At 39.0% G+C, this 72,089-nt stretch overlaps 2 protein-coding genes across 15 annotated transcripts in view; one reads left to right on the top strand and one right to left on the bottom strand.

Moving 5' to 3' along the window:
* Rab3-GEF (Rab3 GDP-GTP exchange factor) overlaps nt 1-11,080 on the top strand; it is a 335,149-nt gene extending 324,069 nt beyond the window's left edge. For 13 of the 14 annotated variants that reach the window (XM_083134034.1, XM_083134032.1, XM_083134044.1 and 10 more), the window contains one exon: nt 6,818-11,080. In XM_083134034.1, coding sequence (XP_082990160.1) covers nt 6,818-6,943 — 126 coding nt within the window. In that variant the 3' untranslated portion in view covers nt 6,944-11,080. Of the gene's footprint in view, nt 1-328; nt 442-6,817 lie in introns of all 14 variants that reach the window. The other variant, XM_083134033.1, reaches the window with a different exon arrangement.
* A 27,962-nt stretch (nt 11,081-39,042) lies between these two features.
* Nucleotides 39,043-62,580, bottom strand: LOC145996916 (uncharacterized). The gene is made up of 6 exons (XM_083133488.1): nt 62,535-62,580; nt 59,331-59,440; nt 56,513-56,617; nt 47,082-47,183; nt 46,525-46,623; nt 39,043-39,133 (listed from the first exon to the last, which is right to left on the bottom strand). The coding sequence occupies exons 2-6, from the start codon at nt 59,436-59,438 to the stop codon at nt 39,050-39,052; spliced, it is 498 nt and encodes a 165-aa protein (XP_082989614.1). The 5' UTR covers nt 59,439-59,440; nt 62,535-62,580; the 3' UTR covers nt 39,043-39,049.
* Nucleotides 62,581-72,089: the final 9,509 nt, after the last annotated feature.

Raw genomic sequence — 72,089 nt, 5'->3', positions numbered from 1 at the left:
ATTTGCCTGAATAGTGAATGCAGTATAATACTTAAAAATTAATTGCTAGCAAATAAAAGCACCACAGAATGGGCTGGAAATTTAATTTAAAAGTACCTGCAAAACTGGAAGAGACAAGAAATTTGTTTTGCCAAAATGAGTGAGAACCATATTCAAGGTATGCTATGGATGGATACTCATGTTATATGGGACAAATTGCCCAAAATTCTCACAATGTATATAGTTTAATGAAAATGGCATGTTAAGGATTAATAATGAATATATGCTAATCTTAACTTTTTGATTTACACTTATGCACTCCCCTCTCTGGTTATTTTTATGTTTCTAGGCAAACAATGTGAACCTAGCTATTCACCGTGTGATCTCAGTTAACCTAGCCCAGAGGATCCAGAACAACCATCATCCAATAGCCTGATGTGTTGCATGGCATATGTTGATGTTGTAAGCTTCTTTTGCTTTCGTTTTATCACTTTTTATCACTTTTATGATTTCATTCTTTTATATTTGCTTGTATGTGCTGCATTAATTATAGATTGGTGTTGGTTGATTTTAACATTGAGTATAATAAGTAAGTAGAAGTATATTGTTCTTTAGTCCATCCATATATCAATTTTTTTCAGTGTACAAGATGGTGAAATAGGCTTCATGGCACACTGTTACCAGGCCCGTAGCCAGAATTTTATTTCAATTGGGTTCATCTCTTATCAACAGCTGCCATCTAAAGGCAAAAAGTGGGGGGTAGAAGCCCTGAAGATGAATTTCTCAGTATATTACATCTTATTATACAAGATGTTTAATCCTGCTAAGGCAGTAAAATTAATTACCGCTATACACTATTTAAATATAAGATATTTGTTGGATTTGGGGGGGATGGCTTCAGGCCCCTTAACCCCCCTCCCCCATCTACATGCCTGACTGCTACCTTGTAATCAAGGAGTCCCAGCTTCAATCCCAGGTGGAGGAACATTCACAATGGTTCGGATCCTGCTTTAAACTACAAGGTCTCCGAGAATGAATGGTGTGGTTTCATGAGGTCTCTGTAAAGTATGTATTATGTGTAATGGATTGAAAGTGGTTTATTTAATTCAGTCACTCAAAAAGATTTCATTCATGTGTTGTTTTTTTTATTTTCTGTCATTGTTGTTAAATTTATAATTTTTGTTTAAGAAGTTTAACCCTTAAAACAATTGCAGATCAATTGAAGCAGGCCTAACTAAAATTTTAAAAAAGATGCACAGGGGGATATTTCTATCATGGAAAACTCAAACTAATCCCCCCCCCCCATTTTGATTGCTTCTTGGCACACACTTCGAGTACTTCCCCACTTTGCTACTCATGTGTAAGAAGAGTTGAATTGTTGTTTTCCCGAATGGTGGATTCCCATGGCCTACAAGAAGTCCTGATCTTATTCCATTACACTTCTTCCTCTATGGGTATGTTAAAATGAGGTTTACAGTGAAAGAATTGATGATCTTGACCACTTTAAGGAATGAATCAGACAAGCAATTGCAAGCATTACTCCAGATGTTCTTGTCAGAGTGTAAACCGAAATTGAATATAGCTATGATGCGTATTGTGCTGTTAATGGTGCACATATTGAAATTTACTAATATTGATCGTAATATTTTTGAGTGACTGAATAAAATAAAAGCACTTTGAATCCATTACGCATAATACCTACTTCACAGAGACTTCATGAAACCACATAATTCATTCTTGGACATCCTGCACAGTTCCAGTCTTGATTAGCCTATCTGATCATAAATCAAAGTCTTTGCTTCATCTTCTTCTTCTTCTGCATTCCCTAATAGCAAAAAGGGATGGAGAAGAAGAAGAAAATTAAATATTTCTCCATCTTGTACATTGAGAAATATTGATAATGGATGGAGGAGGAACTTTTCAAAGATTATAAGCAGACAACATATGCTTAAAGATATCATATGATCCATAAGAGAATCTTTGCAGATTGTCCATGCAGCTACAGGCATCTTAGAATTAGTAACAATAATATTAGTAACATAGTTTTAGTGGCTAGGTACATTTATGGTGACTAAAATCACATTATTTTCATCATTGTTACCTTCTGAAGTATAAAAGATAGATAGTTTTGCTAGATATAAAGGTATGCTAAATATTACACACATTCATTTTTTTTTTTACATTATTTCTTGCCTGACACAGTGTTGATAACATTTTTTCGTGTCCACCATATTTGAAATTATAAAATCATCAACAGCAAAATCAGGACTGAATGAATGCAATTCCATCAGTGAATACTCATATGACCAGTCTGCTATGTAAAACTCATCCACTACAAAGCTATTCCTTTTACTGCACACTTTCTTCTGCAGACTTCTAGAACTTGTCATCAGCATTCCTCCTAATGTTGACAGTTCCTTGCCAGAACGTACTTCCCGAACATTGCTAATATTGAGTATGTAATTTCTTCTGTGCTGTCTTGTTTTTGTTTGGCTTGTTACAGTTTCAGTATAAAATGATCTCCGCGGTGGCTCAGTCGGTAACGCATCTGACTACCATGCTAAAGGTCCCGGGTTCGATCCCCGGCTGGTTCAAATCCGGGAACTTTTCTAACGGTGGAAGCGGCCCCGGCGCCCACCCAGCGTCGAATAACATGGGTACTTGTGGGAAACCCTGTGGGGTAAAGGTGGTCAGGGGCGTGATGCTGATCACATCACCCCCACTCACGACCGGATCAAGAAAGTGTGGGGCATTACCCCCACATCCCCTATACGCTTCATGGTGTGGTGCTATGCACACAATGCATAAAATTTTCCTTTTTACTTAATATTGGACCTGAATTTCCATGAGCAAGGGAAATTTCCCTTCATGTATGGACACATTGCATAACCAGTACAAAACACGAATTAGAACTTTCAAGACTAGAAAATTTGTCAACAGATGCATTGGTATAGTGTACAGAGTGATCACAAAGTCCCATTACCCCCTATTGCGTGTCCACATCATCATAGATGGTCGCATTGTATTAATGTGAGATCATGGCAGAGGACAACTCGGAGGTAGTGTGACTATTCGTTATGATTTAGTCCAGAGTGTCTGTGTGTACCCCATCGTTTTCATAACAGAGTATGATGCTCCGCCATGTACGATGGAAAATTCTCCTCAACATTGCTGGCGTGATGGCAGTAAATGCACGTCAAACAGCATCCTTAAGTTTGTCAACTGTCTCGTAACGTGTGGCAGCAACCTTCTGTTTAATGAACCCCCATAATGCATTGTCACAAGATGACAGATCAGGACTTCGGGGTGGCCACCCCAAAGGCACAGGCAAATGGACAGAACCATGTCCAATCCATGTATCAGGAAATACCTCATTGAGATATTCCCTCACGGCAATAGCATAATGGGCTGGTGCTCCATCTTGCTGGAACCATACACGACCGAGCAGTCCCTGTGCTTGCAGATGTGGAATAAACCAATCACGTAACATGGTGAGATACGACATTTGATTCACAGCACCGTCAAAGAAATATGGACCCACCAAGTAGGTTGCAGACATTCCAGCCCAGATCATGACATGTGGTGGGTTGTGTTCAAGTTCTTCATAAAAATGTGAGTTTTCTTTACTCCAGAAATAAATGTTTCTCGCTGTTGCACTGCGATATATCACACACTCGTCCGAGAAAAATACTTTACCTCTTGAAGGAAGAGTTGTAAAGACATCGAGCATTTGCCCACAAGCCTGATGTGATGACATTTTTGCATGTCATTATCACTCAATTCGTTTACAAATGAAGGTTTAAATGCCTTTAACTTCAAATTCTTCTTCATATGTTTTTGTAATGTCGAGTATGGAACTCCCAATTCCTGTGACGGCTTACGAATAGACTTTTTTGGCGAACGTTTGACAGACACTGCAGCCTCCACACACGTTTCCAGTCGTGTTGATGTTCGTCCTGGACGGAGCTTATCTTTTATGCAACCAGTTGCAGAGAGCTTTTTCTCCCACCGTAAAATTGTTGGTTTTGGTGGGGAAGGTTTCTGAAACCTTACAGTGAAATCATGCTGAATATCTCTCATTGATTTTCCTGTATGGGGTCGTTCGTGAGCCCACGTGCTCATGACGATCCGTTCCTCCATGGTGTAAGTGGACTCATCAGCCATGATTTAGATGTAGATCCTGCAACAATAAGAAACAACAATTCATTAACATCTATGTAATACACAGGGGGTAATGGGACTTTGTGCTCACTAACATCTATGTAATATGTAGGGGGTAATGGGACTTTGTGATCACTCTGTAGAATAGTAGGACAACAGTTTATTTCTAAATACACTGTATAATATATTGTGAACAATGTATCTTGTAAAAGTAAACAGCATACATTTTGAGTGTGGGTGAAATTAATGTGTTAGTGTTTATCTTCAGTCATATTCATAAATTTTCCAATAATTCAATCCAATTTGGATATTCCTAAAACCTAACTTCTGAATTGATGGCAACTAAACACAGTAATAATTTTGCTTCTTGTTCTATAATATAAAGAGGAAAATAACATTGTAAACTCACAACAAATTCCATGGTGTTAATATAAATGAAATGAAAGTCAATTATTATGCATACAGAGGTTGTTCCGTCTACGTTTGGCCAATTTCGTTCCTCCCCCCCTGCACTCAGAATGAACTCACCCAACCTTGGTCAGGCATGTTTGTCAGTGTAGTGTGTGGGCTGTAAAAGAGTGGTTGTGTTTTCTCACTGGGCCAAAAATCCCGCCAAAACTGAGCCGCTTTTTGGGAGGAGTGCGTTGTATAACTTTCCAAGTGTTTGCATTTTCTCGCTTGGCCGAAAATGTTGCCAAAACAGTTGCTTTTGGGAAGGTTATGTTGTAGCCTTTTATGACGCAAAGTTCAGTGTGTCAATGATCAGGAAGTAGTGTAAGAGCAAGAATTGTGACGTTAGTTTGACTTTATTCAAGAATGTGATCGGCAAGTATAAGGATTGCATGGCCCCAGCGTTCGGTTCTCCAACAAAGGGGACGAGAACACGGCCGTGCACACAAGCAAACCACCAGTATGCAGGCGAAACTTCACAGAATGGGCATGCAAGAGAATCCACCGACCCAAAGACAGATGGAAAATCATCTAAATATGTCTTTGGAAACTGTTAACAGCACCTTGCACTTGCATACTGGTGGTGGCTTGTGTGCACGGCCGTGTTCTCGTCCCCTTTGTTGGAGAACCGAACGCTGGGGCCATGCAATCCTTATACTTGCCGATCACATTCTTGAATAAAGTCAAACTAACGTCACAATTCTTGCTCTTACACTACTTCCTGATCATTGACACACTGAACTTTGCGTCATAAAAGGCTACAACAAAACCTTCCCAAAAGCAACTGTTTTGGCAGCATTTTCGGCCAAGCGAGAAAATGCAAACACTTGGAAAGTTATACAACGCACTCCTCCCAAAAAGCGGCTCAGTTTTGGCGGGATTTTTGGCCCAGTGAGAAAACACAACCACACTTTTACAGCTCACACACTACACTGACAAACATGCCTGACCAAGGTTGGGTGAGTTCATTCTGAGTGCAGGGTGGGAGGAACGAAATTGGCCAAACGTAGGCGGAACAACCTCTGTATAACGTCTATACAGTATTTTGTTTTGATACGTATCATTTAAGGAAATTTCTCCAATATGACAAATGACACATTCCAGTCATTAACAAACAAATCAATTGCAATGTTTCAAACCATAGTAGCATGTTGTGCTGCACAAGCCTGGATTCAATTGGTCAATCCTCAAGTGTCGCTTGGTGTGCCTTCTGGTAAGGCACACGAAAGTCAACCTCACTTCCCAGTAACTGCTCCTTGCAGGCCAAGGAGGCTCTTGCACCTGGACCCACAGGCAGGATAATCCTTTGTGGGGTTGTGTTGTCCTGTGTGTGTCCTTAAGTTTGCTGAGTTCCCCTTTACAATCTCAGCTTCTAAATGAAGTAGGAAGATTATAGTCCTCACACACAGTATAGTTCTTTGATTCTTGTTAAGTAATGAATGAATTAGTTTTAAATATTGAGTGAGGAAGTTATTAACAGACATTTTTTTTTTATTTTCTTGCTAGGGGCTTGTCCTAAATTTTGATTTAGTTAAAGGGTATATCCCAGTGTTGTGTGACAGGCAAAAGTAGCCTATGTGCTGATATGTCCATACTAAAAAGCAAGTCAAGGGTCCGTACAAACAAAAGAGAATATGATTTTCACTCGCAATGTACAGTTTTTCTTGTCAACAAATTTCCTTAATTTCAGAGGTGCACAGAGAGGAGCAAAAATAATTGAACTTTGTTAAAACAAAAAGAAATTATTTTTTTAAAAATTACCTACCTTATTTTTTTTCTTCAAACAAACATGAGGGACTATTTATTGATTGAATTTTGGTTGTTAAACATCATTTCTCTTCCTGTGGGCAAATCAGAATTGGGATTTGTGGATGATTAGTAATGGTGAAAGGACTCACACAAATTGAATGTTTTTGTAAAATTTTGTCTGTCCAAGATCATTTTCATTAAGATTTTAGCATAAAAGGGAGTTGAGAGGATACATCACAATCTTTGGGGGAAAGGGTATGGACAGCTCTGCTTAATTTGATTTAATTTCAAGATCATATCATCACTATGATGTCACATACAACATCATTGCAGTCTGTTGAATTGCACTTTCACAATGTAGCATTTCTTTCAAGAAAAAAAGTTTCACAAAGTATACTTCTTTAATTTAACTTTTAGTTACTGATATTGGTAATTTTTAATGCCAGTTCATCCTTAATGTTTTTTTGTTTTTTTTCAGTCTGATCAAATATGCTATGCTGTGCTTTGCGTATTCTCCTATGTAGCTGCTGGACAGGAACAGCGGAGACTTCAGAGTGAAGCACAAGCAGCTAGTGGCGCCACTGGGGCATCCAGGCGCCAGTAGACTCTTAAGCTTCAAAGAACAGGCGTTTTTATGGAAGGGTCATAATGGCACCAATGGCAGATGAAAACTTAAGATTTTCTTTCAAAAAAATGATGTGGCCTTGATATCTCGATCTAAGTAAGAGATGTTCGTTGTTGATCATGTGTTGAATAAACAATTTGTCACAGAAAATCTGCTTATGTAAGAACAATAATGTGCAAATTGCACATAATTAGTAGCTTCTGAGTTGCATACATACATATATATTTTATCTTGTTCTAATCAAAATTTCAGAATGTGGGAATAAATTGCAGATGGATGTATCCTATGGATACAAATTACTTTCACAAACATGTGGCTTATGTTATACAAAATCATGTTAAATAAGAATTTATATTTCTTTCAGTCAATAAAAACTGATCAGGAGAAATTTCAATGCATCTCATAGCTAAAATAGGGGAAGAGAGAATTTCCAAAAAAAAATAAAGTATTACTTTTTATTTGTAGAAAAATGGAAAAATTTAATAAAAGTTTTCAAATGGTGATTAACTTATAACTAGAAGCTACAAAAATATTTGATTTGCATCAATATTTGATGTGACTCTGCATGTAACTGCAAATTTGTTTTGAAAAGAACACTACAAATGGAAAAATATTATAGGATGTAGACCATCCAAGAAAAATAACACTAGATGTAGTGGTTACAGATTTCACCTGGGTGTAAATAATTACAATAAACTGCAAGATTTGTTGGTCCAGTGTTTTGAGGACAATTGTGGAGGTACTTGCAAAAGGGGAGGACTCCATTTCAAAAAACACATAACAGCAGCAGTTGAATTATCTGCATTGTTCATGCAGTGAAAAGTGACCCTTGACCCTCAATCAGCTGCTCCAACATACAGTTTTCACAACTACAACTAGTGAGGAAAACACGTGAAGTAGTGTGATCAAAGCAATGCTATGAACACCTTTGCAACTAGTGGCATGACCAGAATTTTAATAAGATTTAATTAATAAGCGGATAGGTATTTGTTTAAACAGTTAGTCCTATATTTTCACATACATTTCCTCAATTCTATTAGGGGCAGGTTAAGGCCCCAAACCAACTATCCCTCCCTTCCCTTGGGCATTCTACTGTTTACAACCCAGTTCAGAGCATTGATGAATCTTGTGGTTCACATGATAATTCTGTCTTGAACGTTCACTAATTAGGAATAATCTTCCTCAAGTTTTATTTTATTGTAAAATAATTTGCTTAGCTTGTGATAAATAGAATAAAAAATTCTATACATCAAGTTAGAAACACTGATATTTTAACTTTATTGCCATGTTGCACCCTCCCCAAATTGCACATCCTTACAGTTTTTTCACTATTGGGTCTGGTAGATGTTGAAAAGTTACAGCAGAAGAGTGTGCAAGAAGTAAAGCAAATTTTATTTCTATTTTCAATCAAACCAATTAAAATGGCCTTTTATGAAATGTGGCAGTGGGTCGCCAAATATAATAGGCAAATAAAAATTATATATTTTTTGCTGTTTATTTATGTAAGAAGTGAATTTTATCAGACATGTTTGTTCTATGAATTTAAAAAAACTTGTATTCTTCACACAAATAGAAGTTCTAATACTTCCCACTTTGTGCATTGAAACTTCTCATTTTGCAGTGAAACAATTGATCATTACTGATATTTCAGTTACTGTAAACAGTATTTGCCAGTATTACATGTAAAATGAAAGCCACTCTTCTATTGTTGTATCTCATTATTTTGATAAAATGTAAAAAATTACAATCACAGAAAAAATATTAACATTATCAAACAAAAATGCATGGAATATCTTGCAAGAATATTATGGTGGAAGTCACAATTAAATTTATGCATTCGTTCAGCATTCTGGTTCCTAATTAAAAGATAGAAAACTTGCCTTTATCTGACAAACATAGAGTACACACATTTTTTTTAGAAAGTTTTGTGGTTGTATCTGATACATCTTAGCAGTATTAAACAGAAGTAAAATGTAAATTTTATTTAGATATAAGTGTGTGTGTATATATATATTTTAAAGAAAGATAATGTATTTTCAGGATGTAGGTTGAAATCTTGTGCTGTGATGGGTTTGTGAAATAGTTAGTGAAGTTAACACCATATATGGTTAGATCAGGTTGGGTTGATACCAAATAAAAACAAGAAGTATTCAATTAAAGTGTACAATAACTTTAACCTGGACATAACATTCTGGCTTTTGAAGAGATAAAATAAATTGAATTAAACTGCATTTTTTAAAAAATAAACAGCCTGTAACATATTTTTTTATTATTTGTAGTGCAAATTCCACTTAATGTTTCTATCTAAGAGTCACATTCTATAACACGCTCATCCATTCATTATTTCAGTTCCAATGATTAAATATTATAAATTGTGTACAAACCAAAGAGAGAAACAAACAATTTTGTTAGTGGAATGCATTTAATTCATGTTTTTAGGATATATACAATGAAATATTTACAACCTTTCCCCTCATCTATTAGTTTTGTAGCTCTGAAAGTTGACATGTGAAAAAAGTAAGCACACATTGCACATTTATTAATGATACTTCTATATTTGCTGCAAATTCTATTTACTGTTTAAAAAAATATTCCTCAAAAGATATGGAGAAGTAACGATACAATGGAGAATTATAAATTTATGGAAGATAGTAAAACAAAAGTTCTATTACGTACAAAATAAAAATAAATCCCTTTCATGCCGGCTTTTTTCATCATTAGAATCTATAATCAAATTTTTGTTTTCACTTACTTAATTCTATTAAAATGATAACAAATAGTACATTTGGTAAAGATGATCCAGACTTAAGAGCGAACTTCTATTTTCTTCAGTCAAATTATGTTTTCCACAACCAGATCATGGATGGCAAAATATTATGGAATAGTGTCTTGGTCACATTTATACTTCATACATGCAACACAAAAAATGTTTAGCAAATCCTAACACATTTATTATTCATTAATTCATAGATTTCCTGCTTTTGTTTAACCACTTTTGAAGTGATTTAATAGTCCAGCATTAAGCAGATTTCATAATGGACAGTGGAATCATGTTTCAACTGTCTATCAAGTAAATATACACTAACAGTGATTGTCTTAAAAATAATGTTAAACTAACTGGCTGTTGTCTTCATGTTTCCTTGTGTCTCTTAGCCTGTATGCTTGAAACTGTGAAATTAAAATACGAGTGACATTTTTTCCACACATGTTGTGAGTGCTTTGTAGACATAAAGCAACAAAATTTAGTTCACCATGTGTAGTTTAGGGGGAAGAAAATCACACGTGTGAGAAATATGTTAATTTCTGCATATGCGTTGTATTTTCTAAATTTTCCACGTGATCGACAATACAGACAAGTGTCGCGTGAACTGTGATTGAAAACTGCAAGGCAGAAGTATTGAAAAAAAAAAACATGTGCAAAGAAAATAAGCAAGAGTCACATGAACAGTGTACATACTTACGTTGGACAATTTCTTAAATACATACAAGTGTCTTTCTCTAGTTCACGGAATACCATTTTCCACATGTGGAAGAAACATTTGATTAGAATATTATGATGTATGCAAGAACAGTGTTGCAAACTTAGAGTTAAAATGCAAAAGTACCACAGTTTGTAATAAGGTTCATATTATTTGTTGAGATTACCAAGGTTGTGCCTCCACAAATATATTTAAAAGATGTTTGCATGTAATGTAAGGAAATTTTTTCATAAAAAGTAATAATAATGCAATTGTTTAGTATGTTGAGCAGGAGCAATATGTTTGTTTTATAATTACTGTATAGTACCCATTGTGCCATTGATAAAAGATAATACCTAATAATAATTTAATTCATCATCAATGTGTATGATTGTGAGAGCAGGTGTGTAGAACATTTCCTTATAAATACAGATAATTTTTGTTACTTTTTTCCTCTGTCGGTTAATGTTATTGATACTATTTATACAGAAAAACTGTGTGTTACAATTTTTCTTCATTTCATACGTTTTGCAAGTGTACAGCTGTAAATTTTCATTTAGCAGAAAATTCATTATCGCCCCATAATTTAAAAGAAAATGAAATGTTGATTTGTATTATTGTGTAAACATATCAATAAAAATGTACATAGAAGTTTAAACTTGAATATGTTCTTTGGGAATACTGAAGTAATTATGAATTTAAAAACTGTTTGGAAATCAAATTGTTTAAAAATGCATATTTTGATTTTTCTTTCATCTTTCTTGAAACAATCATATTGAATAAGGGTGATAAATTCAAATAGCCTTTTCTCACCAGACACTTTTCTAATAAATATTATGTCGCAGACTGAATTTACATCATCATTTGGTGTCTAAACATTAAATTAATGATCAGAAATTTTTGATAAATATACATTTCTACAAATGGTGCACAGACAATCATGCAAGTTAGGGTTTATAATATTCAATATACAGTGTGTCCAAATAGAATGTGATGGTTTTTCAAACCAATTTAGTGATAGACTAGTTTGCAGGAAAAGAGAAAAATAGCATAATAGAAAGCCCTGTAGTTTACAATTTTCACTTTTTGAATATGATATCAGTTAAGTGGCCACCTGAGTGGCGAACACATTCAGTCAATCTAAGATTAAAATGCTGACCAAGGCAAACTTTTATAGTATAAAAAATATACATAAAAACAATAAATTCTTGTGAAGTTTTGTCTGAAGAAGACCCTCTTAGAGGGTGGAAACATTATGTTTTTATGTATATTTTTTATACTATAAAAGTTTGCCTTGGTCAGCATTTTAATGTTTTATTAATATGGAAACAAGGCTTAACAGTGATATCAGTCAATCTGTGGACAATATCACTCATGACTCACTCCAGTAAAGTAATGTTTATTGCCCTCATCACAGCAATAATGCATTTCTTTAGCTGTTGGACATTACATGGTTTGGTAGCGTAGACCTGCCACTAAATATTCCCACATGAAAATGTCCAGTGCTGTGAGGTCTTGGGACCTCACTGGCCAGTTGATATCAGCAAATCTTGAAATCACATAACCTGGAAACCATTCATGCATTATTGGCATTGACTCTCGAGCTGTATGTGAGATTGAAACCAAAGTACACCATCTTTGTCTATAACAGGTAACTCCAGTAGTGTAAACATCTTTTGGTAATGGACTCCTGTCACTGTGACAGTTCGATTATTCTCCTGCAAAAAGTATGATCCGATGATTCCAAATACTGACACCCCACATTAGACTGTTACCTTAGTGCTCTGCAGTGATTTTGCAAACACCTGTTTGGGTTGCCTTTCATTCCAGCAACAATAGTAAAAGAGTTGGATCATTGTTTAGAATGTCTAGCATTGTGTTACAAAACTGTAGGTGTGAGGGTGATCATTTGCTTTCAATTCCTACACAATCAGAATTTTATATTGATGCAGTTTCAGGACTGAGTGCTATATTCAGAAAATACTTCCACTAGAGATATTCAAAGCAAGTGAGTGTTACCAGAGTACATTGGACTTGATGCCACAGTTTGTTGTACTCGCTCTACTGTTTCCAGGGAACGTACCATGCATGCCCCCAAACTGATAGTCACACTCCCAGTAGCATTGAACTGTTCATCCCATTTTAGTATAGTGTTTCTTGATGGGCTGAAACCATGCCAAGCAATCTGAAAACACAATGAAAATGCTCTCTGAACTTGCACAACACTTTTAACCCTCTGTCATCTGCATCCTCATAGTAGCACAAATGTCCCGCGTGCGGCACTCAGTGCCACCTCATAAAAACCAACGTTATTTACGTGAATTATTGATGCAAATCGAGGTTGAATTACACTAGAACTTACTCAGGGAAAATATATACATGAACACAAACATGTCCATTTCGGACATTTTTATTAGCTATTAGAAGAAAAGTAAACAAAAATGACAGTCTCATACAATTACAAGCTTAGGCTCTTGAAGCAAATGCACCAAATATAAAAGTAATTAAAACTCTTCCATAAATTGAAGGCACTAAAAAGTGAACTCACCATTCACAAAAATATCAAAGTATTTTCCAAAAATTTTCAATGTATTTTTCAAAACATTTCAATGCATTTTTTCAAATTTCATAACATATTTTTCAAAACGAATTGAAATCATACAACTTATATGGGCTTAGAAAGGAACTGTTTATTCCAAAATTCTCTGTCAAAATCTCTCTGACTCGCAGGAAAAAACAATGGAATGTAGAAAACACACCTCGAAGAAACTTACAAAATATTTTAAAAATGTTCAAACATCAATTTGTTTCTCGTACTCTTACGAGGTATATGTAAGAAAAGACATACTGACTCAAATATAAGGAACCAAATGTTTTCACTTTTCAATATCGTTATTTTGATAACTCCGACATTTTGTATGGGTACTGCAACAGTTTCTGCATACAAATAATTTGCATTCCGAACAGCGTACCGTAGTTTTATTATTCTTATTTCCACCAAATTCATGGTTGGCATGCTGTGATTTAAGGTAGGAAACGTCACGCGCACAGTACTGAGTGCCAAAAAGGGGGACCGGTCACTTGAGGGGTGTGTAATCAACTGAAAGAACAACAGGAAAAAGGCGCCAACGGCTCTATGTTTTCAGGGAAATAGTGAAGATAAGTTACCTGGTGCTTTCCCGACCATTATTGCGCTGGAAAGGAAAATAATTCAAATTTTTTTTGATAAAGTCGCGGTTTACGGAGTGTTAAACTTGAAAAACATCCATACAGGAAATACACAATGCTCCACTGACCAGTTCGCCATGCTAAGTAAGGGTAGGCCAAGAGTTGCATGCCATGCATTACACATCCAGTGAATGCACATTCACTGATAACAGCAACACTTCCAGCAATCACTGGCAGGTGGCAGGTTGTATGGGTTCTACGGCACATGACTACGCAGAAAAAAATTAGAGAGAGATTTTCATCCCTTATCGCCAGAAATAAGAAAAAAATAAAAACGACTCATAGAAAATGAAATTGCAGCTCCAAGGGTTGCACTTTGTCTTGAATGGCATGCAGTTAAAAGGTTGTATACTAGGCTACCAAACCACATGTTGTCCAACAGCTAAAAGAATGCAATATAGCTGTGGTGAGGACTTTACTGGAGCAAGTCATGGATGATTTTGTCTGCAGATTTAATGTGTTTGCCATCGGGGTAGCCACTTAATGATGTAATATTCAAAAAGTGAAACCTGTAAACTAATCTGCATGTACAGGGGTTCTTGTTTATGTTACTTTTTATTTTTTCTGCAAATTACTTTCTCTCTGAATTTGTTTGAAAACTCTCACATTCTATTGGGACACTGTGTACTTATTAGTAAGCATATGAAAAATGTGAGATTATTATTTTAAAACCACACAGAGAGAGAGAGAGAGAGAGAGAGAGAGAGAGAGAGAGAGAGAGAGAGAGAGAGAGAGAGAGAGAGAGTGAGTGAGAGTGTGTGAGTGTGTGAGTGTGTGCATGTGCATGCATGCACACACATACTTGTCAGCATTTACCTATTAACACGGTATAATTGCAATAACATTAATTGGTCGACCTTATTTAAAATGTTGAGTCCCAAGGCCATTTTCACATGTAACTCCCTTGGTCCCGAGCCAATTTTGAGCAAAATGCAGAGTTTCAATTAAATGAGTGTAGATCGGAGGCTAATTGCCCTAGAGAGATGAGTTATATACCGCTGTACGCGGAATGAACCACAGATTCAGACTATGAAATTTATGCAAATTCGGCATATATGTGGCGGGAGGAGGGGGTAACTCTCAAAATTCCAAAATTTCGGGAAAAAAATGAGGTTCCCCCCTCCAAAGAAAAAGTACATGACAGTGTCGACATGCATATGGAAATGATCGCTGACATGTAAAGAACACAAAAATATTTGCATTATTATCATATGACGAGCATGCCACTGATTCAAGCTTCAAAATGCAGCGGTACCTTGAAATGACTTTAGCTCAGAGACTATTTGCCCTGGAGATATGAATGATATACCATTGTACGCAGAATGAATCACAGATTCAAATTCAGATGATATATAATTTATGCACATTCGGCGTACATATGGAGGAGGAAAGGGGAAAATCCCCTGAAAAATACTTTTTTAAAAAAATGGGGTTTCTCCCCCCCCCCCCCGCCCTCCGAAAAAAAGGATGAAATGTTCAAAATGCACATAGAAATTATCGCTGGCATGTAAGAAACAGAAAAATATTTGCATCATTGTCATAGTACCAATGTAACGCGAGTTGTTCCCCTGAAACGAAAGGCTCGTACGCCACTGTCTCAAGCTTTGGAATTGACCGAAATGCAGAGTTACATTGAAATGACTATATAGTGGAGCACAAGTTAAGAGTTCAGTATGGGCTGTTACGGGCTTTTACTTTTGAGATCACCCCCCCCCCCCCAAACATGTGTGTTTCTGTCAGAAACAAAAGCCATTAACATTCGAGGAGAAAATAATAAATATGCAAAAAGCAAAGGAAATGTAAGGTTTTGATGGTCTATACCTTATTTTACAATTCAGACTATTCAAAAAAGGCACTTTCCTTTCTTGTGTTAGAGTCCAGCGCAGATATTTCTGCTGTGCGATGCGCAAAACAACTAAAGAAGCAGTGTTGCTAATGGAGCAGATAGAAAAATCGCTGCAGTGCGCCGATGCACAGCTGTTACGTACAACAAGGAAATTAGAGAATTCAGGTCTATCTAACGTTGAGTTTTAAACGTCATGCATTATACCAGGACTAGGATTAATATGTACTAACAAGTGGCTTTGTATGTAGCTACATACATATGGACTAAAAATTCGCAAAATATGAACTAACACATAAGTAAAATTACCAAAAATGCTGCAAAGAAGACTTCTTCATACGATTCCTTATTTCAGTGATTTCAAAAAAAATAAAAAAATAAATATTATTTTTCATTGCATTAATGCACTGGTGGCATTCTAACTTTTCACTCCCAAAACCCATATACTCTGGTATGGAACTGCAACGGCAGATAATAACATGCCAACGTGTTAAACCGCTACAATTGCACCATAACACTCCTCCTCAAGCAGTATTATTATTTCCTCTCTGAGATCGGCGACAGTCGGTTGCCTTTGTTGTACATTTACAAAGGATGCCGGCTTCCACAACAATAACAAGTACATATACTGCCACTAGACGATAAGCTGTGCGGCTTTTTCTTTTGTTATGAACCAGGGCCGGCGCTAGTCATTTTGCCTCCCTGGGAGGTGGCGGCAGATGCCGCTCTATTTCGACCCCCCCCCCCCCCTGTTCATTACACAGCAACGGAAAATTGAAAATCAATATATTCCTAACTAAAACATCAAAATATAAAATAAATAATGAGACTTCTTATGCTATTTCAATACTATTCAGCGCAAAAGAATATCTCGCTCGATCACAGTTTTCAATAGGCTTATTTTTTTCTTCTCTTCAAATTTTGCCGCTCTGGGCGATGGCACGGTTCGCCCTCCCCTTCCGCTGGCCCTGCTATGAACTTGGTCACCCATCAAAGCATGGCAATTTTAACACAGAAAACAATATGTATCGCATTAAGCAGTGAAAATGACAGCCTCCTCTACGCAATTTCTACAAGAACACGTGCCGGAGCCAGAGTTGAAATGATGTTGGAGCCACATAATTTATTTATTTTGAATAATTCCAAAATTATGAAATATGAACAATTTGTGAATTAAACCTGTTGAAATATGTAAAATTAAGTATATTTTCCTTAAATATGTAAAAGTAAGTATTTATTAAAGTTATTGGGATGCTAACACCATGACTGGCTTCCTCCTTCATGAACTCGTGCACGTTGCTTAGAATTTCCCGAGCTTGGCTATGCAAGGTTTTTGATTTCAACTTCGACAGAACTGAAGGCATTATGGAATTTAACGTTCATTAGCAAACACACACTTTTACATACACACACGCAATACACGTACACAACGTCAAACCGGACAAATACTTAGTATAAAATAAAAATATGGTGCTTCCAATCCAACAAAACTCACCGCCACTTTACCTGCCTTTCCCCTTCCATGACAGAAATAGTGCTTCATTATTACAGTTGGCAACACTAGTTACTAGCTAGCCAATGAACATGCACTGCATAAAAGAAGCAACCACTACGCCGTGCTATATTGCCACATTACCGTCCCTGCCGAACGGTGTGAACCGCGAGCTGGAGCGCTATTCAATTGTTTTCAATGATGTTTGCGTGAGTGTGTCCAGGAATGGAATGACAATATGGCAACAGTAGCGAAGATTTTCGAGCACGTGATGCTAAGAGAGAGGGAGACGAAACGAAAATTCGTTTCTATGCAACGGCAAATTTATGTGTGATGCACTCTAATCACGATTTGGGGAGTTAAAAATAACAGCCTTCCTCCTGTTGCCACTCGCTGCAAACAGGTGTTGGGAAGAGGGAAGGGGGCGGGGAATGGCCAGGCAAAAGTTCGTGAATAGGCTTCCATTGGGTCAAGTGGTTTCCTATTTGTGTTCTCGTTTTCTCATTTTGGGTAATTCTCCAAAAACAGGCACTTGCTCTTCGCATAAATAGGGAATAGATTTATGAGATACTTAAAGTAAATTTAATCCGAGACTTGTTGCTTGCAAGGTCATAACGTTAACTGATGGACACAAAGCTAGATCATTTTAGATTGAATATTTCCGACGTATGTCTCTTTCTTTCTTTCTGCGACGAGCTACATGACATTCGTTCAATTTATTAATTTAGATCAGACAACTACGACTCAATAACTGAGTCTCAACGATCCTGAAACGTTGAATATGTCATTAGTTCGAATTATTTGTTTTGATAAACTTTGCCTGGTAACGCTGGTGACACGTGCAGATTGCTGGAGATTAAAATTTTATACCTTCAGATTTTCAAATAGGATTTCAAATAATTTACAACTAACAATAACCCCTTTCCATAGCAACAGCATTAACCCAATTTACACATGCGAAATTCCCCCCTTCTGAAAGAGAAGAATTAATCATTTAAACATTTTCACAAACACCAAATACAAATGGAAGAAAATGTTTTAGCACGTAAATATGAACACCAGAAACAGTAAACTTATTTATTGTATTCAATTTAACACATATTTCCTGCGTATGAAAGCATCAACAATCTGTCCTTATTAAGTTAAGAGACGTAAAATAAAAACTGTCGATACATGAACGAAAATTTACCCATCAAAGTCATTTAGCATGCACCTTTAATGCCATATAAGGAATTACAAAAGTCTTAATTCTATTTTGACATTGAACCAATTTTGGAACATGCTCCTCGTTTATTTTGACTAGTGCTATGCGTTTCTTGCACGAAAATAAATCGTTTTACGTGTGCACAGAGCCCTTTTCAGACATGGCGTCGATGGCCATTTTGTAAATAACGCATGGTCTGTGACGTGTACTAGTACCGTTTCCCGTAAAATTCAACACACGCGAGATAGCTATCTCATAAACAACTTTGCTTAAACGTTGTAAACACGATCTTCGAGAATTTTCTTCCTCTCAAAGTCACTTAAGATAATTAATTTCCTCACCTGGTGTGTCGGGAACGACGAATCCAGCACGCACGAGTCCACTCTTACCTCTCTCTCCCCGAGAGCTCCATTCCTTTCCAACACTTATTTTTGCGATGTGCTTTCACTTCAAGCTATTATCTGCCGTTTTGTCCTAACTGCAGATGTAAGATTCCTCCCTAAAGCACGGAAACAATTCTGATTTCCTCCACTGTAGTGACATTACTCTGTTCACTCCATGTTTCTTTTTCGGAAGTCCTTCTCCACCACTGCACACCCCTCTCGATCACTATTCGTCATTTTTTGCAGAGCACATTTGTCTTTACCAAACAACAATTTTTCATGATTTAAATACCACACGTTAACAGATATGTATATGCGTTAAAGAACCCAGTGTAATGCTCAATAAGATAAACTTTTTGCTGATAATTAACCAAAGGCATCTAGATCAAAACGCTGTATATTTTATTATTTTGCGCCATAAGTGCGAATTGCCCATGCGTGCAGTGACCGACACATCAAAATGTCCTTGTGCATAAGGAAACCGCGAGAAAATCGGATCTTAAACAAAGGAATTTACAATTCAAATGCGCACGACGGTCAGAGCCATCTAGCGATTCTTCGCGTAACTGTTAAAGCAACAAAGTTTTCATATTGCATAGGCATTCCACCTATCGTGAATTCTCTGCACTAGACGAGTTCATCGTCTTTGAACCTGAGTTGGGCTACTGTACCCCAGCAAAACACACACGAAACTCAAGTTTGCAGAATACCTTATGACAGTTCGTCATAAATGGCGCCCAACATAGGGCTGAACCCTCACACAATACTTTTGATACAATACTAAAGTTAGATTTACATCAAATAAACATTTATATTCTACATATTCACTAATACACATATTTGATATATACAGACATATTACTTTATTGTTTACAATATGAAACATCCCGGATCACCAACTCTGGTGACTCCATCATTCTCCAGAAAGAAGGAACCCCGCATGTGTTTTGGCGTCTTGCAGAACATAGTGGCTTGTATATTTTTGGTTGGAGCAGGAAACAAATGAATGCCTAGGCCCACCGCAACATTATACTTACTTGACTATTAGCCCGCCGCAAGCATAACCTAACTTGACCTCTACCGCATCATACCTGCCCCCACCCGCAAACTCAACAACACCCCCATGGAACTACCTAAACAACTCTTAATTCGCTTCTGAATTCATTCTATCTGAGCTAATAACTATTGTAAACGTTTCACCTTATTTTGGAGCAATCAGGAAGATTTCAGGCTCATCTCGCATGCTAGTACGCCGCATAAATTTCACCTACTTGGTCAACTCGCCCGCCGCAGGCTCAATCTCACTTTACCCATACGAGAAATTTTAACCTTGAACTTCCCCTACCCCGCCTATATCTACACTGTCCTTAACTACCACGTCTGATTTACAGCTAAACCCCATCGTCTGTAGCATTTCATCCACACCTTCCAAATTCAAATCTAGTAATCTTTTCACCCAAATTTTTACCTTGTCATCTGAACAATTCCAAACTTTACAATTTTCTATCGACTGGTGATCCATTTTTTCTCCAGTCACACAGTCTATTAATGACAGCGTAGAATCTTTACTGTTCTTTACACAAAGGTAAGGGCCGACAAAGAGGTCACAATATTTTCTTATCACCTTATCTCCGGTACCACTTAAGGTCTGATTCTTAACAAAGACTAGCTTTCCCTCTCCCACTACAGGTTTAGCATCCATCTTAGCATTATGTTGCTTCAATTTGTTTTGTCTTTTACTAAGACTAGACAGATTCGCCATGACTAGCTTGTCATTCCACGTAACATTGTTAGCATCGACCCCCAGCGTCGGTATATCGGTCAAACTCTTTGTCATGTTTAATCTCAACTCCATTGGAGAATATCCTGTTTGTAACGAAATGGAACCATTCAGAAGGCGCAGAGCTTCAGGTACTTTTTCCGGCCATTTGTTGTGATTGGAATTACAGAGTATTCTCATCAAACGGTTCAATTCCGAATGATAGCGCTCTACCCAATTTGAGCTCGGATGGTACACCGGAGTGTAAACAAGTTGTACCCCCCATGTTTTCATTGCATTCTGAAAAATTTTCGACTTAAATTGTGGCCCATTATCCGAAACTAACCTCTGAGGAATTCCCAAATGAACAAAGTACACTTTTGACAATTTATTCACAATGGTATTGGCATTGCTATTAACCACCGGGTATGCCACCAAGGCATAATTGGGAATATACTTCGCTAACCAGTTGAAACATCCCAGAACCCTTTAACATGTTAAATTTACTAATACACAATATCTATATTCAAAATAGATCCCATAAAACTCAAAATTTGGTGTGTCAGATAGCTAGAAATATGTTTTTCTTACAAACACAATTCGATGTTTGGACAAACTCAGTAACCTTAAACGCGACTGTGCAAGGAGAATTCACCAAAGCCAGAAGCTACATCAAACAACTGACGTCAACAGCCCCGTAATTACATGGCGCGCAATCACTGCCACCAAATGTACCACTAACATTTTTGTTATTAATACTGGAACCGAACCAGGATACTCGCCTTGAGTAAACCAAAGATTCGTTTTATATGACTTATAATTTTATGCTGCCATGCAAGATTAATTGAAATTAATTTGTTCCCTCTTGAATACTGGTTACCATCGGGTGGCATATCTCAGATACCCCCTACCATCACCATGTCATGTATACAGAGAAATCAAACCTATTGAATGTCGTTACTTAAACTCTCCAAAATACAGACTCCAGACGAACTTGTGTCAGGACTAAGCCGACACTAATGGCAAATGTCCCCTCGACACCCTATCATTCTCACATTTTCTATGTGTGGAGACGTATTTTCCCAAGGACGAACAAATTCAACATCTAGTGTCCCTGATGTTCCCTTGTGTTTCTTTAGAACGCCAATCAACACGATTCTACCCGAGAAATTCGCACAAAATTTTACAATGAAACTTGCATGCACATGTAACAACAAATTCAAAATGATACTGCCCACTTAAAAGCTGTTGGCTCCAAAATGATAGTGAGGCTGCTTGACTTGTTAAATGCTCCCATTTTAAATTTCCCGCATAAGACTGTCCATCAGATATCTTTCCTGAGCTATAAATTTGACACCAGACCCCAACTGAACTGACGTTTGAAAATAAAAAAAAAATAGTATTCAAATGATAATTATATTCAAAAATTTATTTTAAACTTTCCAAAGATCCATACGTTATTAAATCCTTCAAATTAAATATAATATTATCTTTAATATTTACATTTTGTACAAAGCGAAGTTACTTTCACTGATTAAAGAGTGATGATCGCTCCGATGATCTCATCAGGCTTCATCTTTGAGCAATCATATTCAACCATATGCATCCCATGCCATTTTCTTCTGACATGAGTGCGATGCCAGATCATTCTAACCCTGTACCAAAGAGACAAAGCCAAGAGAAGACAAATACTCAAAATTTCCCCCAAAACTTTTGTATTGGTACTTTTCCGAGGAGACCTTTTTATTCTTCTCTTCCTAATATGGCTTGGATGGAGAGATACTCTTCCTCCAGCAACAGTTCGACTTACTACCAAAGTTTTCTTGGGAACTGAGTCAGTAGGTGACTTCATTTTAATTCTGATGCACCTCCCATATCTGACTGAATAACCAGTGCCTAATTTCATGAAAGAAACGACACATGCCATACTGGCAATTCTTTTGGGCATAAGAACACGCATAGAACCACACCTAATGCAACTTCTGGGTTCGATTACTGAATTCCTCACACCAGTCTGCAATGGATAACCAACTACTGGTATGACTACGTTGTGTACCGAATGATCTTGAACTATCGACACTAAAGGTAAGTCAATACTATTTTCCCCAACAGACACAACAGACAGGATAGATTTGTTCTGAGATGATACTGAATTTGAGTGTAGACACTGAGAATCCACCTTACTTTCCGGACACCCTGTATCAACTTGCACCGTGTGGACACGCTTACTCAACGAAGATGAACCTAGAGAACCACTTTGTTTACAACCAACACCCAGTAAAGGAATTTGCAAGCTCGGTTTTGGGAAAGATGCATCTTTTGTGCAGAAGCCGACAGGGAAAGACTCGTCTCTGTTACCCGACACCCCAAAAGACCACTCCTCGCTTATCAAATATTTTCCTTTATTACCCTTGTGGTGTTTTTGCTCTAACGTTCTGTTTCGGTTCAGTTCGCTGGTACTCTGTGCATAACTTTCCGACCAGGAAGTCAGAGTGCCTGTGCAGTGGCCATGTTCGACCGAATGTGAAGTACACATGCAATTGGTGACCGCAGAAGAAGTTACAACACCATTCATCAGTTCAACTTTACTCCCTGACAAATCAAACTCCTTCGTCAAAGACTCATGCCTTTTTTCTACCAACTCAGCCCTGTATTGTGAGACCGACAACGTGAGATCATTTAAACCTTCACTTGTCTTTATTACATCTTGCTGCAGCTCTAATATGCATTTACTGGTGTCCTCTAGATCAGACTGCAGTTTACCCACTACCTTACTAGTATGAGCTGCAAGTTCTGTTTTGAGCAACTGATTGCTTTGATTGAGTTCTGATTTGAGTGACTGATTGCTTTCATTAAGTTCTGATTTGAGCAACTGATTGCTGTCTCTGAGTTCTGATTTGAGTGACTCAGTGCATTCCTTGTTCCTTTCCTCACTCTGTTTAATAAAGGCGAACAAGGAATCTAATGTAACCGGTTCCTGCTCAGTTGCCATTATTAATATTAGCTTTAACAACAGCAATTAACCAACTAAAGATTAACCTACTTGAAACCCAACAAAAAATTCAATAACGCAGCCCCTCTGCACTTGAGTCCTCGTAATCTTGCGACGAGCTACATGACATTTGTTCAATTTATTAATTTAGATCAGACAACTACGACTCAATAACTGAGTCTCAACGATCCTGAAACGTTGAATATGTCATTAGTTCGAATTATTTGTTTTGATAAACTTTGCCTGGTAACGCTGGTGACACGTGCAGATTGCTGGAGATTAAAATTTTATACCTTCAGATTTTCAAATAGGATTTCAAATAATTTACAACTAACAATAACCCCTTTCCATAGCAACAGCATTAACCCAATTTACACATGCGAAATTCCCCCCTTCTGAAAGAGAAGAATTAATCATTTAAACATTTTCACAAACACCAAATACAAATGGAAGAAAATGTTTTAGCACGTAAATATGAACACCAGAAACAGTAAACTTATTTATTGTATTCAATTTAACACATATTTCCTGCGTATGAAAGCATCAACAATCTGTCCTTATTAAGTTAAGAGACGTAAAATAAAAACTGTCGATACGTGAACGAAAATTTACCCATCAAAGTCATTTAGCATGCACCTTTAATGCCATATAAGGAATTACAAAAGTCTTAATTCTATTTTGACATTGAACCAATTTTGGAACATGCTCCTCGTTTATTTTGACTAGTGCTATGCGTTTCTTGCACGAAAATAAATCATTTTACGTGTGCACAGAGCCCTTTTCAGACATGGCGTCGATGGCCATTTTGTAAATAACGCATGGTCTGTGACGTGTACTAGTACCGTTTCCCGTAAAATTCAACACACGCGAGATAGCTATCTCATAAACAACTTTGCTTAAACGTTGTAAACACGATCTTCGAGAATTTTCTTCCTCTCAAAGTCACTTAAGATAATTAATTTCCTCACCTGGTGTGTCGGGAACGACGAATCCAGCACGCACGAGTCCACTCTTACCTCTCTCTCCCCGAGAGCTCCATTCCTTTCCAACACTTATTTTTGCGATGTGCTTTCACTTCAAGCTATTATCTGCCGTTTTGTCCTAACTGCAGATGTAAGATTCCTCCCTAAAGCACGGAAACAATTCTGATTTCCTCCACTGTAGTGACATTACTCTGTTCACTCCATGTTTCTTTTTCGGAAGTCCTTCTCCACCACTGCACACCCCTCTCGATCACTATTCGTCATTTTTTGCAGAGCACATTTGTCTTTACCAAACAACAATTTTTCATGATTTAAATACCACACGTTAACAGATATGTATATGCGTTAAAGAACCCAGTGTAATGCTCAATAAGATAAACTTTTTGCTGATAATTAACCAAAGGCATCTAGATCAAAACGCTGTATATTTTATTATTTTGCGCCATAAGTGCGAATTGCCCATGCGTGCAGTGACCGACACATCAAAATGTCCTTGTGCATAAGGAAACCGCGAGAAAATCGGATCTTAAACAAAGGAATTTACAATTCAAATGCGCACGACGGTCAGAGCCATCTAGCGATTCTTCGCGTAACTGTTAAAGCAACAAAGTTTTCATATTGCATAGGCATTCCACATATCGTGAATTCTCTGCACTAGACGAGTTCATCGTCTTTGAACCTGAGTTGGGCTACTGTACCCCAGCAAAACACACACGAATCTCAAGTTTGCAGAATACCTTATGACAGTTCGTCATACATTGTTCACACAAATACAACAGAATTTCATCTATTTCACACTCTACTAATAATTGGTTAATTGTGTTTTGAATCCACTTTTATGCATAGGTACGTTAATTGGGATTGGACCTATGGTTTTATGTGAGATATGAACTACTATGTGCCTCCACCGGGTGTTGAACCCTAATCCCACGATTAAGATGTGACGACAAGGGGGGAGATTTGCTTTGGTGTATGCCGGTATAATGAACATGGTTCTGTTTCAAATGAGATAGTCCACTGAAAAATGTGAAAGAGCTCTCCCCGATGGCGCAGTGGTAACGTCGTCACCTCGTAATCAAGGGGTCCCGGGGTCGATACCCGTTGGAGGCACATAGTGGTTCGGATCCCACTTTAAACTGTAGGTCCAGTCCTGATTAGCCTTTCTGTGCATAAAAGAAATAAAAAACACTACTGACGCATGTGATAAAATAGACAGCAAGACGTCTGAAAAGTAGATATATTCGGAAAAAGTTATTTTCAAATCTTCCTCCACGGACTGTCATTATTCTGGACCAACAGCTGCAAGAATGAACAGCTTCCCACCAAGTGATGCATTCTTGTATTGAACAGTACCCATTGACCACTAACTTTTGTTGCAGTGTGTACTACAGCAGACGCTCGATGAACGCTGGAGCTCTCTTCTACTGCGCACCATGCGGCAACACTGTCGCCATAAGCCCCATACTGAACTCTTAAGTTGGGCTCACCAATAGCTCAGAAACTAAATGACCTAGAGATATGAAAGATATACCGTTGTACACAGAATGAATCACAGATTCAGACGATATATAATTTATGCACATTCGGTGTACATATGGAGGGGGAAAAGGGGAAATCCCATGAAAAATATTTTTTTCTTTAAAAAATGGGGTTTCCCTCCGCCCCCCCAAAAAAAGGATATCAAAATGTCAAAATGCACAAAATGCAATATTTATGCAAATTCGGCGTATGTATGGAGGGGAAAGGGAGGAAACCCCCAAAATATAATTTTAAAAATATATAGGAAGAAGAGTACAAATAAGAAGGTTTCTTTGTATTTACCTTTGCTACTCCAGCTCCCAGGCTTGGCCTGGAGCCATTATGCCTTACTTCTGGTGGTACTCCATAAAACATGGCTCCAGACACAGGGACACCTTGCAGGTAACACAGCAGCATCTAGTTCACCGTGAAGTTCGTGGCCCACACAGCACACATCTCCGTTGTTCCCGTGTCATGGTGGGGAAGTGACGGAAGCCACTAACCTCGTAGTGAATGTTAGAGGATGTAGACGAACTTGATGATGGACTAAGTTGTGCCGCATCTTGGGGAGCTGGGGTTTGAGTGCCTCGCCCACCACTTTTCCCCAAAAAACTTAGAGCCAACTTCTCACGGAACTCTCAGTGCCTCACGTTCTGATGAAATGTCTTGAAGAGCAGGTAGGCATTGAGGATACATTGGTCGAGTAGGTGGAAGAAGAGCTTAACAGTCCACTTCATGGTCTTTCGTTGGACACCGTAGGAATTAGTCATGCGGTCGGCCTTGTCAACATAACCCATGTAGCTATTGTATTTACATACAATAGCCAGCTTGAGTACTTTGCCATGGTCATCCAAGAAATTTCCCTCAGCTGGTAACTGATTGATGTTCGTCAACAGGTACACCTCTCTCTTGTCTTTCCAACATATCACAGTCAAGTCATTCTTCACCCGAACACGTAAGTCACCTCTCTTCAAGTCAGTCTTTGAAAAGTTGGGTGGAAGGCCTTTTCGTCGGGGATTGACGGTCCCGCAGCAATAGATACTTCTTGTTGCGAGCTCTGGAGAAGTAGTTGTCCATAAATAGTTTATGACAAACTCCCTTCACCTTCTCCGTCAACGCCTCAACTAAACCATGCGTCGCTGATATCGTGGCAGTCGCTCTGTTCTTGTCCCTGCCCAGATATACGGTCATGTCATAGGTGTATCCCAAGGAATCACAGAGTTTGTAGATCTTGATCCCAAACCTCTTGTGTTTCTTTGGAATATACTGTTTGAAGATATCTTTCCCTTTGTACAAGACCATAGCTTCATCAACTGCTAAATGCTCTGTAGGATAGTATCAATTACAGCTAAGCTCATTGATATTGTCAAAGACAAATCTTATCTTCCACAGCCTGTCATAATCGGGATCTTGGGGGGAGGGGTTCTTCGTGTTGTCCTCAAAGTGTAGGAATCTGAGCAAGTGATAAAAGCGGTTACGTGAAATCTGTTGTCCGTAAAACTGTGTGTGAAGGTGGGATTTTCTGGACCAGTAGTCTCGCCAACGTAATCTGCGGTCATATCCCATCAGTATTGTCAAACCAACAAAAGTCTTCATTTCGTCGATGGTCACATCACATTCTGGCATTGTCGTTGGGTGCTTTGTGATATGTTGGTGGTAGTACCTGTTGGTCTCAGTCACCAGATGCTGGAAGATTTCTTTGGAGAAAGTCAAGGAAAAAAAGCCCAAGGAAGAGGATGCATCGTCAATGTGTCGAACCTTCAGTCCAGTCTGTCTTAGGAAATGTTGGGGGTTGGGAGCAGTTCTACCAGTTCGGGAAGGGGGTTGCCAGTCGGATGGAGCAGGAGGAGGGGAAGGGGGACGTCTTTGTGACATGTCATCAGAATCTAGAGGGAATGTCAAGCTCTTCTTCATCCCACTCGGAGTCTGTATCCATATCCTCCAGCTCATCTCGGATTTCATCAGAACTGAAATCACCGGGGGAAGCCATGGTCAACTATAAGCCTTTTGGGGACACAGCAGGCACAAACGACACTAGCACACTTTTCACACCACAAGAAAAACACGTAGATGACAAGAAAGTCCTTGAAAGTCTGTCACTTCACTCAAAAAATATCCTCGCACTTGGGCACAAAACGACACACCTACTCACAACTTTCATGGACGAAAAGCTAGAACGCAGTGAAAAATGAGCGCCGATTCTTGCAGCTGCTTGAAATTTTATTTTTAGACAATGCAGGGTAACCTGTGTTGCAACTTGTGGAACACTTGTGCTAAAAAACAAAGGTTTCCTTCAGCGCACCTCGAAATTCCATTCTCACAACGCAGATTCAACAACCAGTCTTCCCCTCCCCCCACTCACCCCCCACCTCCTGCTTGCGCCCACACGGAAAACTTTCATTTTGACATTGGATACTGATAAACAAGCTTCCTTCGAATGCAGTTACCAGGCAGGAGTGAAAAGCATTGCTTTAGAACAAGAAAGCCGGTCTTCCTTTGTCAGCAAAAATTTTCCCTTGAAAAGAGACGCAAAAAAGAAGTCCCTTTTCCCACCTTTTCCCCTCCATTTTCATGAAGAAAAATAAAGTGCAAGAAACATTTCTGTTAAATAGATGTGTTAGGAACAATACATAAAAAAAAAAAAATCGAAATTCTTGCCAAAAATAGAAAAGTTATAACGTAAAAACTACGACCTTGACACAGCATCTCGATCGAGACACTCGGGACCGCAAGGGTTACATGTGGGTATCTCGACCGAGATGCTTGGGACCCAAAAGGTTAATGACTGTATTTTTGAGTCTGTATACCAGGTATATCTCTGTGGAGGTTTGTATTGTGTTGCCCATATCCCTTTTATCCATCTCATTTTATTATCATTCATCCTTATTTTCATGATTAGCCAAAAGTGGCAGAAAAGTGACGTGAAAGAAATAAAATCAATAAAATCCCTCTTAACAAACTTCTGGATGTGGATGTGACTACAGATGTACATTCAATAAATTATAACAAGTAAAACTATTTGACTGTTACACAGTATTGTAGTTATAAGCTCTTTGTGGATTTAATTTAAAAATTTGTCTTTAGTTAGGTGAAGACAACAATCACGCTGCACACATTTTAGCTTACTTTGACTTCTGAAGTCTTCAAGGTAGCAACATCATGGCAACAAAATATTATCCATATTGTATGCATCATGATCCATGTATGCATTTGCTCCTGGCATAACCTTGTTTGCTCTTTTTTCAGCCTTTCTCTGTTCTTTCTACTACAAGATTTTCCAGTTACGGAAGTATCATGGAATGATACCTATAAAAATAACTTCTTGAAGGGAGGGTATCCCCAATGGCATACTGGCAACAATGTAACCTTGTAATCAAGAGACTCTAAGGTCACGTTTCGAAAGTTGCACGAGTTTAACATATTTAAAGGAGTTAAGGCAACTGGCCATTCCATAAGTGCTTTCGTTAGGATTGTGAGTTACGTTATGCCATTCCAAAAGTCTATTTTTGTGCGATGCGTGAACTTTGTTCTCACAAGAAACGAATGGGCCAGGAGGCTGGTTTGTTCAGTGAGAATCGTCTACTGCTTCAAACTGCACTAGTTCGGAAAGTATTATAATTTTAACAGAGAGCGATATGAAGCAACATGCACATCATGAGTATGCCTTAACTGTTCTTACAATGTGATTAAAATGAGTAACAATGTCCGCAGTAGAGTTTATTTCTCCCAGAATGACATGCCTTTCACTGGATGCCATGGGGAAACTTTCTACAAACAAAACACTGAATCTACGCTTTCTTGTAGAGCATTCCATTAGTCTGTAATATAACTGGTTTCACCAGGTTCACGAACCCAGATTTCTTTTCTTTGAATTCGATCGTAAAGACTTTCGAAACGAACACCCAAAGTTCGAAACTCAGTTTAAACTATAGGTCAGTCCTGATTAACCTATCGAAGCACAAACTAGACTTAAAATGAACACTGACCTTCTATAAGCGAAGGAAGAAAGAAAACAATTTATGACTCATGTCTTTGTTTATTCTTGATTGTAGGGTATGCTCTTTACTATGTTCTTCATTATAAGCAGTGTCATAATCTTTTCATAATGAAATGCCTAATTGCACAATTGTGAGCCTAAGTTTTCGCTCCGAACTCATTTGGTTCAGTCACTTTTATGCTATTACAATTTGAACTGTATGAAGTACTAAGATATGATTTTTTCCTTATAAAAATAACAACTTTAATGGAATGGGTCTCCCCAATGGAAATGTAATAAAGCTGTTGCCTTTGATAGCTGCTCAGTTTCATCCCCAGCTGGGATCCCTTACACTGGTGTTCTCATTCCACTTTAGACTGCAGGTCCAATTTTAATTGACCTATCTGAGCATAAAGTGAACTTAGAATAAAACTGTATATATTAGCCTTTATCAATGCAGCAAAACAATTTGCCTGTGCCAAATTGCAAGATACAAAGGAAATAGTTATACAAGTGTCACTGACATCCCAAAAAACAATAGTTTTTCTTCCTAACATAAGCACGTTCCAGTGGCAGGCTTATTATACATTACCTGCTTCTACATTTGCTGCTTCAGTGATCGAGTATATTGAGTGGTAGGCTTGCAATCTTGCCACCAAAGTCCTAATCTGTGCATCCCTTTGTTAGTGTCCCTCCCTTAATTTCATCCAAACAAAATTCATCTTGATTGTTGTGATCAGTGATGGAAAAGGATTTTGTGTGTGTAGTGTTTTTTTTATCTGGTAGTATGCAACAGTATGCTGTACTTCACATTTATATAGGTGAGAATAAAACTAATCAAGCTTTATTTTAAAAAAGTAAATTTTGTGTGTACATATGTAATAATAATAATAATATAAGCATGCAAGGTTCAACCTAGAGGCTGCTCTGCCACCTAACCCTTGTCAATGTAATGTTACATACATGCAGTGGCGGTGCCAGGATTAATTATCTGGGGGTACTAAGGGGGTGCAGAATAAAATTTAGGGGGTGCAATGTTGAAAATAAAGATAACATAAAATGTGTATGCATGCATGTTTCAGCAAAGGTGCAACCACGAATTTTTGTCTGGGGGGGGGGGCAAGTACCAAGATAAACGTGCCAATAATAATAATAATGATCATGACATTATTATTATTATTAGTAGTAGTAGTAGTATAGTAGTAGTAGTATGAAAGATGTTATTATCCTCGTAAATCACACAAAAAGGGGAGAAGTTGGTGCTAAACTATTTGTGTCGGATAAACGATTTGAAATATTTTTTCAAACGTTCAATTTAACATTAGCTAATAATTGAAAACAAGCACACAAACTGTATTTTTGAAAGACAGGAAAATGCATGACGAATATAATTATTTTTGTACAGGGTGATCACAAAGTCCCATTACCCCCTATGTATTACATAGATTTTAATGAATTATTGTATCTTATTGTTGCATTTACTGCCATCACGCCAGCAATGTTGAGGAGAATGTCCCATCGTACATGGCGGAGAATCATACTCTGTTATGAAAACGATGGGGTACACACAGACACTCTGGACTAAATCATAACGAATAGTCACACTACCTCCGAGTTGTCCTCTGCCATGATCTCACATTAATACAATGCGACCATCTATGACAATGTGAACATGCGATAGGCGGTAATGGGACTTTGTGATCACTCTGTACATTAAACTTGTATAACTTTCATGTACAACATATGTTTTACACATATGCAACATGGAGCGACGTAAAAAATAAGAGCATGCATATGCAACATGTTAACACTGTATTCAAAGTTTATTTAATACACATATATAACATATTATTTAAATGCATTACATAATCAATTTATCCGCCTTGTAACAAATCAACAGCAAAAATGATTTAAATCTCTGAAATGTGCACGCTTCTTTTCATCTAAACAATTGAATCATTCCACCGAATAACGCGCTGTATGGCACTTTTCTGAATGTGCTGAATTACCAGTGAAATCATGCAGCAGTCCTGCTTCTACAAGCTGGCCAGTCATAAGGTCGGATGTTGCCCAAAGGTTGCTACTGTGTTTCCATAAGGTTTTATGTTGTTTCTACTGTAGTACAGTAACATACAACAGGTTTTATCCATTGCTCTCGCATTCACTGAAATGTGCCACACAGCGTTATTCGATGGAATGATTCAATTGTTACTGCTTAGCAGTAACAGTCTGAAGTACATAGTTAGTCTCACTTCTCTCTCTGGTAATTTACAATGCATTACAGAATAGAATGATGATATTGTCCGCTTCGCTCGCAAGAAAATTTCTAGACCCATATTATTGCAAACTGAAAACAATATTAATTTAAAATGCGCCACATTCTCTATTTTATAATGCTTTAATTTAGATTGTTCGCCGCCCCTAGCTACGGCTCTGAACTTTTACGAAATTACGAAAAAAAAAAATTACTAAATATATTTTTATTTGCATAAAATTTGAAATCGAAGATGGCAATTGCCTCTCTGTGCCCCCACCCCAATTTGCCTTGAGGTGTCCTCGTCCGTCTGGAAGAAGAAAAAAATATCTAAACAGTTGAACAGTCATTCCATTTTGAACATCATTTTGTCATGCTACTCTTAAATTCGGCTAGCCTTGCTTTTTTTTTACTTTAATTTTTGCCCCCTTGTGCCCCATAGAATTGATTTCGGACCAATTTTGGGACCAAGCTTCAGCTTTGTTAAAATCCCCTTCTGCCGCACTATCCCCATCAACGAACGGTAACATTTCTTTGCGAACTTCGGGCTCCTCGGCAAAGTCTGAAATGGTACTTTACTAAATATGTTACTACGTGGAACATAGAATGTATTAACAGCTAAACTACCCGTTACGATACAACTCGCATTAAATAGTACCCGAGCATGACCTGATGAGTGATGATATCTTGAAAGCATCTGAATTTTTTATTCCAGTGCGACTTGGAGAAAAGAGGAACAGCAAGTAGGCAGACAATAAAACCGTTAAACAACAATGCCAAAAAAGGACTCACTGAGCTTTGTGCATATATCAAAAACACAAAGATTGCTTAAAATAAAAGAAGAAACAATTCTTAACAACAATACTGATGAAAGAAAAGACAATGGCCTCTGATCTTTATAGATTGCGGACAGTACAGGAAAATATATGCAACTTCTCTTTCAATGCTTGCCTGTTGTATACAATAACAGCAGTGGTCGCACTACCAATGTAACTACGACATATGACACTGCAAGAATTAATGTTTTCAACATAGATTTTGAATAGGGGGTGCTGAAGGGGGTGCGGAAGAAATTTAAGGGTGCACAAGCCCCCCTCATGCCCCCCTGGTGCTGCCCCTGCATACATGATAAACTGCATATGGAGCAGTAAGATTCATGTATACTTGTAAGAGATACACATAATTAAATGAATACACTAAGTGTGCTGATCCCATCACATTCACTATGGCCAAGATTGAGAATGTTTGTGTGTATGTTGTCATATTTCCACTCTCTCCTTCCCCATATATTCCTTCATGGCATGGTGCAATTCACAAGGTAAAAAAAAAAAAGTAGTTATGTATGATGTATGATGCTTTAATCTCTAGGTCACAGAAAGTACATAGTAGATCAATTCATGTTTATATGACTATATGTTGTTTATATAATACAGTGCTAATATAAATTAGAATATGTACTTTGCTCTTGATCTGCTGGACTACAATTCACCCCTAATTTTGAATCTGCCACTGATCGTGTGGAGAGTAGGGATGACCAATCGGATCAGGGTCCGAAAGTTCCGGATCCGAAATTTCCGGATCCAAAAGTTCCGGATCTGGATCCGAGAGTTTCGTATCTCAATCCCATCATAATATTACCACACCTTAAAAGGTATTATGATCTTCGATTACAAATAATTTTTTCATTAGTTAGTCCTTCAAGACTTTTTTCAAGTGTTGTTCCTAAAATACTTTGCTATGCATCGGCTAACACACTCGTGCACAAAAATAATCTTACTTGTTTAACATAAAATGTCAGAGGTGATTTTGTAAATGCCATTGAAACGAATATGTATTCATTCGAATGTATTGGAAATGGAAACACACATAAATGTGAGACATTCCATTCCAGGATGAAACCTTTAACACATTTAACAAGATAGAAATGTTATACAAAAATTATACAATTGTTCTACAGTTACAGTTTTACAAATTAAAATAAAACATTATAATATATGCAGTGTTATATAATTACAAAGTGTAAGACTAACAAGGGAGGTTATCTAAGTGTCCCCCTCCGATTTTCATGAAACTTGGCAGGTGAATAAAGGGACCCAAAGGAAGAAATACATGTTTTTTTGTTTCAGCTAAAAAACTGTTTTAGGGGGCAAACTCCCTCAAATGTCAAAATGAGGACAAATTTAAGTGGGCAATTGACCCCTGTGTCCCCCTCCGATTTTCATGAAACTTTGCAGGTGTATAGAGGGGCCAAAAGGAAGAAATACATGTTTTTTTCTTGTTTCAGCTAAAAAACTATTTTAGGGGGCAAAACCCCTTCAAATGTCAAGATGAGGACGAATTGAAGTAAGGATCTGACCCCTGTTTCCCCCTCCGATTTCCATGAAACTTGGCAGGTGTATAAAGGGTCCCAAAGGAAGAAATACGTGTTTTTGTTTCAGCTAAAAAAACTGTTTTAGGGGGCAAACCCTCTCAAATGTCAAAATGAGGACAAATTTAAGTGGGCAATTGACCCCTGTGTCCCCCTCTGATTTTCATGAAACTTCGCAGGTGTATAGAGGGGCCCAAAGGAAGAAATACATGTTTGTTTGTTTCGGCTAAAAAACTGTTTTAGGGGGCAAAACCTGCCTCAAATGTCAAGATGATGACAAATTGACGTGTGGATCTGACCCCTGTGTCCCCTTCCGATTTCAATTAAATTTGGCAGGTGTATAGTGGGGGCCTATGCCCCCTGTTTCTTCATATGCCATATTTACGTGGTTTCGGGGTCAGATCCCCACTTCAATTTCTCCTCATCTTGACATTTGAGTGGGGGGTTGCCCCCTAAAACCGTTTATTAGCTGAAACACAAAAACACGTACTTCTCCCTTTGGGCCCCTCCATACACCTGCCAAATTTTATGGAAATCAGAGTGGCACACGGGTCAGATCCCCACATCAATTTGTCTTCATCTTGACATTTGAGGTTTTTTTTTGCCCCCTAAAACCATTTTTTTTAAGCTGGAACACAAAAACACATATTTCTTCCTTTGGGCCCCTCTATACACCTACCTAGTTTCATGGAAATCGGAGACGGAGATTTATACCTCCCTTGTAAGTGTATTAATTACAAATCGTGCACACGCGCACACACACTCTATATATATATATATATATATATATATATATGTATATTAGCAGGTAATAATATGTTATAAACATATCCTTACTTTCCAAAGAAGCGCTCATGTGGGATGGCAAAATGGAACCGGATCCGAAAAATCTGGATCTGTCTGGATCCAAAAGTTCTGGATCCGGATCCAAAAAAATTGTAGAATCCAGATCATAAGGATCATAAGGATCCGGAACAATCTGGATTTTGGATCCGCCAGGATCCGGATCTGGCCATCCTTAGTGGAGAGTACAGTGGGATCCATGAGTATTACCATGCAAATTGTCCATGACTATTTTCTTTGATTTTTCTCTTACATCCTGTGTGTTTTTAAGCGATGGATTTTATGTATGATGGTGCAGAAGTTTTGAGGGTCTTGAGTTTTCTTTTAATTCTTGAAGCTCTTATTTGGTCAAATAAAGTGCACGAACATGGTGATGGACAATTTGCATGGTAATACTCATGGATTCCACTGTACAATCTTAATGAATATGTTGCAAAATCATACATGTCATAAAACAAGTGAGGAATGATAATTTGTACATTAGAAATCCACATTTGAATAACAGTGAATGCATGATTATTTTTGTGCCATATTAATCATTCCATCACAAATATTTACTCATTCTCTTTTTCATGTTTAACCGGTGGTTAGAAATACAATCAGGAAACTAATCAAATATTTGTTAACCCATTACAAGGCCTCATAAAGAGAGATATGTTTATTGTTGCTTTTCATCATCATTCTGAGATCTTATTTTAGTTCTTGATTGATTGATTGGTTTGGTTCATTGCACTTCCTTTTCTGTCACTTTTGGCTAATCACAAAGATGAGGATGAGTGATGATGTTTTGAAATTGATGAAGGGACACTCACACTTACTCAAGCCCAGGCAATAATTCAAACCCTGGACCCCTGGTGTTCATTTTTGTCAAGTAGTAACCATAATAATTACTCACTTCAATGGTACGTATAGAAAGTAAAGTTTAAGACCAGATTTAGTTCTCAATGTTGTGTGTGTTTCTTTCTTGGAAAAGCATTCACATCACCTACCCTCTGCCCCAGTAATTGGCATTGTATTTCTTTAAATTTTGCATTCTTTTTCCCTGGCATATTTGAGTAATTGTGATGATAAGGATGAATGATGATTATATGCACAAGGTGAGATTTGAACCCCGAAACTTTTGTTTAGACATTTTGAGTTGATTTATCAATGTGTTCAGTCGCTGAGACGCACCTCCACTATCACACCACATCACCCAGGATTGAATTATTGATATAGTGGACCACACTTCTTTCATAATGGTATTATTTTATTTATGTAGAAGTGAAATGTATTCATATGATTTTCAGATTGCCTCGGACAAGCACACGTGATAGTGTATCAAATGCTTCAGCTTGGGATGCTTGATGTTGTGGTGAATCGGGACTTGTTTATCCCATTTCACCATATTCTTTGGCCCACCCCGTATAAGAGGAATTAGACCCGATGCTTAGGATTGTTATTTCGCTGAGAAATTTTGTTTGGTTCCCAGAAGCTCGCGTGGGATCGACGGCACTGCCTCGGAGCAGAGGTTTCCTTGTAAAGCGAGTCAGAGTTCTCTCCCAGCTGCGACCACGATAACATCAACTCCAGCAATGGTGCTCCACAACGTGATAGCTGCCTGAGCCAACGTGGGCGTGACTCAGCCTGTATTTTTCCCTACACCTGGGACGTCGACAAGAACGTGGAAGCTTACGTGACATGGAGTTAAGTATTTTACCAAAATGGTTTAATTTACCATATTACTGTAATTGATAAATCTAGAATAATTTTCACTCCCTCCTCCCCTTTTTTTAAAACTCTAGAAAACATCGCAAGCTAAGATGCTAGAATTTCCTATCGCCACGGTTAATTCCTGCAAAATATGAGAGTAGTTAAGAGAAGGAATGAATATGGACATAGTTTTTGTAAGGATAAGTGTTTGTAAGAGATAGTGGAACGAAAAAAAGGAAATGTAAAAAAAGGAATAGTCGACATTGATCGTCGTAGTAAATATTTTTGTGAAATCTGTGAATGGGAGTAATTAACAGATTCTTGTTTGAAGGGGCTTATTTATATAGAACACGTTGTTACGTATTGTTATTGTAAGGAATCAAAAACTGCTCTTGTTAAAGAAATAAAAAGTATATCGAGAAAATACATAATCTTATTTGTTCAGGTAATGAAGGAGGGTGCAGGGTACCATTTAGGATAAGTACACCTTTCCCCTGTATAATTTTTGGGTAGCAGGTATTCTTTTGAAGGGGCAAAAAGCAGTTGTATATTTTCTGAGTCATATACACGTTAGTTCTTCAGCAGTGGGACTTGCCGAGCCCACAACAAAACTCCCGACGAGCTGGCGGTACATGCGAGAAGGAATTGGAGCGATGCACTATTTGATGCTTTGAAAGACTGGGTTTTAGTAGTTTGACCTTTGCCCATTTTGATTTGCCTGATCCTTGGTTTTCTTCCTAACAGCACGCGAACCACCCGTGATAGAACAACTAAAGATATATATATATATATATTTGCACATATGTATTTTTTGGGGGGGTGTTATTTTATTTCTATTACAGGAACACACGTACTTCGAAAAGAATAAAAAAAAGAATGGGTTGATTGATTGATTGATTGATATGTTGTTTTAAGTCCACTTTATGCACAGTTAGGCTAATCAGGACTGGACCTACAGTTTAAAGTGGGATCCGAACCACTTGTGCCTCCACCAGTATCGAACCCGGGACCCCTTGATTACAAGGCAACAACGCTACCACTGCACCATCGGTGAGGCCCTAGAATGGGTTGTGATGGATTGCCAAGAACAAGAACGAATTGGAACAAGATGTCACAATGTGACATTATGCATCCCATTTTCACAGTTGGGAGCAAAGATAACAGTAGGCAAATTGCCCATTGCTACTTTTTGTTCAAATTTCTTCTACATTCTATGGATTTTTGATGAATGGGATTGCTCTTGTAGTCAGAACCAGCACAGGGCTGGGTGGAGAGTATGGTGGGATTGAGGTTAGAGAAGATTCAATTTTTTTTACTAAATTGATTATTGCAAGTATTAGTGAAGTTGAAGTCATTTTTTCTTTAAATATCTTATATCTACTTCGAAAATATGCTGTCCTCTTCCCCACTGATGCTCCAATTTCTGTGCTGATCAGTACTTGCCTTGCCAGCTTCCTGTTATGCAAGACACCTGCAACAATCAACACCAGACTCCAAAAGGGTCTTGTTAGTAGCTCATTTTTTAAGCTGAGGGATGCTCTGCGTTGCCAGTGAATTGGGAGAGTGCTACGTAAGAGAATATATTATTTGAAGTAAACAGGAATAGAAAATATGGCGAAATATTAATTGAAACTGGAGGCATTGTCCATGTGGCAAAGTTTACTTGGATCAATTAGGACCTTGCACACTCTTTTGGGTTGGTTCCTCCTTGTACTGGAGCAGATGTTGTCCTTTACTTTTCTTTTGCTTTTGTTCAGTTTTTGAACTTGGCATGGATATGGACAACAGGGATATCAACAGATGTTTTTTTTTTCCATGTACTGCATGGAACAGCAGTACACATGTTCACAGAAGAATCACTATGATGCCAATGACAACAAATATGAAGGAAGTATTTTATGATGAAAAATTTTACAAATTCATTTGTGTTTTATTAAATGTCCTAATTGATGTTCTAATATTTTCACTTTTCATGCTCTGAAAAATGCAGGAAAACAGAGTAATAACATAAAAATCCAGGTTTATTTCATAAGAAACTCAAAATTTAACATCGTTTTAGTACAACAATTTTTTGCACTTAAGGCAGCATATCTTAAACATGAATGTAACTTGGATAGACCATTGCTATCAAGTCCCAGATTTGTCGCATTGTAACAGGAATGGTGCTCAAAGGCATCTGGAAATAAAACATAATGTTTAGAATTAATTTCCAATATTATAAGTGAATCATAATTTACAGAGACTGTCTACATTATATTTTTTACTGTTTTCTAGTGCACCAATGACTAACAAAATGTGCACTGAACTTTTGTTATACACATGTAATTTGGACTTACATTCCAACATAGATTACAATGCATTGCTCTTTGATGTGCTGGATTGAAATTGACCCCTTTCAAGTGTCTTTTTTGAATCCACAGCTGGTAGTAGTGGCGATTGGGTGTCAAAACTGGAGGAAGGGGTGGGGCAAGGACAATCTACTTACTCTAGGTAGACAAGGCTTAGTGTAAGGCAAGAGTGGAAAAATTGGAAGGGGCAACTGCTCCTCCCCTAATCGCCACAACTGGCCACTAGTAATGTGGAGAGTACAATGTTAAAGAGTAGGTTGCAAAATTCTACACCGTGTCATAAAACTAGTGAGTAATGATAATTTCTACATTGGAATAACAGTGAATACATGATTATTTTTATGTCTTACTTATCATATTGTCAAAAATTCTCCCAAGTTGTAAAAAAAATATTAAAATATGTATTTAATGTTTTGACATCTGAAAAAAATGTAGCATTCTCTTATCTGGTGTATCCATTGTAAAAGGCATGGCAATTAAATAATAATAATGATGATAATTGTTGTCTCGACCATGGCCATGCAGTCTAAGAGAAGTATGAAGGTTCGAGTCTCCTGGGGGAAATGTAACAACTTTTCTCCTGCAATTTCGACCTGTGTATGAGACCAGTGGCCACCCACCATCGTGAAGAAATTGGGAAGTTACAAAAGAGTAGCATAACCTGATCATAGAAAACCTACAACAAGGACTGAGGGTTACTCATGCTGACCACATGTCACTCCCTAACTGGTTGGATGATATCCTACTTCTGGTGAGAGGGCACTGGCCCTCACTGCTTGTTATGCCACGGGTTAATATTAATTATAATTGTTGGTTAGTAGCTTCTAATTAAATCTTTGTTATTGATTATATTAATATCAACAAATGTGAAAATAGTTATAGGTACTAATATCGCTTTACCAATTTCATTTGAATGACCTAAATCCTCCTTTACAAAAGAAATATCATGATATCTATTCATACATTAGTACAAAATTGAATGGAGTGACAAAATACAGATAAGTGTATCTACTCAATAAAATGAGTATCATTGGAAATTATGGAAAACTGGATAAGTTTTATACTTCAAACAAGTTGAACTCAATATTCCACCACAAGGTTGTCTCTGAATTCGTTCAATTCCGAATAATCAAAAAGTCAACAGATAGTGCTGCATATATGAAGAATTCAATTAAAGAGACAGACATATGGTACGTTTACTTGGATTTATTAGCCTCTACTAATATGAGGAGACACAGTGAGTGTCTTTTCTTGTTAAATGTAAGATCTCCAATTCCATCATCCAGTTATATAAGAAAAAATTAATTTTTTGTTTTCAATAATTCAGAGAAGAGTTAATTCCTTATACAAACAGTGATATTGCCAGGAAGAAAATGGGAAAGCAAAGGAGGGGGTTTTCTGCCTAGGGAATGTGTAATGGTAAATTTGGAGTCAAAATGGCCATAAATTTGGCATTAGGGGGTGATGTGAAATTTTTGAGGTGTGTGGATAAGTCACTAGGATCTGGAATGGTGTTACATTAAAAAAAATATAATAATTTGTACAAGATTTTTTCTCATTTGTCTGGTGGAAGAGTAGCTGACTACTAGGGCATAGCAATATGAACAAAGGGTAAAATTTCTAAATAGAATAGGTCTTAATTTTTGCCTTTAGATCAGAGTAGATCACCAGAAAAAAAGCAAATTGGACTCGGAAAATATCTTCTGTTGAAGCAAACCGAAAATCACTGGAAATAGCAAAAAACATTGAAAATTTCAAGGGTCTTTTTTCACGCAGACATAGCCTTTGGGGCCCTAGGATCACTACATCGAGTATTTTGTGTGTCGCAATGAATAAGGAAAGCCATCAGGTACTGTCCATCCATAGAGATGAAGCAATAGGGCAAAAAACAACAGAAAAAATAGAAAAATATATTTTGAGTGTTGTGGGTTCGCTACCATCCATTATTTCGCAATATCTTCCCCAGTATGCCTCTCACACACTAACAAAGGACCAGTGACTTACACAGACATCAAATATCTCCAACTAATCTTTGTTCCCATTTTGGCGATATCCTGGACCAGTGGCGTGCCCATGATTTTCGAAAGGTGGGGGGAGGAGAGTTACATATAATTTTTTAGTATTCAGCCCTCTTTTTGCTTTCTTTTCATATCTCTTTGCTGTTAATTTTTAGGAATGTTTTGCCAAAGGGGGGTTATGAGTCCCACCAACCCCCCCCCCTCTCTTGGGCACACTACTGCTCTAGACACCAGGGAACCTTAACCTCTGGTGTCACAAACAATATTTCTGGACCTCCAGAAGTTCTAAGGTGCATCGAGTTGACCACTTGTTGAGAGTTTATTACAAATCTGCTTAAATGTAATTTGTGCACATTTTTGTGTTCTCTTCTCTTGCGTCAGGGTCACCACAACTTGCTTCTGGCAACTGGAAGTATGAAGGCTCGAATCTCCTGGGGGAAGCGTAACAACTTTTCTCCTGCAATTTCGACCTATGTATGAGACCAGTGGCCACCCACCATCGTGAAGAAATTGGAAGTTACGAAAGAGTAGCATAACCTGGTCATAGAAAACCTACAACAAGGACTGAGGGTTCCTCATGCTGACCACATGACGACTACCGTGGCTATGTTCCTATGTGTTCCCTCACCACTACAATGTCTTGGTGATGTCTTCCCCTGGTAGATGGAACTTTGTCGTGATCCTCTCTATCTTCATCAAAGTCCGAAGAACTGGCAGAGACCTCCTGGATGTCTTAAGAAGGTATTGACATTTGATAAATGCGAGTCCCTTGTTGACACATACTTTGAAGCCCTTTGTTCCTCTCTCAACATGTCTTGCAGTACCCTCAAGTTCTTCTAGGTGGTCTTAGAGTCTATTCCTTTCATGTACTGCAATACTTGGATTGTTAATCTTGCAATAATTCACACTATTTTTCATAATTTTCACGGCATACTTGCACTTAGTGTAGTTTTCACATTTGCATAATTCAGTGCCTTCCAGACAGTGGAGTCGCTAGACCCTTTTGGGGGGGGGGGGGCTCAGCCCCCCCAATCCTTTGATAAGCCCCCCCAATTTTTAGCTATTATTACACACAGTATTTCGAGAAAACATATTTGAACAATTGTTAATGCAGGAACATACCTCTAGATACATATTCTGGGAAAGAATCGTTTCATTGTGACATAGTATTCTTTAAACCACGATCTTACATCTGACACATCATGTCTTTAGCTGGCAACAGTGCAAACGATCGCCATCATTTGTTCTATTTTCACAACGGTTGCTACGCGAGGAAATGGTAGTGGTGCATTTTGTGTTACGGAGTTTGTGATATTGTGTGTTTGTTATCAAAGCTTTTTGTGACATTTACTGTTGTTCGTACAACAATGGACAAATTGATTATTCGAAGTGCCTGAAATCAGAAGCTTTAAGCGAATGCAGCACAGCCACAGATTGCCTCGATGAAGATAAGGTACCTGCTTCAACTGCACCAGCTGAATTGGAAACATGTCCTCCCACTCCAATTTCATCTACAAAAGAAGTCGAGAGTTTCATCACTTCAGATTTAGGCAGTAAAAGCGAAGGGCATAAATAACCTTTTCTTTCCAGATTTCCAGGTAGTGTTTTCATAGTGTGTACGTTCCAAAGTACAGAAAAATTGTGGACAGTAGTTAATCGTTTGACAAATGACAGTGTGAATGAAATAAAAAAAAAATGCCATTCTTATCTTCATCGCGTTGTTGAAGTGTAATTGCTCACAGGTAGGCAGTGCATAGCACAAAGAGGCCATGATGAAAGTGAAGAAAGTTTCAATCCAGGAAATGTGCATGAAATTCTGAAGACATTAGGGAAGTTTGACACTGATTTTAGTGTAACATTTCAAAACGTTATGCCAAAGAATGCCACGTATCTTTCTCCAGACTCCCAGAACGTTCTGCTGGAATGTAGTGCAGTTTTGCTGAGAAAAAAATATTAATGGAGGTAAATGAAAGTGGCTATTTTGCAGTTATTGCAGATGATACAAGGAACATAGGTAAGGTCTTCGCTATTTTATTTATAACAAACTTAATGAGAGGTTTTTGTGTTTTTTGAATGTTAAAGATGTAAGTGCAATTGGACTAAGGGCACAACTTTGTGAAAAGCTGTCTGAATATGATATAAAAAATGCAATATGTGTTGGTCAGGGGTATGATGGTGCCGCTGTCATGAGTGGTCAAAATAGTGGTGTTCAACGGCTATTTAGGGAAGAACACCCCTTTGCATTATATGTTCATTGCTATGCTCACAGGTTAAATTTGGTTCTAGTTAACATTTGTACAGATATTCCTGAAGTTGGAAATTTTTTTGATATCCTCAAGTGCTTGTATACCTACTTTTCTACGTCCGAAATAGCTCATACACGGTTTGTAGAAATACAGACAGAGTTAAATGTTCGTGCAGAACTAAAAAATCTAAGTAGAACTAGATGGGCTTGCCAAATAAGGTATCTACTTGTGGTGAGAAAAACTTATGATACTCTTTTGAAATATCTGAGGAAACCATCAGATTCAGCAGATAAATGTACAGCCCTAGGCCTTTATGAATTTTTGAGAAAATTCTCAACCATGACGTCTCTGTTTATTTTCATTGAGCTTCTGTCCATAACAGAAATTCTCAATAACAAGTTGCAGTCACCAAGCCTTGATATTGCGGAGGCAATTGCAGGTGTTAATGCAGTGCTTGACACTTTACGCAGTATGCGAAATGAAGAATATTTTAACTCTGTATACAAAGAGGCAGAGTCATTTGCGAAACAGAAGGTAACTCTCAATGAAACAAGTGTTGAATATTATTCAAAAGTTCACAAACGTGTTCACACATTACCATCATCACTGAAAGACCACATTGTAAATGAAACCCTGGAGCACAAAACTGATACCGATAAACCTGCATGAAAATTAAGCTGAAAAGTCATTTCAAAGATAAAGCAACGTTCAGTGTTCTGGTTGGAATTCAGCATATGTCACCTTCTTTACTTACTACAAATTTTGACTTGTTTTTGAACCCTCAATTCTTGAGTGGTTTTTGTGACTATTTTCAATTACAAATGCCGATCGCTGAAATTATGGTTGCAAAAAATTACCTAAAGAACTTGACATACACCATCACATCCATAGTACATTTACTGAACGCCATTCCAAAAGACATGTTTCCGAACTTATGCAGAATGTTGCTAGTTCAGTGACAATTCCTGTGACATCAGCAAAATGTGAGAGGAGTTTTAGCTGTTCGAAGAGAATCAAGACATTTTTGCATAATAGTATGGGCCAAGACAGACTTTCCTCACTTGCAATACTGGCCATAGAAAAGGAAGAGTGTCATGAATTGTGTGTGGATTGTGTTATTGATAATTTTGCAAGAAATTCGAACCACAGAGTACGGCTGATACATAAAGACATAGTTCACCTGCATTAGAAAAACAGGACAAGAATATCCATCTGTTTTCATAAAAATTCATGCAGTAAGTCTATGTTAGTTTTAATTCCTTATGCTTGTTATATATTATTGTCTTATTAATCACTTTGCTATTTTCAAACATTAAAAATATTTACAATAGTAGTAAGTCATGTATCTGGTTGCAGCCCCCCTTTTCCCAAAGCAGATGGCCTAGCGACGCCACTGCTTCCAGAATTCTCTCTGTAGCCATTTGGAATGACTCTATTTCCTTCCAAAATGAAGTTTCATCTTTGTACCTTAACTTCTCCAAAATTATCTTTGTCATGCAATTTCTTCAGAAGCTGGTCGATTCTAGCATTGCTGATTGTACAAATGGATACTCTTGCCCACAATTTCTTGATATCCTCCAGAACAAACTTTGACAAATCACTAAATAGTGGTCCGTGCCCTTGGCCAGCAATACTTTGTCTGAACTTAAAGTAGCACCTGTTCAACCTGCTTTACTCAGAAGATGAGAGCTTGTTAGTGTTAGTGGTGGTGAATCACTCAGGAATGGACCTTTAGCTGAACTTGCGATCCGAACTACTATTAGCTCTACCGGGTACTGAACCTGGGATTTCTTATTTACAACATAACAATGTCACAACTATATCATTGGGTATGCCTGGACATGGGCTCTTCTATCTTCCGTGCCATGATTCTCAGATACATACACAAAAATAATTTTCTTTCTATGGACAACCAAACATATTGTACGTACAATCTATTATTAACAAGTCATTGACTTGATGTGGCACCCTAGAACTTATGGACGTAGTAGGTCCAGAAATGTAGTTGTGGCACCAGAGGTTAAGGTCCCCTGGTGTCTAAAGCAGTGGTGTGTCCAAGAGGGGTTGGCAGGGATCATAACCTGCCCCGTTGGACCAATATTCCTAGAAAGAAGAATGACAAAGGCATGGAAAGCCTGCAAAATGAGCTGACTACTAAAAATGTATACGTAACCCCCCTCCCCCTTTTTAAAAATCATTGGCATGCCACTGGTCCAGAGTATCGCCAAAATGGGAACAAAGATTAGTTGGATATATTGATGTCCATGCAAGTCACTGGTCCTTTGTCTGTGTGTGAGAGGCATCTGGGGAAAAAATTGCACAATAATGGAAGGTAGCCAATCCACAAGACTCAAAACATATTTTTCTATTCTGTGGTTTATGACTATTGCTTCATTTCTTTGGATGGACGGTACCAGATGGCTTTCCTTATTCATTGGGAAACACAAAATACTCGACAAGGTGATCCTCAGGCACCAAAAGCCATGTCTGTGTGACACAAGTCCCTTGAAATTTTCAATGTTTTTTGCTATTTCCAGTGATTTTCGGTTTGCATCAACAGAAGATATTTTTTGAGTGCAATTTGCTTTTTCACCAGGCCCTACTGACTACAGTCTGCATCACGGCTTATGTATATGTTTTCTTATCAATTTGTTTCACTAAGGACTTCAAATATTTCATTCATCCCTGAATGTATAAGGTAATACTGTCTCCTTGACCTTGTCATCAAGAAGCATTGTGGAAGGATTCAGATCCCACTTTAAACTGTAGGTCTATTCCTGATTAGCATATCTGACCACCTGCAAGTGGTTCCAAAATCTATGCTGTGTCACTTCTGCTACCCCCATATCATAATGATTAACATAAAGAGTTATAAAAACATCATTACACAATCATAATACATAATAAAATATTATGGAATAATTGCTGTACTTAAAATCTAATTGCTAAACTTACAGCAAATAATCCTTTGGAAGCCTCTCCCTGCATGAAATATAGTGAATCAAGCATATTCCAGAATTCCTTCAATTTTTGTCTCATATCATTGAAACCTCTCTGAAAATGAAAATAAGATCATGTACTGACTGTGTTGTTTTCAATAATGAACTATTTTAGTTGCAGTTGATTCTTTCTTTTCTATCTTCTCTCAATTCTTACCTAAATTGCAAAAGCAGAACAATGCAAATTTTGTTCTTTGGGTACATTGTAACTTTTATTTACTGTTAAAACTTGCCAAAATTAATCATAGTACAAATAATGTAATGATTACATTAATTTATTCCTTTAGATAATTGCCTCCTTCTCATTTCAGTCTGACAAGAAAAAAATTGTTTGATAAATAGCCCAAATATGAACCCAATCTTTTCTTTATCCCTCAGTTTTCTGATACAGTCACTGAATCAATCATATTTTTTATTTACATATGACTGCCACATACTGTAAACATGCACATTGTTTTAAAGCCTTTTTCTTTTGCCTTGATTAATATTATTTAAAAAAAAAATAGGACTTACCTCTGTATCCAAATCAGTATAGAATGGAACAATCAAAATCTGGAATGCTTCTAATGCCATATTTATCAAGTGCCTTGTGTATCTATATATGTAAATTAATGCCTGAAAAATTTTAAAACACAAATTTTACGGTCTGTATGATAACATAGTTTTGATTGAAAAAATATTTTGTGAGGCAGAATTTCTTCTGCTCATTTTCAATACTAGAGTTTTTATTATTATTACTATTATTAGTATTGTTTATGTTGTTGTTATAAAAAGTAATGCAATGAGAATGTATTACAATTAATGTTACAATTTTATACATTAGGACTTGCACACTTTGTGCACTCGCCGAGGTGGTGTTCAGCCACATCCTTTGCTTTCGCTTACTAAAAATTGGGTTGCCTGAAATCAGTAGCACAATCTGGGTCTGTTGTGTGGGGATCAAGGATGTGTGTGTATTACATGTGAATTATGTACTTTGCCATTTTTTTACTTATTCCATATTTCTTTTAACAAAACAAAGATAAAAAAGCTACCAAAACTATTCCATAATTCTTTCTTTGATTCTATTAAAGATTTTCACTACAAATAGCTTTGGGGTTCTCAAATGAAAAAAATATATATATTCTACACCACTGCCGATTCCACTCAAATGCCATGCTAGACCAAGCCTTTCACACATTTGTTTGGCATCAATAGCAGAGGCAGCACCAGACTTTCTGCTGTGAGTGGGCCACATCTTGAAAGAATATATTCTCATATTCACATTGTCATTATGTGATCCAAACAATGATTTATTATAAATGTTATAAAAAGTCTAAATATTGGAGTTAAAATTATACAAATTCAAATATAGCATTGATAAATTAGGTTTAGCCGTCCATGATTTAGGGGTTGGTAGAGTGCACTACAAAACCAGAGATCCTAGATTCGAATCTTGTAAGATTTCCTTGGATTTTGATATTCACATTTCTTTATATTATCCATTACCTTTACACATTCATTTTATTTTGGATTTTGATTTATTTGTTGTTATTTAGGGTTGCTTTTCTGCCACTTTTGACTAATTGTGACAATGAGTTTGAGTGATGATATGAAATTGATGTAGGGATACTCACAAAGAACACCCATGTATGGGCTGGGATTCGAACCTGAGACCCTGACACCAAAGTATGCTGTACTAACAACTCCACCATTGAGGTCCGCTCATTTTATATTTATCATGAAATTATTCAATTATATTTTGATAGGGTGGGCAAAGAGGTAGGCCATAGCACACTCTGGCCTGCCCTTGGTATGACTTACCCCCAGGGATATCAGAACTTATTTTGGAGTGGGGGGGGGACAGGTTTTCAAATCCGCCAACAAGTTATTACAATCTCTTCCCCCATATATATATATATATATATATATATATATATATATATATATATATATATATATATATATATATTGTAATTATTATTAAATAGCTTATTATATTTATATATTTATTACATATAAAAATATACAGGGTGATTTCGAACTCCCATTACAAACTTAGGGGGTGAATCTAGAAGGAAAAACAAGCCGAATGTGCCATGTGGCAAAATTACGAAAACGGCACCGTGTGGCTGCCAGAGCCGTGAGAAAATCGGTTCACACCTCTTTCAAAGAGCAATAACGTCTGAACCACGAAAGATACGAAGATCGGCTCTGGCGGAAGTGGAGGAAGTCGTATCCAAACAATATCAGGGCGTTGAAATTGCGGCGCTTTTCGTAATGCACAAGGGGAATCCCCAAAGGAAATGGGGAATCCCCACTGCATGTGAGCGGAAACTCGCGCAAAATGGAGAAAAACGACGAGGGAACATGCTGTCACAGGACGGTCGAAAAGTGACACATGGAGGGTGTCCCCAGAGGAGCGCATGAAGTGCGACAAATGGAACATGCTTGGACAGTGACTGTCGCGCATCCCAGACGGTACGCAAAACGGAGTGATGGATGTACACGTGCATGCTACGTGGAACGCAACGTGCAATTACAATTGCGATATGAACCACTACGTGCCCCCTCGCACCGGGAATTCGTTGAACCCGGGACCTCGGGAGTACAAGGTCAGCCGGAAGTCGGCTCTCTGAGGAGCAGCACCAAATACGTATCCACGTGCCCCACGAATGCTGGGACAAGTTCGTATTGTTCTGTACTACATTACTGCAGAGCGTGTAGAGGTATCCCATGCGAGTCCGACGTTAGTCATTAACGTTCTCACGTGAAGGACATGGAACGGGAGCGACCAACCCATACTTACTGACGTTCCTTCCCGTTCGTAGCCTCTGTGATGCATGAAGGTGTGCGCTGACGTCATACTAGGAGTCACTCGCTATCCCTGGTCGAAGTTGACCCTTGCGCCCTCTGGGTATTGCAAGACTGTATGGAGAGAGCGCTGGACGTGACACATTGGTTGAGTACGTACACACGACGTATCTTCTGGGAACATTACGACGTTGTGGGTGTGTGTGGACGTGAAAACTCCCACGATGGTGCAATACAGTTTCGAGGAGTATGCAGACATGATGCTCATTTAAGGGGAAGCGAGATGCAATGGAAGGGCTGCCCGTGCGATGTACCAGGAACGTTTCCCGGAACGTGTGACGCCATCACACACCATATTCGAAAAAGTGAACCGTCGTCTTCGTGAATCTGGAACATTTGTTGTGAGTAGAGTGGACACAGGTGCCCCAAGGACGAGGCGCACGCCTGCGGTGGAGGAGGCAATTCTTCATGCTGTGCACGAAGACCCTGGTACGAGTACCCGAATCGTAGCGCGGGATGTTGGTGTATCTCAGTCTGTAGTGTGGAATGTCCTTCATGATCAACAACTGCACCCATATCACCCCCAGAAGGTGCACGCCATGGGTCGCACAGATTTTGAACCACGTGTTCGCTTCTGCACATGGTTTGTGCGTCGTTGCGTGAATACGGCTCAGTTTCCACAGTTGGTGCTCTTCACGGATGAAGCGAAATTCACCAGAGAGGGTGTTTTTAATTCCCGCAACAGCCATGTGTGGGATGAAGAGAATCCATTCGCAACGAAAGCTCGTGGGTTCCAGCAGCGAATGGGCATCAACGTCTGGGCAGGAATACTGGCCGGTCGTTTAATTGGCCCATACGTACTTCCCACCAATCTCACAGGTCGTACTTATCTGATTTTTCTCCAAGAGACATTGCCCGAGATGTTGGAAAATGTGCCATTGGCCACTAGGCAAAACATGTGGTTCCAGCATGATGGGGCGCCACCCCACTTTGCACGGGACGTACGGGACCATCTGACCCACAGATATGACAGGCAATGGATAGGGCGTGCCGGGCCCGTGCCGTGGCCCGCACGATCTCCCGACTTAACGCCCCTGGACTTTTTTCTATGGGGGCGCATGGGGAGTCTCATTTATGAAACCCCCATCGAGTCTGAGCATGACCTGGTTGCTAGGATTGTGGCAGCAGCGGACTTCATTCGAGAGAATCCACTGGTCTTCAATCGTCTGTATGACAACATTCTTCGAAGGTACAATGTGTGCATTGATGTTGGTGGTCGTCATATTGAGCCCCTGTTGTGAGTTTCCGTTCTGCACACGCCAAAGGATGTTTTCATACTGTCCTTCGCAGTGCTTACGTGCTGCATTCCGAGTTCATCGTCGTTCCTTCATACCATCGGTAATGAACAGAAACATCAAGCAGCAATGATTCAAGATTTAGCACAAGTTGCCTATTTTTCAGGACAAAGGGTCAATATCTGTGTTACTGATTTTTATCTGTTTGTGCTACTCTCTGTTTTCCTTCCGCCAAAGTGATACTGTACATTCCAATGTGAAACCCTTCATACGTACGTGCCAATTTCTTTCCTTTTTCTTGTGGCTGTGCCTTTTAGGGAGGTGTCCCTGCATTCGTGGGGCACGTGGATATTTGGTGCTGCTCCTCAGAGAGCTGACTTCCGGCTGACCTTGTACTCCCGAGGTCCCGGGTTCAACGAATTCCCGGTGCGAGGGGGCACGTAGTGGTTCATATCGCAATTGTAATTGCACGTTGCGTTCCACGTAGCATGCACGTGTACATCCATCACTCCGTTTTGCGTACCGTCTGGGATGCGCGACAGTCACTGTCCAAGCATGTTCCATTTGTCGCACTTCATGCGCTCCTCTGGGGACACCCTCCATGTGTCACTTTTCGACCGTCCTGTGACAGCATGTTCCCTCGTCGTCTTTCTCCATTTTGCGCGAGTTTCCGCTCACATGCAGTGGGGATTCCCCATTTCCTTTGGGGATTCCCCTTGCGCATTACGAAAAGCGCCGCAATTTCAACGCCCTGATATTGTTTGGATACGACTTCCTCCACTTCCGCCAGAGCCGATCTTCGTATCTTTCGTGGTTCAGACGTTATTGCTCTTTGAAAGAGGTGTGAACCGATTTTCTCACGGCTCTGGCAGCCACACGGTGCCGTTTTCGTAATTTTGCCACATGGCACATTCGGCTTGTTTTTCCTTCTAGATTCACCCCCCTAAGTTTGTAATGGGAGTTCGAAATCACCCTGTATAGTATAGTTATTGAATATATGATAATCCACAGTGGCGAAGCTTCATAAGAGATAAGAGGAGGCCCAGAAGCCTCTATTACGGATATTTTTTTAAACTTATAATTCCATTAAATGGCGCTTAATACAAGAAAACTGAAATATTATGTTTTACGATAATTACCACAAATTTCCATCCCTGCCTGGTACTCAATCTTCGCATGCAGTGAGGCATGATGGTAATGAGGCATTATTCCTTTAGTAACGTAACTGAAAACGTGCTCCAGACCTCGCCGACGATGTAGTGTAACGTGGTCTCCTTGTTATCAAAGGGTCACGGGTTTGATACTTGGTTAAGGCCCATAGTGGTTCGAATCCCACTTTAACCAGTAAGTCTAGTCCCGATTAGCCTATCTGTGCATAAATTGGACTTAAAACACCAAATCAAATCAACAAACACAAACTCCCATGGTGGGTTTTACACTGGTTATTAGTCCACACGCCAGAACCCCGTTAGCCTGCAAAATTTTGTCCAGGGTGTACTAACTACATGGAGGAGAGGTTGGTGTTTGGGTGCCTGTAGAAAAAATCTAACCTTACACCGTGAGAGGATGATAGTAAAAGTTCTCTTTTGTTAGGTATTGCGATTGTTGTTCATGTATTACGTGGAAAGATAGAAAAGGCAGGACTTGCCTTCACCCCTTAGACGTCTGAGTTCTTTCATCACAAATTGTCTGACCATCTCAACTGCCATAAATTTAGTCGTTCAGATAAAATTTTTTCTGCAATGAGATAACTTAGAGGGCTAGAAAGCTCTTGTATTTCTGTGAAATTGCATAATGGGTACAGACCTCAGTGGTAGAATAGTTAGCGCAGCGTGCTACGACAACAGGGGTCTCGGGCTCGAATCCCAGCCTGGGCACAGGTGTTCTTTGCGAGTGTCCATTCAACATAATATCATTCATCCTCATCTTTTGAGATTAGCCAAAAGTGAAAGAAAATGGAAGTAAAATAAACCAAATTAATCAATCAGATGGTGAATGAAAACCCTATTTCATTTGTGCTAGATGCTCTAAACTCAGTAAGGTTAGGGTATATATTGAGCCACAAATGTGTAATAAAATGTTAAAGTGTAATGCGCAATTTAGGAGATTACTGGAAGCCCAGTTTCATTTTTCTACTGCAATGAACTTCATATTTAGAGTTTTGGAGCTGAAATTTTGATACTGTATAGATACCTTAGAGTACTGGTTAATTATTGCATTTAAATCCAATCAGTGCACATGATTCAAGGTGGTAGACGAAAGCCCATTTTTTCTCTATCTTGCCAGAGCTTCAAATTCTACTCATTTTGTCTACACTACATTTTAGTGGAATAAGAAACGGAAATGTGAGAAAATTTTATCTCATCGCTCAATCTATAAGCTTTTAATGAAAAAAAATATAGGCTAATATTTAATACAGTATGTAGTGTAGAAGGGATGAGAGATAAAATGCAGGCGTCACCAATTTTGTGACAACGATAAATGCAGAAAATATGGAGGCTTCAAACTGAAATTCACGTAGCCACTAGATAAGTTGACTGCAAAATCAGTAAACCTATTTCTGAGTTCTAAAACTAAGCCACCAGTCCTGAACATGACGTTCAAAACAAACTTTAAACTTTTAATAATATAAATGGCCAAGAAATAAAAGTTCCCGATTTCTAGGAGAGGAGATTGTTCATACACTCCAAAGTTTGCAGCGTTATAACCCGAAAGACCAGAGACCTGACGGTATATTGAGACGATACTTGTCTATCTCTATAGAGACTATAGTCTCGTCTTTTTCTGTCCTTTCAGATACAAAACATAAATTAATAAAAAAAAAACCGTTAAGGATAGAAGTAAAACATATGAGTCTTTTGATTCTAGAGGCTGCTAAGTGCAGTGCAGTGATCTTTTGACGTGACCTTGCAGTCGGTGTACTTTCTGCAAATGATTTACACATATACTCTATGTGATCAAAAGTATCCGAACACACCGCGAAAAATGTGTTTATCATAGAGGGTGACACAGTACTGCCATCTACCGCATGGAACACATAGTCAGTGAACTCAGTAGTCTGCAGACAGTGTGAGACAGCAGTATAGGATGGTCTGAGGAACTCGCAGACTTTCAACGTGGTCATTTGGTTGGGTGCCACTTGTGTAGAAAGTCTGTGTGTGATATTTCCACCCTCCTAAACATCCCTCTGTCAACTGTTTCCAATGTTATAGTGAAGGGATGTGTACAACCCAAAAGTGTGCAGGCCAACCTCCCATGTTGACCTCCAGAGACCATCGAGTTTTGAAGAGGGTCGTACAGCATTATCCTCAATCATCCATCGCCACCATAACACAGGAATTCCGAACTGCATCAGGATCTACTCCAAGCACCATTACTATTTGGCGCAAGGTGCGGCAACTTGGTTTCCATGGCCGAGCAGCTGCCCATAAGTCAAACATCACACAGACAAATGCCAAACGCCGCCTCATGTGGTGCAAGGAGCATCGAAACTGGACCATAGAACAGTGGAAAACCATTGTGTGGAGTGATGAATCACAGTACACAATGTGACGATCCGATGGTAGGGTGTGGGTGTGGGAAATGCCTAGTGAACGACATCTACCAGCCTGTATAGTGCCGACAGTGAAATTCGGAAGTGGTGGGGTTACAGTGTGGTCATGTTTCTCCTGGAGAGGGCTGGGACCCTTGTTGCTTTACATGGCAATGTCACGGCACAAGCTTACGTTGACATTTTAACAGCTTCCATGCTGCCTACCATCGAAGACCAGTTCGGGGATGACCATTGTGTCTTTCAACATGACCGAGCATCCGTCCGTACTGCAGGGCTTGTGGGGGAGTGGTTTGACGACAACAACGTCCTACTAATGGACTGGCCTGTGCAGAGTCCTGATTTGAAACCCATAGAACATCTCTGGGATGTTTTGGAATGCCGACTTCATGCTAGACCACACCGATCCACATCAATACCTCTTCTCATTTTGGTGCTCTGCAAGGAATGGGCTGCCATTCCTCAGGAAACCTTCCACCATTCCTCAGGAAAGCTTCCGGCACCTGATTGAAAGTATGCCTGTGAGAGTGAACGCTGTCATCAAGGCTAAGGGTGGGCCAACACTGTATTCACTGCCAGTGTTCCCGATGGAGATTTGCCCAAACTTGTACTTTATTTTCAGGTGGGTGTCCTGATACTTCTGATCACATAGAGAATATGCACTGTTATATCGCTTTGTGCGGAAGAAAATTCAAACTCATCCCTACAATTTCCATAGTTAATCCCAAAACACACCTTCTGCAGTTATTTTACTCGGAACAATGAAAGTGTCGTCTGACCAAATCTAAGTTTGGGAAGGGAAGTGGAGATTAGCCTATACTTGATTTTCCAAGAACTTACAAGGTGCACCTTTTCTCATGGCTGATGACAGGGGGAGGAGGGGTAGCGAAATGAATCTTTCCCCTCTCTGGTGTTACTTCACAACAAGCAATACTGAATGTGGCGGTATGGCTCCAACCAGCTGCCCATTTTTGAGGCTGGGTGAGCCCCGGATCCACTTTCTGCGGGGACAAGGCCGGAAAAATTCCAATCTTAAATCACCTGCCCCAGGAATCACACTCATGTCTCCGCATGGCAGTCAGACGCCCTACCTACTTTATTTTTTTTTTAAAAAAAAAAGAATACCCCTACGTGGCAGCCTTCCCCAAACATCTTATTGATACATGTAAATTTCTTTCAATTCTCATTTTTCATCAGGACAGACAAACACAAACATCATCTCCGATCCGGCATTCCAACCCGGAACCCCTGGCACCATAGCATGCTGTGCTAACCACTCTGCCACGGAGGTCGACTAACATATCTAGTGCAAAACCGAGTAGACCACTACATTTTCTCGCATTCGTCTCGAATTATTTTCACCTTCAACTTTTTATATTGAAGGCTCAAGGCTCTGCCCTCTGCTTCAGAGTCCTTGCATCTGTGCAATGTAGTTGTACTTGTAAAAGAAGAGATTTAAAATTGAGCTGTTTTCTTCCCCCTCCTCTCTTCTCATCGGCATACGCTGGGTTTATTGTTTCACACAGACTGCACCTGTACATAAAAAAAAAAAAAAACTGGTAGATACAAAGGATAACTGGAAACCGAAGTGGTGAATTCCTAGGTGGATAATTTCATGTTGTACTTGATTTGCGGAGACATGCCTGCGATTCTAAAGTGTACTTGGATCTTTGTATCATGTACTTCTTGCTAGTATCGAAAACTTGTCCGCGTTCGTTTAACTAGTTCAAAAATAATTTTTCATTTTTTTCCCAAACAAAATATAACTTGGAAATATAGTTTAATTTTTAGCATGCGACCAGTGGGGCAAAATGAATATCTTGCACCCCTCAATGATGAGTGGGGGGGGGGCAAGTTGCCCTCCCTTCCAGTTCCGACGTCCCTGCTTACCCCCTAAAAGTTTTCTTTCAATGGTTCAAGTGATGCCCTGAAGTTGCTGTGAGTTCCATTTCTTAATCATCAAAATTGTAGCCTAGACTGAGATTTGAAAATACCACCAGATTTTGGAGCACATGCAAACTAGTGAAAATCAATTTTTCATCCACCTTCTTCAAATGCATTGACAAATTTAATTCAAATATAGCTCCAGATTAGCCTTCCAAAGAACTGCTCTATCAACTATCTAGCTGCTATGAAGAATTATCTCAAATTCTATATTTACATAACTTACTGCGATCACAAAAAATGCAAATTGCCCTCCCTACCACACCCCACACCATGCCCAACACTACTACCATAATGTTTTTGATCGATAAATTTTTCATCATCGTCATCATTAATGTTTGGAAAACTCACTCTCTACTTACATCAGTAGATGAAATATATAATGCTGCTAGAGATTCCAAAAAAGCTTCCCTTTCGTGACGTTGAACTGTTGTTTCAGTTGTAGATGTTACAGAAATGAAGGGTGCCTGGAAAGGAACACAAGGCAAACAACATCTGTATGAACTACATTAATACATATTTATTTATTACTAACTATGGTTAATGTCACAACAGCTAAGGCTAATGTATAGAGCAGAGGCTCTCAAAGAACTGCCCTGGGGCCTGGGGCACCGCAGCTGGCCACGAAATATTCCAATATTTTCACTGAAATTATCTTATTCCAAATATGTGCTTATTTAGTACTTTTTGCACATAAAATGTTTCTGAATTTGAAATAAGTGTTTATTTTTTAACTTAAGGCAAGGAACGTAACCACAATAATTGAGCATTTAAAATGTTAGGCCTATATTATGACTTGGGCACCATGAAAAAATCTTGAAACACTAAGGGCGCTGTGAAATGAAAAAGTTTGGGAACTCCTGGAATAGTGATATTCCCATCACAATCTCATCTTCAAAAATATTGTAGTCTGGCTTTCTAGAGACTGCACGCAGGAGTGTTTACAGGATTTTGTCATTCGAAGCAAGGAAGGCATTTCTCTCCCAACGAACTGTTTTAGTTTGGTATTGTGCTCTTTCAAGGATCTGTAGCAGACTTAAGGGTAGGTCGGGGATATTAGACACCTTAGCTTTTTTTCAATATTTCATTTTTTTGAACCAGTGGTAGCGTCGTCGCCTTGTAATCAAGGGGTCCCAGGTTTGATACCTGTTGGATGCACATAGTGGTTCAGAATCCCACTTTAAACTGTAGGTCTAGTCCCAATTAGTCTCTGTGCATAAAGTGGACTTAAAACACCAACTCAATCAATCAATCTACTTCATTCTTATACCAATCCACCACTTAAAACGACTTATGATTCCAAAGCTTAATTTATAAATTTTATTTTAAGCTCCAAGTCAGTTCTTTTATTCTTCCATGAACAATAAATAATTTGTGCAATAAGGTTGGTATCACCTTTCTGTTAGTTTCAGAGCTTTTCAGTGTTTCTTTCGTAGCAAAAATTGGACAATTGTGTGATATAATTGATTACCCCCCTTCATAGATGCTAATGTAATTACTGCATATTGTACTAAAATATCACTTGCCTTCTTGATTGATTGATTGATTTGTTGTTTTAAGTCCACTTTATGCACATGAAGGCTAATCGGGACTGGACCTACAGTTTAAAGTGGGATCAGAACCACTGTGTCATGTGTCTCCACCAGGTATCGAACCTGGAGCCCCTTGATTACAAAGCGATGATGTTACCACTTGCCTTCTTCTTAACACCACACTTTGCCACTTATTTCTATCATTAATAGTACAAACAATTAGTTGTTATTACTCAATTATGAGAAAAAGGTGAATATGGGTAGAATAAATATGAAGTATCTGTATAATCAGTGGTGACTCATGATAAAAACATTTAGTGGTTCTGCAAACAACAACATCATTTATAAGCAGGGTGGTATTTGGCAGGGAAATGAGATGAAATTTCCCCCTTGATACTGCTTTCCCCTCTCTATGCAGCCCTAGAGGATGCTGCATAATAATTCAATGCTTCAAAAGAAGTTACTGAAATTCTTCCTCCCCCTCCCACTCATGGATGTCCGCAGGATTTTTTCCAGGGTGGGACCAGGAAGGTATATTTTTCCAGCAGGAGTGGGTCAAACGAGGCATAATTTCCCCCATAATAGTGTTGCCTCCTCAAAGAACACTTCTTCAGATTGACGTTCTCTGGTTCCTCACCTTCCAATAATTAACAACATTACTGTGACTGAAATATGTGTGTAATACATAAGGCTATGGTAACATCCATTTTCAAGGGGATGTGGGCATGGCCCCCCTCCCCCTTCTGGACGCCCATGCATTTTTCAAACACCATTAATTTTTATAAGTACGGGAAAAGTATTTTTTTACTATAAATCCCAAATTAGAAATAAATGACCTTGCAATCCAAAAATAAAACAATCAGCACATTGCCATGTGGAATTCATACTTCAGAAAACAAGCCTTAGTGCTCTTTTAGCAACTGAAAGTTTTCTGAATGAAGCTTGACCAAGAGGTTGGACAGTCACAACAGTCATAAATGCAGCACTATCAGTGCTAAACCTCACTCTGACCTGCAGTCATCCAATGGAATCCTTTAGATGAAGTGAATAGCACATATGACAGGATAAAATTTTCTGTGGAGGGGTAAGGAGCAGGGTTGTTAAAGGCCCAGGAGTCCATAAATTCTAATGGGTTCTATTGGGTTCCCCTGCAGGACCTTCAACTTTTTTCTCGCACAATTTAAATTCGGTCCAAGTTGCGTATTGTTTCATTGAAAATAGCTTTCCGGGCCGTATTTAAATTGAACCGGAAAAAGGTTCCTGGACCGAATTGAAATACTTTACAGATAAAAAGGTTCTTTACGCTTGCTGATTTTCTCTCCTGGACCGAAATTGAATTTATTTAAAATTCCTGGACCTTTAACAACCCTGGTAAGGAGTCCAGTGGTTCACAAGTCGTGAAGGTTAAAATGACACTGGGGAGTCTGACTCATGGTGGACTATGTTACACTTGCCTAGGAACATCTAATGATATAGAATTATGTTTCTTATCTATGCAATCCAAAGTATGTTAATTTCAATGCAATTTTTTTCTTAAATTATCTGGCTGTTCTGCAGGTTTATGCATGAATTCTCCTATATATGCATGCGTCCACTCCTATATATGTATATATACACACACATACTGATGTTTCTTTCTCATACGTACCTTTTCCGTTAGTTCTTGCACTTCCATTCCTTTTGCATCTGTTACTTGTGCAAAAATAGTAACAATTAAACAAACTAAAAATGCCCACTTTCTCATTGTTGATGACATACCTATAAGGAATTAAACGTAAAATTAGAAAACAATTAAATAACTAATTTTGTTTTACTTTTCTTAAGTAAGGTGTAAGTAAGGCTTCATCTAATCATCATTCATGCTTATTGTCACAATTAGCCTAAAGATACGAAGAAGTGAATTAAAATGAGAAATATATTATATACAGCAGTCAACATATGATAATACAAAGTTAGCAGTGCCGGATCTACAAGCCGCAAAACCCCGCAGTGCGGAGGGCTCGGAGAGAAGTAAGTCTTTAAGAGGCCCTCGGCCATTGACAAAGTAGAGGGTTCGTAAATACGTACGTAAAAAATAAAAACGTAGGTATGTACTAGGAGGGGTACAGAACCGAATACAATATATGCAGGTAAAGTTGAAGTTCCCTGTGCATATAGCACCTTGCCATGAAGATATATTTAGGGTATGTGGACTGTGGAGGTAGGGTCCCACATGTTTTCGATGTAGGCCATCTTGGAGGTGATGTGATCAGCACCACACTTCGGCAGCCTTTACCCCCGAGTAACATTTGATTTGAGACCCTAGAGCCGCTCTATGCAGAGACAAAGTCAGAAAAATTCCGACCTTAGATCAGCCTTCCCGGGTTTCCCGCGTGGCAGTCAGACTAGAATTTAATCAGGCTACAATTTCACGACAAATTCAGTGGTGAAGGTTTCTTCAACTTGTCCTTCATCAGGAAAAGTTATGACTGCATGATTGAAACAAATGTATAATTTTCCAGGTGTGGAAAAACTATGTCATTTATACACTGGCGTACGTAGAGTGGGGGTTCATGGAGCTACAGTCCCTCCTAAATTTTGAGAACATCAAATAAGAACACTGAAGACCTCGGGGTAAAAAACAGAGGAGTAAAATCAATGACCCCCGAATAGTATTTTTGAAAGTAGAAAACTTTTAAATATTCGAAATATCTTATTGTGCTTACTAGAAAGCAGCTTTGTACTATCGATTTTCACAATTACAGCCCCCCCGAAAAAAATCCTGCATACGCCAGTGGTCATATAGGTATATACACACACGAATATACATCACATGTAAAAATTTTGAGTTGTATTCAATATGGCGGACGTCCGCTTGAAACATACCAATGTGCTTCCCCCTTTCTATCATGTGTACTTCTGTGTACCCCACTTTCTGCCCCCCCCCCAAATTCTCGTAAAGGAACACATATTAGCCTATGTACAGTATATTGGCATATAAACACAGTCAAAAAAGTTTTGCATCAGGACGGAAAATGACAAAATATATATGAAGCACAAAGTTTATTGACAATGACATTGGGAATACAAAAGAAAAGATGAAGAACAAGACATGTTGAATGAAAAGGGAACAAATAACGTACAATTTTCTCAGAAATGTTTTGAAAACTAAAATGGCAGAATTCATGATGGAGGCGAAAAAACAAGGAACTGTCACAAGAAGACTGTTCGTCATAGCGGATCCATCAGAAACATTGCCTACCACCTGGTGTGTCCTCCCCTGACTGCAAGAAGGTCTTGAACACGCTGTGGCATAATTACTGAGGATGAGACGATCAAGCTGATCTTGCGGTAAGCGATCCCATTCGTCCTGTGACGAAAGAACTTCACGAAGATTGGTGGGAGCCACAGGACGGTTTGCAATGGCATTTTTTAGCATTGCACATGCATGATCGATGCAATTCATGTCGGGACTTTGCGCTGGCCAGAGCATGCGACGGATATTCGCCGTCTACAGATAATCTTGCACCATTTGTGTGCGGTGTGGACGGGCATTGTCATCCATCAAGACAAATACGTCACCAATTTCCTGATGAAATGGTTCCACAGTGGTCTGGAGAATGTCCCTGACATAACGAACAGCTATTTGTGTCCCTCTAATTGGAATTAGGGGCGTTCGACGTCCGAGCATGATCCCTGCCTACACCATGATTCCTCCTCCTTGATATGGATAGACCCCCTGGACACCACGAAGCCCCTCTTGCAGTCCAGGGCCTCGCCACACCCGTCCTCTTCGTGAATCTGGCCTTAGACAGACCCTACATTCATCGGTGAAGAGCACATGAGAAAAATGATCGAGTCCCAAATTTCGATGTACACGGGCCCAATGCACACGGTCGCACAATTGTCGTGGCAATAGGTACTGGCGCCGGAGAGGTCTTCTGGAACGTAAACCACTTCCTCGGAGTGTGTCACAGACAGTTTGGTTTGACACACACACATCAGAGGCTGCCTGGAGGGCATGGGTGATGTTCCTTGTCGTCATGGTATTCTGTCGCCGAGCTGAGAGTCGTACATAGATGTCTTGTGCTGGTGGTGTGACCCGTGGACGACCTGTCCGTTAACGATCTGCTACTGTTCCTCTGTACAGCCTCCGGGTCCTACAGACATCGCTTTGCCCCACTCCAATAGCCCAAGCTACAGCCCGTTGTGACATGCCAGTCTGCAGTAGCGTGATGATCCTGACCCGATCAAACTGCAATATCGTACGCCTAGGCATGCCTTGCAAACAGCTGCACTCGCTCACCTTCGCTAACTGGACACAAGGACCACCTAACTAACGTTCGCCGACTACCGTGGTGCTACGCTCGAACACACGCATGCACTTGCCGACTCCGGTGGTCGTCTGTGGTGATCGGTATTGCACGTTGACCGCGTTACTTCGCACAATGAGCTCTGCTTCATCGGTTCTTGTCCGCTTTGGCATGTTGCGGATGCTATTTTCATCACTTCTCGGGTGATGCAAAACTTTTTTGACTGTTTATAAAGTATTGTTTATGCCATCCTTGCGCCCCAAATTTATTTTAAGTTGACGCTTGTGTGTGTGTGTGTGTGTGTATGTATGTATGTATGTGTGTGTGTGTGTGTGTGTGTGTGTCTGTGTGTATGTAAAGGAAGGTAGGTAGAGGGGGCCTTTGGTAATATTTTGCGTGGGGGTCCAAGATTTGTAGATCCGGCACTGAAAGTTAGAGCTCTAAGGTTCAAATCTTTGTTGTTTATAAGACTAAGATCCTAATTTTATCATTGTATCATTCTGAGTCATCTAGAAGAGTACATATTCTAAAATATCTGAAATATATTACGTACAACTTACCTTACAATGCAGAATGACAAATCCTCTCTCTTTCCGTCAAAAATATTTTTAATATACTTCTATACTAGAATGATTTACAAGAAATTTAACTTACCTTATGTTCTGTGTAATGCGTCAAGTCTAATAATGACATGTGCAGTTGCCTCACAAGCATTGTATGTTAATTTATTCATATCATCAATTATTACCTCACAATGAAGTATTCAAAAAGGGTAGATTGTTGGCTCATAAGCAGGAGAAGAGTTATAGAAATGTAGACATTAAAAATCAGCACCTAACCTCTCATAACCTTCTTCTTCCTGCCACTACTGGCAATTGTATAGCATTAACATTAATGAATTATAAATGAACCCATGTCTGTTGCTGTGATTGTGAGTGGTTCAGATGATCTTGGCTCTGGGTAGGAATCAAAGACAATGATACCATGGCTGCTCCTTCAATGCAATGAATAGGAACAACTGGTATTTTATTTAATTTTTACCTCAAATAAGCATTTTACATGTGTCGTTTAGGGGTAAAACGTGTAGATCCTCAACAGAATATTCTTACTCACTTAGCGTCTGGGTGGTCGAATCTCGAACCACGCCTATATTTCCGTTGAGGACGGATGGTCGATATTTCGACCAGCATAACACGACAGCAATTAACGTGCCATTTCTGAACATGGAAATATTTGAGTTCTATCCTCTTTTTTAAATTTTTAGTAGGCAACTCTTATATTACAGAGGGTCTCCCCGATGGCGCAGTGGTAGTGTCGACGCCTTGTAATCAATCGATCTCGGGACCCTTTGTTTACAAGGCGACGCGACGACGTTACCACTATGTTATCAGGAAAACCGACGTGTTTGATATAAATTTATGTGTAAGGGGGGGGCGTAGTAGAAACAATCGATACCCGGTGGAGGCATATACTGCTTCGGGTTCAACTTTAAGAAATGTAGGCCAAGTCATGCCATGTGAAAAGGGTCATATCTATGTAGTTCTCAATTTTTAAACTAAAATTTACGTAACCTTGAACTACAATAAAAAAAAGCATTCATAAAAATTAAATTTTTAACTTTTTGAAATGTTTTGGCTAATTCAACATAGATTAATAGCCTTTAAAAACATGAGCAATTCCCGAACAGAACAGCGTTAGCTACAACTAATAAATACATGCTCTGAATGGAATCATCCTGTGTCTGGTAAATTATTAGAGAAGGCACTGTAACCTCTCCCAAACTATTTACAATATGCTCGTATTAACCCACCACTGGGGGCCATTCCAGTGCCACTGACATGAAGAGCCTGCACTGTTCTCTAACATAAAGTAATTTCCGTACTGAAATTGAAACATGGTGCCATCTAGTGCTCGAAGTGGAAATTGTAGTGCCGCCGTGCTAGGAACCGGTGTGCAATCACAGCGCAGAACGGTTATTTGACAAAATCCTGTTTCCCTGCTTCGGGGAGATCTGGCGTGTGAAATACTCGGAATAAAAGTAACATACATACAATAACAACAATAATTATTAGTACACCTCTCTTTGGTGCGAGCGATCCAGGATTCGATAAATGACGGAACATCTAATATTTGGGTGTTGCTTTACGAAGCCAGAGGTCCCATGTTGGAACCTGGGTATGGTATGGATGTCTCCTTGCGTGCTTTCCATCATTTCATTCACCAGGCATTTTTAACCCTCATTGTTGCTGTTAACTCAAGAAGAAAAGTGACGTAATAAAATAACGGAAATAGAAGTGGAAAAGCGGCAGCCTTTGGCCTTCAAATTATTATTATTATTATTGGGCCCCCCGGATCGGCAAGTAAATCTTCGTGTGTGTGTGTGGGGGGGGGGGTGTTTGTGTGTGTGTATGGGGGGGTGAATAGAAATGTATTTTTCTGTGGAAGATGAAATCATATACTACAAACGATTTCTCTGTTACATTGAAAAATATAATAAAATATTCAAATGTTATAATAACCTCGTATTTTAAGTTTGAAAAAATTACATACATTTCATAGTTAGTTAGTCGTGGAACATTTGTATTATACAGGATGGGGCAAAATGAAGTAAACGCTTTTGGGATGCTTAATTTTTTAATAAATGATCTTAAAGGCACGCTGTTTCTTTACTAATGAAACAATAAATCAAAAACTTTCATTTAGTCTCAAGCTGCTCAACGTTTCGAGTAAAATACGTGTTCGAAGCGTGTACTTCCCACACACTTGTCAATGTACACTTCGGCATTTAGTGATGTAAGAACATCGACCGGTATGTTTTTCACAATACCTGTTATCTGCGCCTTCAGTTCCGGGACACTCTGCGGCAGTCTTCTGACATTTTCTTCCTTAATGAACCCCTATAAGAAGAAGTCAAGTGGATTTAGGTCAGGGGACCTCAGCGGCCATTCGATGTCTCCTTTAAGGGAGATTAGGAAGCTGTGTGGGTAGCTTGTACCAGATCGTGTGTATATCCGTATTCTGCTGGATTATTCTTGCAGCCAGTGGCGTAGCAACATATCGCGAGACCCCCACCCGTTCTTTAATCCTCGCTTGGTAACATAGGCACTTGTGTTGATATTGTCACCCCAGAGGTTTCATATACAATTCAAACATGATATACATTCCTAACTATTAATATACAGTCCAGCTTCGTAGCCTGGCAGGGGCTACTAACCGTCAGCCCCCCTGGCAGTAAGGTCAGCCCTCTTGACATTAAGTAAAACTATTTTGTTTAATTTATTTGCAGTGAAGAGTGAAAATGTAGACAGCAGATATTATTTTGCTCACAACTTTGGTGAAGGATAAATTAAGGGAGCATGGACAGCAGCTATTACATTCGTTCATCTTATTTATAAGAAGAAATCTTAAGTAGCGGCAAGTATTTAGAAGATTCTCTTCTCTAGACTTCAGAAAGTTTCTTCACAGGGGTGCAAGGGGTGATTCTTCCCCGTAGGACACCCAATTGTCAACCTCATCCTGGACTGCTTTTTTTACAGACTAACGAGGCTCTGGCGACTGGCCCTATGGCCAGTATAATTCTGTATGTTGTCCTTGTGCTGAGTGCCCCTTTACAGCCTCAGCTTTTAGCCGGTCAGAATATTTTAAGATTTTAGTTATGCGACACTATAGTTTTGTTATGTGTTATGGTAAGGGGCTGGACTCCGCTATAACGTGACGGGTGCAAAATAGCCTAAGTGCTGACGCACCCAAAATTTTAAATTCAAATGCAATCAAATTATCTGTACCTTCGTTGCCCCTGTTGCCACCTCCCATTTATACAGAAATGTGTGACTTTGATGTCATTATGCAAATTTCCTCCGCACCTGCGTCAAAGGTTAACAGCTCTGACGTTTTGGGAAAGAAGTGGAGTTTTATTGTTTCGGCCGGCGAGTGGAATGTACCGGAGGCACTATGATTGAATATTGCCAATTTTTGCTTGTGTAATATAAATACCTGTATCATCAAACGTAGTATGGAGTGTGTAGTAAGTGATGATTTCATTAGCAGCCAATTAACACCTCAAGTGATATTTTAAAATATATAGAAAAATGTAGTATTTGTGTGATATTTCTAAACTTTATGTAACTTAATGCCCCCCTCCCCACAAACATAATTTACGTTAATTTAACACTGTTAAAGGTTTGAAAAATGGACTTGATTTACAAAGACCCCCTGATAACCCGTGAGCCTCCCCTGGAGATCAATTCTGGCTACTACGGGCCTGATACAGTCCCTACCAAAGGTTTAAGACCACCTTATCATATGTTTTTCGGACAAACAGAGAAAGTAAATATGCTAGTGATTTTCATGAAATAAACACTTTAATACAAAATTGGAATTATTATGTAATGTTATTGAAAGGTACATCAAGATCAAGAAAGTGTAAGGGAATATTAATGCACTTATAATTAATAGATGCAACTAAAGGTACAATTTGTAAATTCATTAAATCTGAACTTTGGAAATATACTTGGAAACAAACATTTCTCCTGAAATTAGATGAAAGAAGTGTGAAATTTTAATAGTCAATAGGTCCACCTTTAAGTTTCAAGCACATTTGCACACGTTTTCTCATGCTGCGGACCAATTTCTGGCATTCTTTGAGCGTAATCTCATTCCATACTTCGGAGATCTGTTCACGAAGATCCTGGACATCTCTTGGCTGGCGTCTGGCTACACGAAGACCAATGGTATTCCATAGGTTTTCTATAAGATTCAGGTCAGGAATTTTTGCTGGCCAAGGCAACAATGGGATTTCCCTCGCTTTAATCCAAGCCATTGTTGCTGCTGACGTGAGGCAAGTCGCGTTGTCCTGCTGGAAGACGAAGTACCCGTTGTGGAGCTTCTGGGCGGACGGGAGCATGTTATCATTCATTGTTTCGATGTATTCTCGTGAATCCACGGAGCCAGGAATGAATCTCAAAATCCCAGTCCCTGCGGCAGACATGCATTCTCAGATCATGACTGATTGACCCCCACCCTGAACAGCTTGCACGATACATTCGGGGAGAAGTTTCTCGGTTGCTGTCCTCCGAACTCTCACTTTTCGGGAGCTGTACAGCACGAATCTCGATTCATCACTGAAAGGACCTTACCCCAATGTTCCATGGACCAGTTTCTTTTATTTTTGCACCACTTCACACGATTTCTCTTATGCACATTGTTGATCAGTGGATTTTTGAGAGGAGCGTAAGAAGCTCCCCTAGACGTCCACATTCCCTTAGACGTCGCGAAATGGTCATCTTTGAGACCCTTTTATTAGTGGAATCTTCAAATTCCCTCATTATCGCTGGAAGAGGGGCTTTACGGTTATTCTTTGCCATTGTCGCGATAATCCGTTCCTTGCGTACAGACGTTACCCTGGGGCGGCCGCAGCGTGGTTTATCAACCACTGTACCATGCTGCTTCAATTTGTTTATTGTGTTCGCCACGCAGGTTTTACTCACATTCAATGGGACTCCAATTTCTCTATGAGACCTATTGCATCTGTACATACCAATTATTTTTCATTTCACGGCAGCGGGCACAGATTTCTTCCCCATTATCACGTAGCTTGCGATTCAAACAGCCTGTTTATTATCAAGCGTAACGAAAACAGGTTTGGATACAGAACAATGCTGCTACTCGAGATATGTCTTTCTGCACCATCTATTGACACACATTTTAACTAATGACTGATAAAATTTGTTCACTCCAGCGCAATCGCTGAGGAAGATGTTGTTATCTGAAGACCTCCCAGTTTTCGCTGTATTATTTTTATTTTGCTAGAAAAAATATAAAACGAGAAAATTTTTTGATTTTTTTTTTTGCGCCAAAACCTTCGTTCATGTTCCACAATACTGGAAAATATTCAGTACTGTCATAACGACGTCGGTTACGTGTATACACATTCATCTGTACTTCAAAATGCTGGATTTTTCAGTTAAGAAATTTGAATTTTCACTTTCGTATATAAAGAACTCGTACAAAACGTATACCAATATTTTTTCGGCAATATATGCCTCACACAGTGTCCCAAAAGTCCCTTAACAGCCGTCCTAGAGACGTGTAGTGCAGAGATTGACATGATTCGAGTATATAGTAATACTGTATGGGTAGGGGGAACATGATTGCTGTGGGTGACCATGGCGGCGGCCATCTTTGTATCCGCCATATTGGATGGAGGTCAAATTTTTTTTTAAATGGGAAGGTATATATGTGGCACATAATTTTAGGCTAGAATTGCACCAGAAACAAGAATATGAAGTCAGTTTTCAGATATCTTTAATCTGTGAAAAGTTATTGTTCTACAAAATGTGCTCAATGTGCTCGCCATGCTCCCGTAAACACATCCGTAAGCGAGTCTCCCATGAACGGCGAACATTCAAAAGAGTTTCGGGAGTGATAGCGGCACAGGCCTTAGTGATTCGTTGACGAAGGTGACGCATATCACGTATTGGAACTGCATAAACCATGGCCTTAAGATGGCTCCACAAGTAAAAATCAAGGGGAGTAAGGTCTGGGGACCTGGCTGGCTCCTCCCTTGGTTCTCGTCTGCCAATTCACCTACCAGGAAATTGGACATCAAGGTACTGCCGAACAATATTCCCATAAAGAGGTGGTGCACCATCCTGTTGAAAAAATTCTGGGAAAGACCCATCCGGCATACACACTGAAGGTAAGACAAGATCGCTTAGCAACTGCAGGTAGATCTCTGCATTCAATGTCCCCTCAATGAAAAATGGACGTATGGGTATTCCAAATTCCACACCACACCATAACTTTTGCTGGCCCAACCACGTTCCCCGGGATTACCCAGTGCGGGTTCTCAGAGGACCAATACCGCATGTTTTGACGGTTGACCTCACCATTGGTATTAAGAAAGTGCCTCATCGCTATGCAGAATGTTTCGCCAGAAGTCAGGGTCAGGTTCAAGTTGCACGACACACCACTCACAAAACTCCACCCTCCTATCAGGATAATCTTCACTGAGATGTTGTTGCATTCGCATCTTGTAGGGATGCCACTTGTGTTCTTGCATAATCATGCTAATCGAACTCTTGCTAACACCACAGTGGGCGGATAGTCGTCGAATACTTTTTTTGGGTGAACACGAATGATGCCAGAACTGCCGTTGTCCGTGGCTGTGTTTGGTCTTCCCGATAAACGTCTATCGTGCACTGCACCCGTTTCTTTAAACCGCTTCATCACATTGGCCACACTAACATGCGACACTGGCGGCCTGTCTTTGATTGAAGTCATTGGCAATGTCCCGTTAACTCCTTTCGGCGGAAATGAGGATGATCTCAATTCGTTCCTCATTGGATAACATCATGTTCTTTGTCACTTACACCTGCAACAAAAGAGATATGATATCAGTTATCACAATTTCCATACTTTATCATACGTCATCATTTATTCAACATTGCATCGATAACTTTTCACAGATTAAAGATATCTGAAAACTGACTTCATATTCTTGTTTCTGGTGCAATTCTAGCCTAAAATTATGTGCCACATGTATACCTTCCCATTTAAAAAATTTGACCTCCATCCAATATGGCGGATACCAAGATGGCCGCCGCCATGGTCACCCACAGCAATCATGTTCCCCCTACCAATACAGTATTACTATATACTCGAATCATGTCAATCTCTGCACTACACGTCTCTAGGACGGCTGTTAAGGGACTTTTGGGACACCCTGTATACTTATTACTTCCATACAATTTCACTCCATATTTGTACCAAAAACTTTCGGTCAGGATTCATTTATATGAAAAAGTTGGTGGTCTTAAACTTTTGGTAGGGACTGAATAATGCATTACTTTTAATATATTGAAATTTACATCAATTTTAAATTTTTAAAAGTAAAATTAAATAAAGTTGCTCATTTGAAAGTTTTTAAAATACCACACATTTGTTTTGTGGCAGTTGGATGTATTTTATTGTCAACATATTAAAATCTTCAGTGCTTTTTATTCAAGAAAAGAATAAATGCATAAAAATGTCCAAGCAAGTTATCATGATTTTTTACGTAAATCTTTCACATGAGAAATACGACAATAATTTTAACTGTACGTTACGTCCCTCATTTGACGTATTCATTCGAATGGTAACGTTTTAGTAGAATCTGAAGCCAGATAAAAACAGAATGTTTTAATTTTTTTTTAGCCTTTTAGAAATTAGCCTTTTCCATCGTTTATTCTCAATCTACTTTTTACATTTTTCGTATCAACTCCATGGGACGCGAAGCACCTTCAGGCGCCGGGTAGTGGCCCCTTCGCGCACCCGTTGCTACGCCACTGCTTGCAGTATGGCCCTGGTTCAATACCCAGTGGAGTCACGTAGTGGTTTGGATCCCACTTTAAACTGTAGGTCCAGTCCCAATTAGCCTTACTGTGCATAAAGTGGACTTAAAACACCAACTCAATTAATCAATCAATCAATCTTGCAGCATGGGCGCCTATCGCTGCAATGCGACAGTGACCTAGTCTCCATTTTCATTCTCAAAGAAGTATGGATCAACAAGCACATCAACGCAAAATTTACACAAGTGATTGCAAAGGGATCTTAAAATGGTCGTCAGGCTTCTCTCTCTCCCAGGGGCAGCGCAAGGGGTTCGCACACCTTAATTTTCTTCGGCACCCCCTTCAGCACCTCTTTTTTTCGAAAACGTACTTTCAACCCAAAACATTATTAACTCTTGCATTGTCAAATGCTATGACTTTCTAAAACCATGTCATCATAGTGAGCGCAGAATGTTTAGTGTTGAAGTGAGAGTGAGACCGCTGATACTGTATGCAACAGACACACAATTGATCCTAATCTGAAAGGAAACCCTCTTTCCTCTTCTGGGGTCAGTCTCTACAATTATCAGCGGCTGTTGTTTTCCTTACGCTATTATCGTTGTTACATAGTTAATAAATTTGAAAATTACTTTTTCTTTTGTATGGCACAATACGCGTATACGTACGTTATTGGCCTGCCAAAACAAGCTTTGTTCGTTTCAAATTACAAATCATGTGTCTATTATGGTCAAAGAAAACAAAAATGAAGCAAGTTCCAAACTTTTGAAAAATTTGAGTGGGCGCTAATAGATCAATCAATCAGTGTTCAGTTTCATTGGTATGTTTTCATAGAGGCTTACTGAAAGTTCATTGGTGTTTGATGTGGTGTCTAAAACACGTATGCATGTTTCATGTTTTCTTTATTTTCAACAGCGCAGCCCCTAAATTTCATTCCGCACACCCTCAGTACCCCTAGATGATTAATTCTGCACCCCCCAAGATAGCTACTTAAATGCTTATCCGCAATGAACACAAGATGCTCCCTTTCGTACTTGGTCGCCATCTTGAATTAACGTCTTGCCAAGTGTTTGCAACCTTACCTTTAGGGAAGACAAAAACTAGTTATTATTCATTATAAATAAACAGCATGTCTTTAAGATCATTTGTCAAAAATGTATGGCTTCCCAAAAGTGTTTCCGCCATAGCCGGTCCTAAGCCCGGTTGAGAAAGGAGGACGGTTAGCAGTGGCGAAGCGTAGAGTTCCTAGCAGGGTAGGCACAGAAGTGCGATAATTTCCATTAGTTGCTTAAATCTGTAAAAAGAAAGGGAGGGGGGGGGGGCTATGTCATGGAGAGTGGTTCAATGTCTCTCCAGACCGTTTCTTTACTTGCCAGTGGCGTGACGTTTTCAAAAGTGTTGTTACCGGCCATCAGTACGATAATTATGTCTTAGACGTTCTCCTCCCACCCACCAGATGTCGTCGATCTAGATTTTTGTTCATTTCTGTTTTTTTATTTGTTTGTATTTTTTCAACCCCTGATTTATGCACACACCTCCAGAAAGAACTACCAATCATGAGACATCGCGAAAATCCAACGAAAAGTGCTGGAGCCCTGTTGTCAATTCTTCATCACTTTTTTTTTAAATTTATTTATTTATTTTGCAATTGAGTTGAAAAGGGCTAGAAGAACCCCATAATTTTTGGGTCAGTCTGACGTTTGTGCCGTGAGCAGACGACAGAATTCCGCACTTTCAGCGACTGTCAGTTTGGTATGTTCTATTGCTGCCAACTTAGTTTTTTTAGCA

Source organism: Lepisma saccharinum, chromosome 13 (genome assembly GCF_977018435.1).
Source record: "Lepisma saccharinum chromosome 13, izLepSacc3.1, whole genome shotgun sequence".
Lineage (NCBI taxonomy): Eukaryota > Metazoa > Arthropoda > Insecta > Zygentoma > Lepismatidae > Lepisma > Lepisma saccharinum.
The sequence above is the reverse complement of the archived record's forward strand: the minus strand, read 5'-3'. Positions and strand labels throughout refer to the sequence as shown.

Bases quoted from the DNA above. Each gene is read 5' to 3' on its own strand.
- LOC145996916 (XM_083133488.1), bottom strand. From the start codon at position 59,438: ATGTCATCAACAATGAGAAAGTGGGCATTTTTAGTTTGTTTAATTGTT. The intron at 56,618-59,330 runs GTACGTATGAGA...GTTCCTTTCCAG, and splicing joins TGCAAGAACTAACGGAAAAG to GCACCCTTCATTTCTGTAAC. The intron at 47,184-56,512 runs GTAAGTAGAGAG...AAAATTTTTCAG, and splicing joins TATATATTTCATCTACTGAT to GCATTAATTTACATATATAG.